General features: G+C 34.1%; 3 protein-coding genes and 1 long non-coding RNA gene across 5 annotated transcripts; 3 read left to right on the top strand and 1 right to left on the bottom strand.

The window, feature by feature from the left end:
- Nucleotides 1–3,634: 3,634 nt before the first annotated feature.
- On the top strand, nt 3,635–21,966 carry LOC149415957 (mucin-5B-like). The gene is made up of 8 exons (XM_089641774.1): nt 3,635–3,665; nt 6,724–6,909; nt 7,504–7,695; nt 7,978–8,166; nt 8,254–8,435; nt 19,623–19,827; nt 20,379–20,534; nt 21,797–21,966. Exons 1-8 carry the CDS (start codon nt 3,635–3,637, stop codon nt 21,964–21,966), a joined length of 1,311 nt encoding a protein of 436 aa, XP_089497900.1.
- Nucleotides 21,967–25,413: 3,447 nt separating this feature from the next.
- Nucleotides 25,414–40,957, top strand: LOC149415958 (uncharacterized). Of its 2 annotated transcripts, none has more exons than XM_089641529.1 (8): nt 25,414–25,434; nt 31,889–31,970; nt 34,415–34,535; nt 35,943–36,006; nt 38,425–38,546; nt 39,147–39,338; nt 39,614–39,802; nt 39,884–40,957. In XM_089641529.1, exons 3-8 carry the CDS (start codon nt 34,430–34,432, stop codon nt 40,126–40,128), a joined length of 918 nt encoding a protein of 305 aa, XP_089497655.1. In that variant the 5' UTR covers nt 25,414–25,434; nt 31,889–31,970; nt 34,415–34,429; the 3' UTR covers nt 40,129–40,957. The 2 variants fall into 2 exon arrangements, with proteins under 2 accessions (XP_089497655.1, XP_089497657.1); XM_089641531.1 differs by lacking the exon at nt 25,414–25,434 and adding an exon at nt 27,475–27,564.
- A 21,731-nt stretch (nt 40,958–62,688) lies between these two features.
- On the bottom strand, nt 62,689–64,814 carry LOC149415959 (uncharacterized). The gene is made up of 4 exons (XM_089641532.1): nt 64,734–64,814; nt 64,343–64,547; nt 62,871–63,024; nt 62,689–62,747 (listed from the first exon to the last, which is right to left on the bottom strand). Exons 2-4 carry the CDS (start codon nt 64,494–64,496, stop codon nt 62,699–62,701), a joined length of 357 nt encoding a protein of 118 aa, XP_089497658.1. The 5' UTR covers nt 64,497–64,547; nt 64,734–64,814; the 3' UTR covers nt 62,689–62,698.
- Nucleotides 64,815–67,096: 2,282 nt separating this feature from the next.
- On the top strand, nt 67,097–69,407 carry LOC149415960 (uncharacterized). The gene is made up of 3 exons (XR_016303508.1): nt 67,097–67,217; nt 68,218–68,364; nt 68,482–69,407. It is a non-coding gene; the product is annotated as an uncharacterized LOC149415960 (long non-coding RNA).
- The last annotated feature ends 2,682 nt before the right edge of the window (nt 69,408–72,089 follow it).

Genomic DNA, 72,089 nt, shown 5'->3' on the forward strand with positions numbered 1-72,089 from the left:
GCGGATCCTTGGGAACTATCGGTCGAGAGCTATTCTTGGAGTACAGCCGAGGTTAAGAAGGAAGATCTGCAACAGGAGGGAGTAGATTACCAGAACCAGAGCTTCAACATCATTGACTTAAGTTAAGTCCGTAGTTTGAGTTTTGTGTTGATAATTTTTTTTTTAATATTGTTGTAATTTTGCTGTAAAATCATGGCTCAAATCAAACCATTAGAGACCTTCAGTCACAAGACAGATTGTTTCGGGGTTTTCAAAGCAAGATTAGAGAATTACTTCATATTATATGATGAGAAAATTTCTGCCGAAAAGAAACGTGCTATATTCTTGAACGCTTTGGAGGAGGAAACTTTTAAATTATTGATTGAGTTGGTTACTCCTAAAAAAATAAATGATGTCACAGTAGAAATTTTGTGTGAATTTTTGGGTAATTATTGTGAAAATGTTACTACGTTGTTTGAAGAAAGATCAAAATTTTATAATGTAATTAATGAATCGGGAGAAAGTGTTAAAGAATTTGCGGCACGGTTAAAAAGTTTATCCATTATTTGTAAATTCGGTACTAGATTTGAAGATATTTTAGAAGATTTATTAATTTGTAAAGTGAGAAACCTTTAAATTAAAGAACGGTTATTCATTGAGGGCGAAAAAAATTCGTTTGAGAAATTAATTTCAATCGCAGCGTGTTTAGAGGCTTCAGAAGCAAATTTTAAAGATGAAAAAGTGTGTTATCAAGTAGCTAGTTCACGTTCAAGATCAAAAAGTCCGAAAAATAATCCATCAGTATCGAAACATCGAAGTGTTTATTTAAATTCGAGGCATAGTAGAAGTTCATCGCGCGATAGTAATAATTTTAAACCGAAATTGAAGCATCTAGATTCGGAACAGAAAAAGTGTTTTAATTGTAATAAATTCGGGCACTTTAAATCAGAGTGCAAGGTTGTGAATAATAAATTTTCGAAGTGTTTTAAATGCGGTCAAAAATGTCACATTGCTAAATTTTGTAGAAATATTTCGTGCATTAAAAAAAAGATTTTTGTCTCAAGTATTAATAAGAGGATTGAACCGTACATAATTAAATTGAAAATAAATGATATTTCATTCGAGGCAATGATAGACTCAGGAGCGGGAATTAGTGCCATACCCGAACGTATCTATAAATTATATTTTAAACATGTTAATTTAATGCCATTTAATTTACACTTAGCGAGTTTCGATAACAAGCCGCTAAAGGCGAGCGGTAAAATAAATTTATTGGTTACATGTAATAATAATCAACAAAATTTTGAATTTGTGGTTATTGAAAATGGTTCGGATTTAATTTTAGGTAGGGATTTTATGGAATTATTTGGGATTAGCATTAGTTTTTTGAATAATTGCACGGTAGTAAATAATTTTGGTGCTAATGAAGGAAGCAATTTAGATGTCGATAAGTTGAAAACACAATTTGGAGACGTATTAACGAATAAATTAGGGAAATTTAATCAATATAGCGTTGAGCTGGAATTAATAGAGGGATTTCAGTCAAAAATGTGCAATGCAAGGCAAATACCTTTAGCTATTAAAGATAAAGTCAAACATGAAATTAATAGACTTGTTTCAGAGGGAATATTACAATCAGTAGAAACGAGTAGATATGCATCTCCCATTGTTCCAATAATTAAGAAAGATGGATCAGTTAGGATCTGTGGAGATTATAAATTAACAGTTAATCCAGGTTTGGTTGTAAATAAATTTCCAGTACCCGTAATTACGGATTTATTGACACAAATCAGTGGAGCGGTAATGTTTTCTTAATTAGATTTGAAAATGGCATATTCACAATTACAGTTAAGTGAAGGTAGTAGAGATATAACTACCATAGCTACACACATAGGTTTATATAGATATACTCGACTGGTGTATGGTTTGAATGCAGCGCCAGGTATATTTATGCGGGTTATGTTTAATTCATTGCAAGGTTTAAACGGAACAATTATATTTTATGATGATATTTTGATTACGGGCAAATCAGTTGCGGAACATAATAAAAATTTAGTAGCAGTTTTGAATAGATTGAAACTTTGTGGTCTCACGGTAAATGAAGAAAAATGTGAATTTTTCAAAACAAGTATTGAATACTTAGGGTACTTTATTTCGAAGGAAGGTTTTAGACCATTAGAAAGTAAAGTTAAAGCTATAATGGAGTCTAGTAGTCCATGTAATATTAACCAGATAAGAAGTTTCTTAGGTTTAGTTAACTATTATAGAAATTTTATTCCGAATATATCTAGTTTGTTAGGACCTCTATATAAATTATTAAAAAAAGATTCGGAGTGGATTTGGTCAAAGGACTGTGAAAATGCAGTTTTAGAACTTAAAAAAGAAATTTCTTCTGATTGCGTGTAAGTACATTTTGATCCACGTATACCAGTAAAATTAGTAACGGATGCATCCTTAGAGGGATTGGGTGCGACAATTTTACATACTTATTCAAATGGTAGTAGTAGACCTATAGCGTTTGCATCAAGGAAATTGACAGACACAGAGAGTAAATATAGCATTTTAGATTTAGAAGCAACAGCGATAGTGTTTGCATTAAAAAAATTCTTTTTATATTTATACGGTAGGAAATTCAAATTAGAATGCGACAATCAAGCTTTAGTACGAATTTTGTCAGAAAAGAAGGGCATTCCTGTGTTGAGTGCTAATAGATTTCAACGTTACATTTTAATTTTGGCGGGGTTTAACTATGAAATTGAATACGTAGCTTCAGAAAAAAATTGTTCAGATTTTTTATCAAGATTACCAATAGAAGAGACAAATAAATCGGAGGATTTATATATCGAGAAGCTGAGTTCTATTAATTTTCAGGATGTTGAAAAAGAGTTGTTATTTTATGTTTGTGATAACTCTCAGGTTCCATTAAATGTTGATAATTTAAAGGAAACCACTAATAAGGATGACGTATTATCATTGGTAAAACAATATTTACGGCAGGGTTGGCCAAGGAAAATTCCAAAAGATAGTGAGTTATGGGCTTTTTGGAAAATTAGAGATGAGTTGTCTTTAGTAGAAGATTGTATTTTTTGGGGACATAAAGCCATCATTCCAAATACTATGAGAGGGGATTTGTTAAATATGTTACATCATTCACATTTAGGTATAGCTAAAACTAAAGGGTTAGCAAGAGGGTATTTCTGGTGGCCAAAAATGGGCAAAGATATAGAAAATTTAGTTAGATCATGTAAAGAGTGTCTGGAAAATCAGGCGAATCCATCAAAAACTCCTTTACAACATTGGCCGATTGAGGAAAAGCCGTGGACAAATATACATATTGATTTTTTTGGTCCGATGGCTAATACAAATTTTTTAATTATAGTAGATGCAAGTACCAAGTGGATAGAATGCATTAATTTAAAACAAGCTAATACGGATAATACTTTAAGGGAATTAAAGAGGATGTTTGCTCAATTTGGTACTGTAGAAACTATAGTATCGGATAACGGGTCTGTTTTCTGTTCAGAAGAATTTAAGCGTTTTTGTAAAGATAGAAATATCCAGCACATCACTTCTCCTGTGAATCATCCGCAGAGTAATGGGTTAGCTGAAAACGGAGTTAAAACGTGTAAATTTTAAAAAAAAAAGATTTTACATAATGGGCGGTTACCGAGAGACGTCGATGATAGGTTAACCAAATTCCTAATTGATTATAGGAATACCCCAAATATCACGACTGGTGTAGAGCCAGCGGTGGCTATGTTAGGACGACGATTAAGGTCCGTGTTTGATTTCATTTCTCCAGTGATTGCGGAAAGGAGGGGGGAGAGGTGTATGTCGGATAAATTAAAGAGTAAAATATTAGTTAGTAGAGAAAATCAGAAAAAGAGTTATAAATCTAAGAAAAGAAATATGAATATATTTGTGGTGGGGAAAAAGGTGATGACTAAGGATTTTAGAGGAAAAAAAGGTTGGGTGATAGGTATCATTAAAAAAAGAATTGGATTTAATACCTACTTAATTTTCATAAAAGACACAGGGCAAATCTGGAAAAGACATGAGGATCAACTGACACCAATGAGTGTAAGGTGGAATTCCAAAGAGCATGTAAGAGTGTATAGTGACGATCTAGGCTCTGATATGAGAGTATCAGACCTAGACCTTTCCCATTATTTTCGGAAAGGGGTGTGATGATTCTAATACTCACATGAATGAACGAGACGAACGTGCTCCAAAAAATTTTTTGTTTAGACTGGGAGAAGATTTATTGACAGGCAGGTTTTATAAGTAAACACGTTCCCACGGGAAGGTGGAAAGAAGAGATCGCTAGGACAGTCGGTTTTTGAACTTGGGTACGTCAACAGCTCCGAGAAATCGATACAAATCAGAAGTGTTTTGTGAAATTACAGTTAATTAGTGAATTCAGATGGTGTTGGAAAGCTTTGTTGAATATTGAATTAAAGTGAAATATTATTGAACCGGTGTTTGTGTGAAGTGAAAGTGGTTGTACTCAGTGAGGAAAGAAAATTGGATAATTTGTAGAGCGCCGTTTTGTGAAAAGATCACCTCAGGGGCGCAAGGTGTTTTGCGATCGCGATTGTGTTATAAAGTTGTGTTGATTTAAGCGTGATTTCGTATACAGTTCGAACTAGATTGCTTGTCTTAAAAACATGGAAATAATAATGATAATGATTGCGTTTAAAACAGAGTGAACGTATTTAAAGGCAGGAAGTGTTTGATCGGATTAAGGAGGAATTAACGATTGGCGTGATGGCGTTCTACCCACGGAGACGTAAACCAGAGAATCAAACAAATCATAAAACTCGGGTTCGAATCTTGACAGAGATTAGGGAGGTACAATTGTATCTACAGAATTATTTAATTACCCTTTTATAGGCGTAGGGAGGGGACCAAAATTGAATAAATTGCAAGGATTTCGCTAAAAGGAGGATGGAATGCCGGTAGGGAGGAGACCGTAAAACTAAACTGATTTAGCTATTTAGTGTGTAACCAGGTAGACTTCACGCTGAGAGTGGGAGATGGCTAACTGGGTGAGTTTTATATTATTAATTAAATTCCAGAGGACCCTTTTAAAAGACGGATACAACCAAAGTACAGGAACTAAGTTTACGACACCTGCCGTCCAAATAATGTTATCATTAAAAGGAATGTGCTAGGCGAACTGTCAACCAGCTGTGAGCGAGAGACGGGCCAACGACCTTTTCATATGTAGGCCGATAACTTTTATTTTAGGGGAACGCCTTGGACCGAGGGTCATATCGAGAATTTACCTACCTGCCGATCTGTTATTCTTTTAAAACATTACGAATCAAATCATGACGTTGTCCCTGCGATAGGTACTGAATCGCCGACGAAACATTAAAAACCTATTACAAATTATCAATGGCTTTATTGATTGTTCTCCCCTTCTGTCTGAAATTAATTTTAGAGTCCCGAGCGTTAGAACTAGAGAAAAATCACTTTTTCATCTCCATAAATGTTCTACTAATATAAGACAAAATGCGTTTATATTCAGAGCCTGTAGTATATTTAATAAGAATTTTAATGATATGGACATATTCTCAAGTAATTTAGGAACCTTTAAAAGATATGTAATAACTAACATTAAATAATTTTAAATATTCTACTTGAAGTTATCATGTTATTGCTTTGAATCCTTTCCAGTTACTTACCTTCCAATTTATACTCATGTGTTCAATTTAGTTGTAGGTATACATTTATTATATTGTTATTATTGCTATTGTGTAGTGCTTTTATTGATTGCTGCTGTGTTGAAATTTTACAAAACATTTTGTTTTGAATTTTTGTTGGTTATTAGTATATCAGTTAAATTTTAATTTTTGAAATTTAGCTGGTTATTAGTATATTATTTGTGTTCCTAGATCTGTTATTATTTTTTTATTTATTATTTACAATTTTGTATTTTTTGTAAATTTCTCAGGCCACGGGTACAGAACCCTTAGTTTCTTGTTTTAACATTTTTTATTATTATTATAATTTTAAGTGAAAATCTGTTATTGGATTTTATCTTTATTATTTAGTGTATTCTTATATATGTAAATAATCTGTTGATTTTCCCAAATAAATAAAATAAAATAAAAAACAAATTAGGCCAACCAATATAAATTCGCAGTATAAAAATACCTATCTACAGAGTACCTACCACAACACTGGCGTACAATTGAAACAGCGAACACTATGAGGGATAGAGGCGTTTAGACTACGGCAGTGTACATTCCGACCCGACTCAAGTATCTGATTCACTTGATCGTGCCATATTTTCCACGGGCTTCCCCGTTGGCTTCACCATTCACATTTGCGCCATATATTCTCATTACACTCCTTTCTTCGCTTATTCGCTCTACAACCCGAAACCATGTAAGCGTCCCTTTCTTAATCTTATTCATTACGCTTACATTAGCCTTGCATTATATAGTATACTCGTATAATGCCCTACCAAATGAAACAAGAAAATAGAATCTAGTATAGTCTGATTATGGCTTCCAGAACTGACTGATAATCAACTTGCAAACATTATGAAGACAATGTTAATATAAAAAACTACTACAGGTCTTACCAACATCGCCTGCAGGCCGAGCTGTGCTTCAGGCAGTATCAGATCTATGTGGAAGACTATTACAGGAATGACAAGGGAATCTGCGTGACGCCTAGGATTGTGGAAAGATAACCTGAATGACTGGACGAGATTTTAATTCTTATTTCCAGACCCCGAAACGTGCAAGGGTCCTCACGAGGTGTGGACCGAGTGTGGCAACAACTCCTGCGTGAAAAGTTGTGCCACACTTGGTCTTACCAACATCGCCTGCAGGCCGAGCTGTGGCTCCGGCTGTATCTGTGCAGAGGGATATTACAGGAATGCCAAGGGGATCTGCGTGAAGCCTCAGGATTGTGGTAAGATAACCTAAATGACTTTTATTTTTTAACGTTTATTTAGATTTCATTCAACATAAAATTTAAATACAGTTGTATAAAATAGGTTTTTGAAATTTTTTTTGAATACCTCAATATTGTAAAACCTCAAATTTCTAATATTTAGATATTGAAGATAATATACCGATTTTTAAATGAAAATTTGAAACCGAAAAACCAGAATCTGATATGGTCACATCTGGTACTTGAATCTTGCGATCAGACGTTATAAAGATAGAAGCCAGTAAAAATGTGCAGTGAGAAAAATGAAGATAATTTTGGTAGTTCTTAGTCGAAGTATGATACAGTTGTGAATGTTTAACGGAAATAGGGTCCCAATAACGCTATTGGTAGAGCAGCTCCCCGGCAAGGCGAGGGTCCTGGTTTCAGGTCCCAGATGTGACCGAATCTTTTTCCGAGTTTTCTTTTAAAAATCGCTGATATTTCTTCAATATTTAAAAAATAAATAAACAATCTTTTTAAGTGTGCGTTCATATATGAATGTTACATATACTACTAGTGTACACTACTCTTTCAAGCTACAACAGTCAAATATTATTATTGTCCAATTTTCAGGAGTAAACATCTGCCCCGGAAATAACGAGACATTTTCAGCTTGCATCTCTCCATGTGCCGAAAAGTGTGTGACTCTTGGCCGGAGCGTGGCGGAAAGGAATTGCAAAACTCCACACTGCATCCCTGGCTGCGACTGCAAACCTGGATTCTTCAGGAATACGAATAACGAGTGTGTTACCCCTGAAAAATGTGGTAAGTTATAAATATTTCCTACATTTGTTTTACAGAAATAATAAACAAAACTTTTCTTCTTTTGAAGTCACTGCGTCATTATTGAGGATATCATTATTGCGAACCCCACTATAATAACCCTGATGAAACAGGCTCCTCCACATATCGCGGTCCTGTACAGCAGTGAGCCAAGGATGCTAACGTTCAGGACACCTTGATATTCATCTGCTTCTCCTGCAAAACACTTTTCCAGTTACAATGAGCAAAATTCTTACTTGACGTCTTTTAATTTATTTACTTTAGAGTGCGGCGTCAACGAGGAGTTTTCCAAGTACGCTAGGCCCTGTCCCTACGAGACCTGTGACCTGATTGGTACTGCAGCCGCCACCAGCTGCCCGGCCTACGACCCCATGAACCCGCCTCCGCCCACCTGCAACTGCAAGCTCAACTTCTACAGGCTCGACGGGGTGTGCGTCGATATCAGGGAATGTCGTGAGTACTAACTTATATCCCTCTACTTGTCCGTCTCCTTCTTCTTCTCCTTTTTCTTAGTAATTAACATTATGATTGTGATTGCAGCCCCTAAATTCGAGTGCCCGGAGCTGACAGTTTACGATGCATGCCCGGACTACTGCGTAGACCAGCGCTGTTATTCGACGGTGGTGAAGCCGGACAACTGTCTGTGGGAAGCTACCAACAAAAGATGCAACCCGAGCTGCCGCTGCTCGGAAGGAAATTGCGAGGACGAATCAGGAATTTGCGTGGATAGAGACAGCTTCAGTGAGTATCGACAGATCCTCGCACCTTTGCAAATAACGTCATGAAACTGGTATCGCAACGTAAAACTGGCTAGAAACTAACTGCTGGCTGATGTGAAATCTTTCGACAAGAATAATCCCAATAACGAAGAAAAACTTAACACGTTAAACATCGGTCTCGCTGGCTCCCGGTTGCCAATCTATGTTTCTGAGCAATTATCTTTTCGGGCGAACCAGATTTGGTATAAAACTCGCCAAGTTGCAAAAGAGAAACGATATCAATTTGCATGGATCAAAGAAGGACAGATTTATTTGCGGAGAGTGAGTGGTTCAGGCGCAATTCTTCTATCAGGTGAAAACAAGCTGGTTTCCCTATGACTATCTCAAATACAATACACTTATACCGATAACAAATATAAGATGAAGGTTTTGTTATTATTATTGCCATTTTTATATCCTGTTATTATCCTCACCCAGTCATTTGAACCAAATATACTCACGAGGTATGCTACTTTCCGCTATTCATTATATTATTATTATGTTACCGATTCTGCCATGTACTTATTCACTAATACTTCTGTGTTCACTTACCTGGGAATACTTCGATTATTATGACATTTGTTTTCATAAATACTATTATATTATGTATGCTATACTGTTTCTGGAAATGGATCAAAACCGTATAGTAGTGAAATATTCTTTGCTTAGCATTTCATCTGAATAATTATGATTCAATTACCTCCTGATATCTACAGTGACACAGATATAACTTGCAACACGAATTTGATTGTCAATATCAACAAATTAAATAATTACAGTTGGAAGTCTTATAGTTTAAAGATTATTCACCAGAATATCAGAAGTATGTCAAACAATGATGATTTTCTGTTATTTCTAGATCAATTCAATTATACTTTTGATGTTTTAATTTTATCAGAGTGTTGGATCAACAAAAACTACACATCTAAAATAATACAAAACTTACACGGAATATCACTCAATTAATAATATAAATAAATCTAGTGGGGTCGTTGTTTACATCAAAGGTGGTATTCAAGCGCAAGTCGAAGAAATCTTAGTATCGCAAGGTAACTGCCTTAGAACTGCTCTTAATAATAACTTATGTATTTTTGGTATATATAGATCACCTTCTTTCCTGAACATAGATTCTTTTTTGAATTCACTCCAAACTGTTATCAGTAGTTCCGATAAATTTGAAAGGCAAATCCTTATAGGCGACCTTAATATTAACACTTTATCTCCATTTCACCCCCAATTCGATGACTACCTATGCATGCTCACAGAAAACGGATTCATAACAACAATCAATACACCTAATCGTGAACAGGGCACGAAAAAATCCTGTTTGGATCACATCAACATAAAAAATATTAACTTCACTGACTCTTTTGTTATCCACACTTCAATTTCCGACCACTACACAACAGCCCTCTGCTTTAAAGATAAACCGCCCACAACTGCAAAAATTAAATACTTCCCTCGAACAAACTACAAGAATTTAACTGAGGACTTGCAATTAGAACACTGGCAAAAAGTATTTGATCAAACTGATACTGACATTGCAATGAACGAATTCATCTCCATCCTTCATACATATATATCTAAACATACAAGTAACAAACTCATACCGAACAGCCAGTTAAAACTTACGCCCTGGATATCTCCCGGCCTTGTCAAATCGATTCACAAAAGAAACCAACTCCACAAAAGGGCGCAAAAGTTTCCAGATAATATTTTAGTTCAAACTCACTATAAGAAATACAGGAACTTATGCAAAACGATTATTAAAAATACTAAAGAAAATTATTATAAAGCGTTCGTTTACGAAAATTCTTATTCTCCAAAACGTATGTGGGAAGCATTTCTTAATATTAGTAAAACAAAAATCAACAGGTCTTCCGAAATTAAATCATTAAATATCGGTAACACAAACTCCTCATCCTAAAAATATGGCGAATTTTGCTAATAACTACTTCACGTCAGTGGGAACCACACTTGCCAAGAATATCCTCGATAAATGCAATAAAACTGAATCCGATCTTGCCAAGTTGGTCACCTCTAACCTCAACCATAAAATAGACAATATACAAACATCGACGAACGAAGTCTTGGAAATAATTGACGACCTAAAGCCATCCAACGCTTGTGGACCAGACAAAGTTTCGACAAATCTGCTAAAAGTAATTAAGTCATTCATAGCAACTCCGATAGCTTTTATCTCAAATCTAAGTCTCAAATCAGGAACATTCCCTAACCATCTAAAACATTTGATTGTTGTATTACTACATAAAAATGGAGATAAATCTGCGATTCAAAATTACCGGCCGATATCTCTGGTCAATTCGGTCTCAAAAATTGTCAAAAACCGTCTTAGCTTTTACCTTGAAGATAATAAGATTCTTTCTGAAAGACAATTTGGCTTCCGACCGGGTTTAGGTACCGAAAATGCCATTGGCAATCTAACTAAAGTAATTTCTAATAACATCGATCGAGGAATTAAAACCATCGCGCTCTTTCTGGATCTGGCTAAAGCTTTCGATACCATCTCGCACAAAATCCTTTTGAAAAAACTTCAACGAATCGGTATTCAGTGGCAGTTACTTAAATGGTTAGGAAGCTATCTAGAAAATCGAAGCCAAAGAGTTAATATTAGTAGCACTCTAAGCGATTCAGCCAATATCGAATTTGGTGTTCCACATGGAAGTACTTTAGGACCGATATTGTTTAATATTTATATTAATGATCTTTGTAACAGTAACCTTGCCGATCATATTATCACTTTTGCTGACGATACGGTCTTAATATTTGAGGCGAAAAACTGGTTCGAAACGCATAGAAAAGCCGAAATTCGGATAAACAATGTTAAACATTGGCTGGATAATAATCTCCTCACTCTCAACACGGAAAAGACAAAATTTTTACGTTTTAGTACAACTCAAGCGGGACAACCCAAGGAAATACTGAATATTACTATTCACATTTGTAATGAACCGAATACTTGTACTTGCAAAAACCTAGAATCCGTAGATAGTTTAAAATATTTAGGAATCACCATTGACAAATATCTGAGATGGGAAGAACACATTAACTCAACTGCCTCAAAAGTCAGAAAACTTACCCACCTCTTTATGACCATCAGAAATATTCTCTCTGTAAAAGATATGAAATCAATATACTATTCCATGTGTAATTCCCTACTCGAATATGCATCCCTAGGTTGGGGTGGCTGTGCCAAAACAATATTAGACTCCCTGGTTAAAGCACAGAAATCACTCCTAAGAGTCATCCTCAAAAAACCATTCAGGTACCCCAGTGATGCATTATTCACGGAAATAAAAGTTCTCGATGTTAGACAACTGTATATTAGAAAGATTATATTACTTGCACAAAAACAACGTCAGCATTTCCCTTCCATCGACCACCTTCACGACACCCGACTTTCAAGGAATAATCCAATAGTCCTAATAAAAACCACGACGTCCCTTGGGCAACGGCAATTCTCGTACTTAGGACCTAAATTATTTAATATCATTCCTAATGCTTGGAAAACGAAAAGTACAAATGTTTTGCGCAAATTGGTCAACGACTGGCTCCTTGATTTAGGGAGGGTAAAAAGTGAAGATATGTTGATCAATAGATAATCTCATTATAAAAAATATATATGTACATTATTGTCAAAACACTGATACATAATTTTTTAAAGTACATACAATACAAAAACACATATTTATCACCCCTGAACACTATTGTCAATTCTGTATTAATCTGTACTTTATTTATCAATGCTATCGATTATTTTCTAATCTTCCATCTATATTATAAACTTATAAACTACCCTTCCCATTTTTTCTACCTTTTTTCTACCTTACTACTCCTGTGGTGATCTGTCTTTTTATTACAACTATCTGGCTGTTATTTACTTTACCGGTTTGTTTTATATTAAGTACTAAATTATAATATGAACTAAACTTGTCAATTTGACTGGTCTAAAACAGGATCCATTCCTAGTTGGCTAGTCAAAGTTTCCACATGTTTTTATTGTATGATTTTTTATGTGAAATAAATTTATTATTATTATTATTATTAAAAGATATCATTGAATAACCACATCTGTGCGGAAATTTTGATAAGAGACTTTGATAAATGAGAACGACCCCAGATGTCCGCTTCAAGGACCAATGTTTCAAAAAGGAAAACCTATGGAGCACCTTCAGTACGGACTTTCATTGTTCGTAGCCGATGGAATAATGTTTTCTTGCGTCAATTGTGTATTCTAACTTATAAGTTAATATGTTATGTCCCAAACAAAGTGAAGTGAAAACTTGAGGAATTGGGAACTGAATTTCGCTGTAGTTTGGCAGTTATCCGTAAAGAAACTTATTGAGGAAAATACCAAAGAACTTTACGTACATCTCAAAATGGACATGGATCCCCAACATCGGAATTGAACATTTAAATGTTCGTTCATATAAACAACGCAACTTACTGGCTGTGCAAGTACTCTCAGCATACTTCGAACATTCCTTATCTACATCTGGCAGGTCGAAATCTATATTTTTATAGAGTATTTTACCTCCGACCACTTCCTGGGGTCCTGGTTCCTTCTTGATGAAAACAGTATCTGGATTTAATAGATCCATGGCACTGTTGTGGTAACGTTCGATAATTGGTTCAAGCCCAAGAAACATAACATTGTTATAACGAAACTTTAAAATGCATGATCTTTGAATATTTTGATCCGGTTGGAATATTCGGTTAAAACGGTGAAGACCTATGCAATGTACATTAGGGTGGATCGCCATTGTATGGAATTTTTTATTTTTTATAAATTAGTTTTCGCGGGGTGCGGAATAGATGCTCTAGGTACATACAATTAAGCATACAAAATATCAATTTAAAATTTTGATAGCAAGTACTGCCCCAAAGCAGTTGAATTTTTCAAAATCTGGTAAAAAATTGTCCCTTTATAAAACAGTTTTGTGTCAATATTAATACTTTAATTTTTACTTTTACATTTCATAATGAATGAAAATTGCCGCGCCTTATTTAATAATATTAAAAAAATGTTATAATATATACTTTCCCGCGAAAATTTGACAAATTGCCGAGTCCACTTTCTCGCGCCTCGCTCGCGCACCGCGCATCTTTAGATCAACCGTCCGTATCTCGCAGTACAGTTTCAAGTTTTACTAACGTTGATTTTCCAACTGACCAACATTACTTTGCTTCATATACTCCTTCTTCTTATGTTATAAATCCAACAGACAGTGGACTATCTGTTGTATCCAGAACATTGGATCGATACAGTATTTCTGATCAGGCAGGTGCTGCCATCGTCTGCGCTACATTGCAAGATACTGGATTAGTGATAACAGATAATCTAACAAACGTGATCGATCGTAATAAGATTCGACGTGCTCGTGCCAAAACTAGGACCACACTGACTGCCATCAACCAGCCCCATTTTGATTCGTGCATTTGCATATCGTTTGACGGTCAAAGGATAAAACATTAATCATGGAGGATGGACGCAGAAAAGTTGTGATAGAAGAACATACCAGTCTTTTGAAAGAACCTAGCTCACAATACATTGGCCACATGGGCGTTTAGTTCGGCGATGCTAAAACAATAGTTCACAAATTGTTTGCATATTTTGTGGCAAAATCCATTGATTTAGCGTGCATCGTGGCTATCGGATGTGACGGAACAGCAGTTAATACTGGAACTAAGTCTGGCATTATTCGACTTGTTGAAGGAAAGCTCCATCGTCCACTTCGGTGGTTGGTCTGTCAGTTACATGCTAATGAGTTAAGTTTGAGACACCTTTTCGAATACCTTGATGGAACAACAACAGGTCCTAGAAGCTTTAGCGGCCAACTAGGAAAGTTACTCAAGAACTGTGAACATCTTCCTGTGATAGAATTTCAAGCAATAGAATGCAACTTACTTATGAAATTACAAAATCCCGTGACGACCTTAGCACAGACCAACTTTATTTATTGGAAATGTGCCGAGCAATCGCCGAAGGACAATGTAATGAAAACTTAACAAAAAGAAACCCGGGTAAAATCTGTCATTCGCGTTGGTTAACAACAGCCAATACTATTCTCCGACTTTACACATCAACCAAGAATCTGACAGAAATCAGGTGATATTGACTGAATTTGTGCTAAGAGTGTATGCTCCGATGTGGTTTAAAATAAAAACACAGCCTTCGAGACAACCAAGAGCAGACTTCAACCGGCGAGACACCTCCATGAAACCATAAAATTGTCTCGTTACCTTCCAGAGCATTTGAAAAAGGTGGTAAATCCCGTAATTCAATGCAACGGGTATTTTGGCCAAGCGAAAATATACTTATTAGTATGTTAAACGACGAACGAAGACAGATTAGAGAGTTGGCTCTCAGACGGATTCTAAGTATCCGAGAACTTACGTTGGGGTTCTCTCCAATAAGAGTATTTAAGCTACCTACTTTTAATTTCAACGCAGAAGACTATATTGACTTGATCAACTGGGAAAAAACATCAAAAGCACCTCTTACAAAACTGATATCTAGCGAGACAATAATTGATGCCATTGCAGACCACGAAATTATCGAATCCAACATTTTGTGTAAGTTCCGATTGATGCCCTGTCACACGAAAGCCACGGAAAGATGCATCAAAGTGGTAACGGCACCATGTTCTGCTGTTTGTGGCCCTGAAAAACGTGAAGGGTGGATACAAAACAAGCTAGAATCTTGTCGTATAATGCCAGTATTGAATTCGAAGAAGGACTATAAAATACAATAACTTTTATGATTTTTGACTATATTCTTTAACGATTTTTGTGATTTTTTGTGTAGCAATGGTACTTTTATTGTTTCTTGATTAGTAGATAATATTATTAGTAAATGAAAAGTAATTTTTTTTAATATTTTAACTACTTTTATTGAGCAAAGATTAAACCCTTCTTTTTCTAGTTTTACGCTATTTTTTTAAAATTTGAATTGACTTGGGGCAGTACTTGCACTCAAAATATCTTAATGATGTCATAATGACTTTTAAAGGTATCCCCATAGAGCATCCATTCCACACCCCGCTCCTAAGAAAAACATAAAAACAAAAAATCGATCCACCCTAATGTACATATGTTAATTGTGACCTTGAAATTAAGTGATTTGAAAACGGTTAAGACAATCGTAGGATTACTCACTATCTTTGTATTAACAGATATTACAGTGTATCGGATACGACATAACGCTTTTATAACAAAATATGTGCAATCCATATTTTGTTATTATTTGAATCAACGTCTTGGTAATACTGGGTAGACGTCAAATTGAGAGTTTAAACGTTCTTCAAACAAAACGCTAAATGAATTACCCTACTTACCGATTGGCACAAATTTCACATTTAAAACACAGTGCAGTTTTGCATTTTAACAACTGTAGTCGAAATTAAAACAGGGTCGCTTAGTTTGATTTGGAAAAAGGGCCGCTTGCAAAATGAATGCCTACCGAAATTAATGCTTGCATAGAAAATATCAGCATTTGAACTTACCAGTAACTATTACAAGCATGTGACGATAAAGCAGGATTAAAAAGTGTAAGGTATATTGTGTAAAGATAGATTTGGAAACAGGATGAAACCTGAAGGAAAAATGCGTCAACAATTTCGATATAATTAATTGTCAGTGTTGCCAACTTGATTGTAAAAACCCTTACCGTGTAATGGGACGTGGACACGGTCAAGCGGCTTGATCGCAAGCACGTAGTTTATTGTCTATGGCACTTTGTGTCAAGCATTTTGACCGTGTACCGAAGCTGGCTTGCAAGCATTGCGCAATTCTACGTGCTTGCGGCGAGGCTTGATGCGAATTTATATTTTTGTGGGAATAGACAAACGACAATAGACAAATAAATATCACGTATCATAAACAATGATATAAATTGAATAAAATTGTTGTAAAATAGGTACTTAGTTATTGTTTTTGTGTTCAATTTGTAGAAATCCATCTAATTTAAAAATTTTGGAAGTATTTTAGTATTTTTTAATAATTATGACAGCGGTTTTCAAGGTCATTAATAATCAAACTGTAGAATAAATAATTTTCTGAATTTTCAATGGAGAAAACATATTTTTTGTATGAATACCGCACAAGATATTCATACAAAAAATAGCTGTAGCCTGTAATACACTTTGCAAATGCTCATGGGTAAAGCGGTACCTTAACTTGTACCATTCTTGACACCAAATTCGTTTCTTTTTATTATTTTATTCAAACATAAAGCTAACGTAAGAGCCAAGAACGCTTTGTCTTTGACAGATTCCATTTTGCCGCGAGTCACGAAATGACAGGAAGGCATAGAAGTACATATACATAGACCACCACGAAATCACAGGAAGGCGTGGCCATGCTTGACGGAGAGGCTTGATGCGGGCTGTCAAGCCGCTAAGCATAGACAATAATAGACAACAATAGACAACAATAGACAAAAAAACTACGTGCTTGCGATCAAGCCGCTTGACCGTGTCCCAGTCTCTTTATATGCTTCCCAACTGGAATGTTGCCATTTCTAAACGGGCAAGGGCTTCTGAGCAATCCATAATATTTTTAATTAGGACACTGAATATATTTTAAATGACAAACCACTGTTAGTACGACGACCCGTAGCATGGAGACGGCAATTCAGGAAAAATTGCAGAGCCAGATTTTCACCGACAGTCAGATTATCTGGGAAAGTATTCAAGATTTTTACAGCAGCGATTATCTGATGATTTATATTATTTGTATATATTTAATGACATCAATTACATGCATTTAAACAGTATTATCTCAATCTCATCTGGGGTGTGCTTGTTGCACCGCTCTTGGGTAAAAGTAACAAATTGAATATTTTTCAGGATATGGCCGATAGTAAAGCGTCATTTAAACGTTATTATCACAATCTTGATGCAACGCTCGTAGGTCATTTTAACAATTTTTAACGTTTTTTAAGGACTCGGTTGTGTTTCGTGTCGTATCTTGTGATTGTCCTGTTTTATATTTAAATTCAGTCAAGCCTAAAATCTTTCACTTTCTCATGTTATAATCTCGATGTGTAGAGCCTTTTACATTATCTTTGTCAGTCTATGCCACCTTTTATGTTAAATATTTTTGTCTATGGCACGTCATAGTGTAATATTGTCATGAATTTCGCGTCTATAATATCTTGTGTCTGTGGTCACGTCAAATATTGGTTTGTTTATAAATAGCGTGTTGTGATTCCAAACCGGGATTCAATTCTACATTATCATTGAGTCTACATTCATTATAAATCACCTCTCGCTTCTCTTTCTGAGTTTTAAGTCAACCCTCTTGTTTGTGACATATTAAAACATATCAAGCCAAAACACAAGTGTTTTACTTAGAAGAGAACCTCTCAATCTCTCTCAGACGGCAAGCCAATCCTTGGCGTGAAAACGAAAGAAGCCAACAAGCCGATCAGCCTTACAACCTGACTGGAGGCTTCTGGAGTCACGTACGAGGACGCTGCTCAGGTTGAACGTAGACCCTTGGTTGGTATGGAATATTAGAATTCTACACTAACTACGATCAAACATAGCAGCTTACGTATTCTGGTAATTTAAACTTTTGTTTCTATGAAAAGCATTTCTACAGCTATGTTGCAAAATGTAATTCGTCAGTATTAACGAATTCTTATTTTGCAAAATTTGTGAATGGGGGTAATGAAAAAGATCGACAATTGGCGATGAAAACAATGAGCAAAGTGTTCCAAGTTGTCACGGAGGCCAAATTAAGAGGAAAAAAAACCTAACAATGTTTTTAATGATAAACTAATGTTTATTAGACAAGGTTTTTATGCTTAACATAAATGATAACAAATTATTATAAGCATAAATAATTACTCACCTCAAATATCCATTCCCATCGGCGAAATTATTTTTACCGGAAGATATTTTCAATTTGTATGGATGTTTCAGGCGAGTAATTAATGCTGATAATAATGTGTTAATTTTATTATTTTACCAGCTTACGTGTACCCGGCGTTGCTGAGGGTTGTTTATGATTTGATTACAAAACATCAACTTTTCTCTACTTTCTATAAATATAACATGCGTTTATTATAACAACTTATAACTAGCGAATAAAAACTGTTAGGTTCTTGCAACTAGTTATTTATAATTAAAATAAGAAGTGAGCTAACGCAATTTTAAACGGTTAAGTTCGTGGTTTTTTTTAATATTCAAATTTTTAAATATTGAACTCATTCCACATTTATGTGTTGAAATTTTGAAATAAAACGAAAATATTGTAGGGAAATTTGGAGTTACGAGATTTTTCAATCCTTTCTAGGTCTTTTTGTATCTCAGCCTTAATTATCGAGTTGGCAACACTGAATATCACCATTAAATTTATGACGCAAGGTTTCTTCACGGTCAATGATTTTATCCAGTTTCTTAATCTATTTCTACATAATATACATTTCACTGTTTAACCCTGGAAGTAAAATTCATCACCACATGCATGAGAATTACTAGTAAGTGCTAGAGATGATATTTTCTAATCACGCTATTCGTTTAGGCAGCGAAACTTAATCCAAATCAAACTGAGCGACCTCTGTTCCTTAATTTGAACTACGGCTGCTCAAATAAACAATTGTCTAACGCTAACGTGAACTATCGTATCGCCATATCTTGAATTATTTTATAGCACCAATCGGTAAGTTATGGAATCCATTTAGTTTGTCAATGTGACCTGTGAATGCAATATGTCAGCTAAGATAACAAAAACAGTCAACACAACACAACACAAACTATGGAGCTCCTCAAGGATCCACATGAGGGGCACTCCTTTTTCAAATATATAGGAATGACATATGCAATTTCAATTCAACGCACACGATACTGCTATATTTTACTTCGTCAAAAACTTACTAGAAAAATTACAACTGGATTTTAACACATTACCTGTTACACCTGCTACACTAATACCTGTTTAAATTGAGTGATCCGACTATTCTCTTAACCGTTTTCAAGTTACTTAAGTTTAAGTTTAAAATTATAAGATCAAATATGTGTGTAATGCGCACAACTTCATTGTTTCAACAGAAGATTCTAACTACCATCAAATATTGAATGATCATACAAATGAATGTTTCATTATGACAATGTCCTGTTTCAGGTATATTTCTTTGGGATTAAACCAATTACCATTCGTTACCCCAGCAGTGCCATGGATCTATTAAATTCAGATACTGTTTCAATCAAGACGGAACCAGGGCACCAGGAAGTAGTCGGGGGTAAAATATCATATACGAATATAGAATTTGACCTGTCAAAAGTAAAGAAGGAATTTTCGCAGTATGAGGAGAGTACTTGTCCAGCCAGTAAGTTGCATTGTATATTATGAAAAAAAAAGTTAAATTGAAATGTTCGGAATCCATGTCCATTTTGAAATGTCGCGCAGACAGGACATGTGCTTATTCAGAACGTCCTCTTTTGCCATGCATAAGTTACTTTTGTATTTTCCTTTAAATTTATCTTTACAGAAAACTGCCAAACCGAGGCAAATATTTATCTTACATTACTCGATTTCTCAAGATTTTCCTATAAAAAAACCTTATTCCATTCTCTGTAAACAACAAAACTCCGTGCTGAAGGTGCTCAAGAGCTAATGGTTTTTACTTCTTGAATCATTGGTCCCTAAAGCGGATATCTTGAGTCCTTTTTATTTCTTATAGTCTCTTATCCAATTTCCCGCATCTACATGGTTATTCACTTGTATCTTTAAGCGTAATTATTTTAACAAATTAAATTATTTCATTGCAATATCTCTCGCAGATTGATCATCAAGCATTACTTGTAGTTATTGATGTACGTTTGGCGTGATTTATTAGATAATTTGATCTTTTTACTTATTGTTGTTTTGTTTTTCCAGCTAGCTTTAATATGGAGACTGTAACCATCAAGGTGGAACCAGAACCCCAAGAAGAAGATGAACGAGCAGTTCCTTATAAAATTGAAATTGACGTAGACCTGCCGGGTGTTAATAATGAATGCTTAAAACGCTCTGAAAGAATTACACAGTCAGCAGGTAAAAGTGACTTACTTTGTTTCATTTCATTCGTGCCATTTTTTCCTTTTTTTTTTAACTAATTCTTCTTACACTTGTTAAGCTTTATTTGTAATAATTTTCTGACTAATTGAAAGTTCTGAAGAAGCATTCTGCTGGAAAACGATTATCTTATCCCCATCGTAACCACTCGTGCAAAAGTCAGATTTAGAACGTCGCACCCATACTGGAGAAAAACATTTTTCGTTTTCTTACTGCAATTATTGATGTTCCGATTGCAACTATTCATGTTCTTAAATGAGACATTTGACGATACACATGCTGACTCAAAGTGGAGAAAAACCTTTTCCATGTTGCGATTGTAACTAGTCATGTTCTCGAAAGGGAGATTTGATGAAACACATGCTGTTTCACAGTGGAGAAAAACCTTTTTCATGTTCCGATTACTAACTATTCAACTCTCAAAAGGGACATATGTCAAGACAGTCATAGAACAGACATGTACACAGTTACATCAGAGAGTGTCCAGTATTCAATATCAGTGTCAATAATAAGTGGTCGAAATAGCGAAATCAAAATTCTCTAAAAATTATGTTGAATCGCGTTGTATATTAATTTGTTTTATCTTTAAACTATGTGTAACATTATTTGTTAATCTTAAGTCATCATTACAATTATCATAGTAAAATCGTTATACATATTCATGATGCGGATTTGAATGGTAGAAAAAGTTGATGACTCCCAAGGAAGACATACCAAAATCAAGTAAACCAAATACTCAATCGGGTCATGTCATGTCAAAGGTCACAATAATAGAAGATTATGTATGAGGTGATATTTGAATGTGACAAGACATAGTGTGTGCTGTTGAGGTCCATTTTCACTGCCTATCTCTGTGGAAATACGGTGTCATGGTTAATTAGTTAAACTCTGTGGTCAACTTTCAGGATCGCTGGCCATGCTTAACTCAACTCAACTTTGACTCAACTTAATAACTATAAAAAACAACTATTTGCACAACTTTCTTGAAAAATTGGTCCCTGAAGCGGAAATCTGCGCCCATTTTATTTATTTTAGTCTCTTATCCAATTTTACTCATCTACGTAGTTATTCAGTTGTATCTTTAAGCGTAATTATTATAACAATAAAATATATATATTTCAGATCTCTCGAAGAGGGGCGATCGTATTCTTAAATGCATTATGTGTAGTTATTGATGTTCGTCTTGGCATGATTAATATGATCATTTGATCAATGTAGGTATTGTTGTTTTGTTTTTCCAGGTAGCTTTAATATGGAGTCTGTAACCATCAAGCCGGAACCAGAAGCCCGAGAGGAAGATGAAGCGAGAGTTCCTTATAAAGTTGAAATTGAGATAGACCTGCCGCGTTTCAATTATAAATGCTTAAAACGCTATAAAAAAATTACACAGTCAGCAGGTAAAACCAACTAGGTTTGTTTTATTCAACAATTCTTGATATTTGTTTGTTTTTTTTACACTTGTTATTTATTTATTTTATTTTTATTTTTATTTATTCATTTTTGGGAAATCAACAGTTTATATTTTTACAGATTGTACATAAGTAAAATAGCCAAAATAAAACCAATTACGGATTTCCTCCTTGTGACTTTACGTAAGACAGCATTAGAAGAAATAATTAAATTTATGAGAAATGTGAAGTTATAATTATATAAAATAAAAGAATTGTATAAAATAATAGAACGAAATAATACAACAAAAATAAAGGGGAAAAAAAAAATACTAAAATTTATATAAAATAAAAGATTATCGATACATTGGTAACCATAAGAATACAAACAATATTGTGCATATAAATCATATCATAACCATAACCATAAGAAGACAATGTTGTGCATATAAATCATACCATAACAGGATTATAAATATATAAATACTAGAAACATAAACATCAGAAACATCAGTGAAATACTCTTTTAAGGTCATTTTATATTTAGTAAATTCGCAATTGAAGATGTCGATATTGAATAATATGTTATTGTAAATATTACATATTCTGTTCTGTTTGATAGTATAATTCTAAAGATTCCATTGTATTAAGTATATAGTGCAGTTAATATAAAGTTGCTGGAAAGTTATTTGACGGAAATATTGTATGTTTTTAGTTTTTCTAGATCATTATAATTATTTATGCAATGGTGATTTGTGTTTTCATTAAGTCTTACATAAATTTTACAGTTTTTGATCCAACAGAATTTGAATTTATTAGTTTTGGTAAACTCTCTGACCTTTTTGTAGAGTACTTTATTTTTATGAGTTAAATGTTCATTTATATAGATCCGTTGTTTTCCATTAAAGTTAATATCCTCTGCTGTTAGGCCCCTTCTTGTCCGGATTGCTGCTATGATTTCGTCTTTCTGTTTCCTGCCCTTTAGTTTTACTATAATATTCCGCGGTCTTCCTTCAATCTTCTCCTTGGGGGTGACTCGGGTGGCGTATTCAATGTCGTCGCTTACTATATTTAATTCTGAATAGATCCTTTTGATAATCTCCGTCAGGTTCTCTTGTTTTTTTTCTGGTATCCCAATGATCTCTATGTTATTAATGCGTGCGTGTTGTTCGTTAGCATCCAATTGTTTTTGTAATTCTTTAAATTCACTTTGTATTACGGCGTTTTGTTCCAGAGTTTTTTCAAGGTTGTTGTTTTTTTTCGTATCAATTTTTTTTTCTAGAGTTAATATTTTATTTTTTAATTCCTCGATTTCTTCTTTATACTCGTTTCTGATGATTTCCAGAAATTGTACCTTAAATTCTTCAAACTTTTTGTCAAGAAGTTGGAGGAGTTGGGTGTCCGTAGTATTTAGTGTTTTTGCAGTTGCTCGTGTAGTCATTTTGGCACGAAATATTAATTAGTATAACTTCACTTCACTATTAAAGCTATTAAAATATAGATATTTAGATTTTAGCTAGAATTTTTTATTTTATTTTGAGATATTTCAAGAGTGAAATAAAAACACGACAGCTGTCATTGAATGTTATTGTTGTAATTTTGCCAAGTACTGCTTTTTTATTGTATGTAACACCTAGCCTTTCGAATAAAAAACGGAAAATGAGTGACTAAATGTCACGTTCACAAATGAGTCTACTACTAGAAATTAATGACTCTGCAAATCGAAATATAAGTTGCGTTCAGAACACAAAACTGGTTTAAGCTCAAGAAAAAATCTGCCTAAGAGTCAACGATCTGAAATAATCGTTACACGAGGAACAAGTAAATGATTTTCCTCGGAATTTTGCACCATATGGTGTGAAACTATAATTTAAATTTTACTCAAAAACATGTAAACGGTTTCCTTCGAAATGAGTTAGCAGATGAATCCGTATTTGGAATTTTAACACATCATTCAGAAGACAAAACTGCTTTTAACTTAAGATTGAATCTTTGTGCGACACTCAGCACATGAACATGGGTTTCTCCGATGTTTGCACATGATCAGCTATCAGAATTTTAAACCTGCACAACAAATGTAATTTTGTACTTTTCTGTGGGTATTGTAATAATGCCTTAAAATGTATCTGGAACACCGTAAAAATAAAGAAATGTATTTTTATTTTTAAAAAACCTCGCGGTCCGCAGGTTCCCTACTCCTGAAATTGATACAAATAGTTTTTTTAAGTGCGTACTAACCGTGTCCCACTTTTCTGCATATTAACCAAGTCAAATAACATCATAATATCCAATGTACGGTTCCTTGCCAAGAGCCAAGTCAGAAGTCATCAGAGAGAATTTCATAAGAGAGTTTTTGTTATTTTTATTTTAATTTCGTGTCAACTTGTCAAATATAAATGGTATTTTATATGTTCAAGGGTTCGTTGACCATATTTATTTTGAAACACATGTACCTTTTTTAATGTAAATATTACACAAGAGTCCCAATTGCTCCCAACCGTCTGGAGCCAGTGAGAGGAATCCCCAATTGGGGTATGTTGTGAGGCTGAATGTAGTGGTGAGCGGAAGGAGATCAAAGAATCAAAAGAAGATACTCAAAGAATCTAACACTCTCGTAATATAAATAATGACACGTCATCAGTATTTACAGGTTAATGTAGTTAGTACTCACGGCCGGTTTGTGTCTCGCTGCCACGGAGAAAGAGCGTTTGAATCGAATTTTAACTTATCTCTTTCTTATGTTCGGGTTAATTCAAAATATACTGACGATTAAGCTTCAGGTGATAGTATATTTCTGTTTGCCAATCTTGACAGTTATCAGGAATTATTACGTATTCCAGAGACCCATTCAATAAAAGCGTAGACTTTTGAGGTTATAATGGTGCTGCCACACGCAAAGCTCACATCAACAGATAATATAAAGCACAATAGCGCTCGCCATACAATCCCATACAGACCCGACACACGTAAAAAGATAACGCGCTATAAGTGTGGTTCTGAACTTCGCTAACCGAATTTATTTTACGTATCCGCTCCCGAAGCGATATTTGAAAAGTTATGCGTCCCCCTCTCCGCCGTAAAAAGGAGAGGGGGTCATTTTAATTACGGAGCTACCAACTAAGTTCCGTGTTCCCTTAGTAAAGTTGTCACTTTGACAGATGAAATTATGTTCCTCGACCGCTCTCGAATTCAACTGACCCCCTCTCCTACCATAGGAAGAAATATTTGATAGCGTCGTGTGTCGGTAGAAAAGATGATGCGCTGTACATTAACTTTTGATGTGAGCTTTGCGTCTGGCAGCAGCTTAAATCCTGTACGCAAACTTAGCCGGTGTTGCCAGCGTATGAAATATCGCCGCTCCTAATTATTTTTTATCACGCCATTTAAGTACCTTCTCTGCGATAAGTGACTAACTGCCAGCATTGACAAATCGGTGATTAATTAAGTTGGTTTTAAAAAACATATCTCCTTCCTTTTGGATAAAAATAAACGTAAGTTAATAAGGGTATTTTAGCAATTAAATGTAACGATTTCGGAGATGTGTCTATGTGTAACTCGAGTTCAACGAATTCTAGAACTGGAATTTGTTTTGATTATCAAAATTGGAATTGATGTGAAAAAGTTTCAGAAAAGAGATATAAAGTGATTTTAATTTAATTATTAAAAATTATCATTTCGGTGGTGTCTCGGTGTCTATCTGGATTCACTGAACTCTAGAACTGGAATTAGCTTTGATTTTCAAAATTGAAAATGAATACGTGAACGATTCAGGCAAGCTTAGCAACAAAATTATTTTATTTTAATTATAAATTATTGAATATAATTTCGGTGGTGTGCCTGTATGCCAATGTATAACTCGAGTACAATGAACTCAAGAACTGCAATTTCATTTGATTTTCAAAATTGGAATCGACTATGGGAACGATTTAGGTAAGCTTAGCAACAAAGTTATTTTATTTTAATTATTAAAAAATATAATTTCAGTGGTGTTTCTGTGTGTCCGTTTGTAACTCGGGTTCAATAAACTCTAGAAATAGAATTTCCTTTGATTTAAAATTGGAATTGATTGTCAGAAAGATTCAGACATTAAGTACTTACAGGATTTATTTAACTGTAATAAATTAACTCTTTATTTTAAAGGTGCTTAGGTTAAAGTTTTTAATAGAAGATGTCGGAATTTTTAAAGCTTACTTACGGTGTTCATTCGATAGGTTTATTTCTGATTTCTTTCTTATTTATCCTGCTTCACAAACCCTAATTTATAATATCCCGTTATTTTTCACAGGAGTTTAGTTTGGTATTTTACCATTTCCTATAATTAAAGGAAATGGTAAAATACAATAACGACTTAGATTGCCCCCATCGCTTTTTCGTATCTCCAATCCCTTTTTATCTCCTGATTAAATTAATTCTGTGCTTTTTACATAAACAGAGACACATGCAAAAGTTTGAACACTAGTTTCAAGTGAAAACTTACTATGTTTTATAAAACCCTTTTGTATTTGAGCATATTTAGGAAACATACAGTTATACATGTGAATTAATTTTTCATTTAAGATGTTGAGTATAAAATAAACCAGTTAAGTTCCATTTACAATCTTTTAGGAAGAAAAAATATATTTCAAGTTGAAACTGAAAGAAAAAAAAACATAGGTACATTGTAAGGTGAATTTGATTTTAAAAATTTTAAGCTTACAGTGGAAACGATGAACTAGGGAATAATTGTAAGTTTTGCAGATACTCGTACGTCCGAGTGAAGAGTTTTGGGGGAACTTTGATTTGAATTGTTGTGTGAAAAATAAGGTATTCGATCTGGTATTGCGTTCGGGGCAACGAAATGCAAACATTTCTAATTCAAATTATAAAAAATAAATTATTATAAACAAGTTCGGCTCTGTCTCTTTGTTGGGTTAGCTGGAAGAAATAGGATGTAACCTATAAGCTAAACCCTTTGTACTCTTTTTGTGCAATAAATATTTTTTGAATTTGAATTTGAATTTTGTAAGTTTGATAATGACATCGGATGTTGACAGTTGTCACGCATAGTCATAATTACAAAGCAATATTTTTTTAAATGAAGTAATGCTGTTAAAAAAGTAGAAAATTTAAAATTAAAATACGTTTTTTAAATTTCAAAAATTATATTAAAATTAGAAGTTTTTTAAGACAAATATGTACGTATAAATTAATCAAATTCTAGTAAGTACCTAATTAACGCGCGTTTTTATTTCGGTTTCAAATCTAAGCGCTTGGCTCTGCTCTGACGTCATAGTTACGGTCCGGGAGTTCTGATGAATGTAAAGTCTTTTCTACAAATCGTCCCTTAGCTTACAACACCGCTCAAGTCGAAAATTGGCGGTTTTCACATTTTAATGCCGATAGATAGAGCTGCTCATTGCGCGTCTAACCATTGGTCACATGATATAGATTTCAGTCAATTAGAAGCCTTCATTCAAAAAGTAGTGACAGCGCGCGAGTCGGTTAGCCTCTCAACACCGCACAAGTCGTTAGTCTGTCATACATTTCTCTCAAGAGTACTTCGCGCTCCGTGATTATTATATTTTTATGTGAGTTTTATCGCTGAAAGGTCTTTGCAAGATGTTTTAATAGAAGATTAAGATGTAAGCTATATAATACAGTAATGTTTATTGATTATCACATAATATTCATATAGAAAGAAATCATTATTGAATATCTTCATTTACTTAAGCGGTGTTTACTAACCAGCTTTTTTAACTTGGGCGGTGTTTCAAAATGTATTTTATTTCTTTGAGGAAGCTCAATAATTGAAATACACTATGGATGGAGAAGAAATTGATTCATGGAGTTCAGGTAATGGTGGTGTTTTGCCAGAAATCTAAACTCAGATCATGTGACAACATAACGAACAAAAGCGGCAATATTTATTTGAAAATTTCTGGAAGAACATGAACTGGGAGCAGCAAAGATCATTTATAACTTCTCATGTTAATAAAGTACCAAAGAAAATTACAAAAAATCCAGAAATCATCCAAAAGAACTGATAGTCGAACTTACGTTTTCACGATTGATAATGAACGTCACCAAGTCTGTAAAAAAATGTTTTTGGCCACTCTTGGCATTAAAGATTCGTTTATAAGATATTGGCTGACAAAAACAGACTGTGCCATGCCTCCAGATTTGTCTACTTCAACCAGTAACCGCAGAAATCCAGAGAAAATTGAAGACCACGAATATGTTGAAAAGTTTTAGCAGGTCTTCCAAATATGCCGTCGCATTACTGTCGTGCTAAAACATCACGAGAATACTTAGAACCAATTTTCTCGAACATGACACAGCTCTACCACACATATCAAGAGGGTAGAGAATGCCTTGGTCGTAAATTATTTGACAAATTATTTTTGAAACTCAATCTGAGCCTATTCTACCCGAAGAAAGATCAATGTAACGATTGTTGCAGTCATAAAACTGGGAACATTACGGATGAAGAATACGCACAACATGTTTTGAAGAAAGATCGAGCCAGGAGAGAGAAAGATACTGACAAAGATATTGCACAGTCCGGAGCTTGTCATGTATTCACACAATCGGTAAAATCGGCTCCGTATCTTCAAGCTAATGCAATTTATTATAAAACTAAATTATGCATCCATAATTTTACATTATACAATTTAGCAACTAAAGAAGTAATGTGTTATTGGTTCGATGAGTCAAATAGCACACTTGAAGCCTTTGTTTTTGCTTCATGCTTAGTAGACTATCTAGAGAAAGTTTTGAGCCAGAAATTGTTGCCTGTGATTTTATATTCCGATGGCTGTTGTGCTCAAAATCGCTATGTTACCTTAAGCCGGCTTAAGACGGCCGGCATAGTCCAGTGGTAACGCATTGGACTGCCATTCCGAAGGTCGCGGGTTCGAACCCGGCGTGCGCAAATAAATTTTATTTGATTAATTTGTGTTATTTCACAATTAATTAATTAAAATAATATATAGTATATTTGCGGCACGTTCCAGAGTGGAAGATACTACCAGTATCGCCCTGGTGTAAGACCACCATTCAGAATTGAAACGTTGCTCCAAATAGCTTTAGCCGTGTTTAGTGACTAGATCTGAATAGCCAGGTACTTCCCCACCTTCCTCTTTCCCTTCCCCACTTACCTTCAGCCTCACAACATCCCCCAATTGGGGATGCCATAGTCTCACTGGCTCCAGACGGGAGCAGTTGGGACTCTTGTGAGGTATTCACTATATAAAAAAAAAGCAATGCTTTATTACGTTTAGCGATTGAAAAAATATTGTAATTACTCAAAAGTACCTGGTAAAAGGCCATACCCACATGGAATGTGATTCCGTACACAGTGCAATAGAGTGTAAATTAAAAGGTAAAGAAATTTACCTTCCACAACAATAATAATAATAATAAGTGTTTTATCTTTTTTTTGTGTAACAAGTAGATATAGTGATATCCTCACTGGGATCTCCCGTGCTGAGGATTTCATTTACATATTATTTATAATTTAATTAAAAGAAAATTAATATTACAATACATGGCTATTACTAAAACCGCTAGGAGTGATCCTATGACTTACGAAGCTCGTTATTTGGACTATACCTTTTTTACCGACTTTTCGAAAGAATTAATTTATAAATCTATACGGCCTTGTAAAAAAGCAGGTGACCCAGCCGTCACAGATGTACGTATGCTAGAATACAGACCAAATGGCACAATTTGGTATCAAATTGGTTTTGATGACGAGCTTCAGCCGTTACCACATCGTCCCACGCCAATTAACAGCATTAAACAAATAAATCACCTGCATAAATTGTATGCAGCTAGAATACCAATTACAAATCGGAAGTATAAAGATTTGCAAGACCTAAAAAGTGTATTACCATCTAGTTGCCACTCTTTTTATGATGACCTTCCGCACAGCAATCGCTAAAGACTGCAACTAACTATTAGACTGGAGATTTCGAGTATATTTTTTTTATTTTTATAATTTTATTACTATTATATCTTGTTTAGTTGGAGTTTATTAAAGACTATGTTTTAAATATTTTCATGGTAAAATAAAAAAATAATAATAATAATAATTGCACTTAGGTACGCTCTAAAGGTTCGTGTGTTACCAAATAACTAAGCAATTGATCTCAACAATGTTATTCTTAAGATTTAGGTTATAAATACCTATTTATAACGATTGTTAATTATTTTTGAAATATTTCTTGATAAAAACTTTTCTTTGTAAATCATCTTTAATACCTTATTCCCTAACATTTCCGCAAGCAACACCGCCTAAATCTAATAAAATATCAGTCAACACAGCTCAAGTCATAAAATAAAAGTTAAAATAAAGTAAATTGTCAAAGTAAGTATAAATAATTATGTCTTAACTTCTAACTAGGGTATTTATTAAGTAATAACAGAAAAAATTCACCGATTTTTTAAAATAAACAGTTTTTTTCGTCTCCTGTAAAGTTGGTAAAAATGACTTATGCGGTGTTGTTAGCTAAGGGACGAAATAGGACCGCTTTGATGAGTTTAAGAAAATAAGAAAACGTGTTTTATAAAACATTATTGAATTACTGGCTTTTGTAAGCAGGTAAATATTGTGATACAAAATGGTATCGTCCGTGTTGAAAAGGTTTAAGAAAAACTGTTTTATAAATACTTCAGCTAATCTTGAAAGTAAAAATTAACCTACTTCCTGACATCAGATCGAGTTGAAACTCGGCAGCTAGACTCGTTATAGATGACAATGCATTCTGTCAACTTTTGGTGGCAATCATGTACACACACGTGGACATAATAAATTGGATTACATTACAGCAGTTAATTTACCCAAGAAATAAATTAATGTCGGTCATACCCGACCGAAATTTGGCGAGATTGTTAGCGAGGTTGACTCCAGTGCCCGGGAAGAAAGGTACAATCCTGAGTCAAATATATTTATTTAAAGTTTTATGGCGACTCTTATAACCGGGATATGCTCGATGTTTACATTTTTTTTTTTATGAACGTATTACTAAAATCTCTATGTAGATTGTATAGTAGATTACTCTATTAGATATAGTAGAATGATCCCTACGGATGTAAGTTATTTATATTTAAAATTAATATAAACAGGACCATACAATTAAAATATTTTATGTAAAACGGTTTGAAAATTTTATAAAACGTATTAACTATAAAATTAGCGGTTAGAACCAGATTTTATTTTCCTAGACGGTAAATTCGTAACTTCCCGAAGGATCGCTCTAGAAATATTTGAAATTTTTGTAATACGTTCATCAGAAATAATTAAAACAAACTCCACGGGAAGATCGATTTTCTAGGCCAGCTAGGGGAAAGTCGACCGTAGGTTCACCAATTACGCCGGGCGGAGAGCCGAAAATTTTTTTACACGACTTCATCACTTACGCTGTTAAGATTCTGGCTTTGTTTTAAGGTTTTTTTTTCTCACCCCTAAGGATCCGACCAGCTACAACAGAAGTTCAATGAAATCATGACTTCCTTCAGGTGCACTGCAATGTGTAAAGTGTAGAACTAAGCTTTAGAAGTTTTCTTGCTGTCCATGAAAATTCCTAAGTAAAACGTTGATATTGTAGATGTCGTATAATTTTCAATATTTAATTTAACTTTAATATTGAAAATTATATTTCAGTCACGGAGAAAATCTTTAAAAGATATTTTAAATGTTCACCGCAGTTAAAGCCAGTGTCTGGGGAGGAAGGCTCAATCCACAGTAAAACCAAACAAAACCAGCCCGAGAAATTACGCCACTAGTTAAAAAATTGAAAATAGATGTATTATTGTAAAAATTAAAAACTTTGTTATTCACAGATTGATTTTTTCCTATTAAATACATATATTTTTAAAATAAGTCATTGTCTGTTACAACACTAAGTACCTAGTTGTGAGATGTCTATACAACTATTTACCCATTCATTTTCTATTTGTTTCCAGAAACACATGTTTTGCATTGTGATTGTGTTTCCATTAGCCGCAGTCGTGTTAATTGATACATCCATAATCATACATTCTTTGGGTAAGTTTTTAATAGAACCATATCAAATTTATAGGCTAGATTAGGTGTTCTTTTATTTACTTTAAACCTTGGAATGGCAGAGGTAAAATGCCAATCAGCCGCCGTACAGCGGCTGACACAATTTTCGTAATAACTTACATGTTTTGCAAAATGATGTTTTTTTGTAAATTATAACGTCTTACCAGATAATGTGTTTAAATGTTATTATCTATCCTATTTAGTAATGTAATCATATAATAATCAGATATAATCAGAGGAGTAATAAGGAGTAATGAGGAGTAATAATAGAGAAGTATAAGACATTATATAATCAGAGAGAAGTTTTTCTTATTATAAAATATAGTTAAATAAGACGTGCGAAAATGTTATTGAGTTTTAATATATTTCCAGCTAATTAAGCGTTCTTTACCATAAACATAAATCATTTGAGGTTTTCCCGTAAATAAATACTGTAATCTAACTTTGAAAATCACAAATTATGATAATGTATTTGCAAGTGACAAAATGATAAACGACAGAATGTTCATATACATAATTTCATTGCAAAGTTAATAAAATAGTATGATAGAAGTATTATAAGGCTTAAAATACCGTAACATCAAGGCAAGTGCGGTGAACTTCTAGGAAATCCACGGTGGATGTCTTGGCATACTAATAAGGGTTAATGGTACTTAATACCACCAATAAAAATGAAATTAAAAAAATTCGTAATTCTAATTTCAACCAAAGAACTAAACAATAAATAGCAATAAAATTTTAAAAAAAAACAGCCAAATTAACACAAATTAGTTTTTCTATTTATATATATGATTTAAAACCTATTAGATAGTGTTTTAATAACATGTATTGTACATGTAATTTATGTTTTTTTCTTAAATTGAATAACACTGGTCTAAGCACCGCATTCTTAGGTACTGGCGTACCAAGTTACTGGAGTTCAATGTTACTTTTGTCAAATGACAAAAAATATGTATTTTTACATTTTCTGCACAATTCGCATATTTATTACAACTACAGAAATAAAATTGATATCCGCAAAAATCAACATATATATTTGGTGGCATTTCTCTAGCTTAATACAATATATTCTGTGATTTAAAAAAAAAATTACATGCACCTTTTAGTAAAAAAGTTTAATATTTTTAAAATAGTTAAAAACTCGATAAAGTTGTTGATTTTCTCAAAATGTGAGTAGTAGTAAACTTTTGACCTGTTGTACGAGTTTTTGTGTTTTTGAAAATCCCAAAAATGCTTTTGAATGTTTTCCACAACATGCTAAAAACAAAATGAAATTCTATTGTCCCTAATAATATTAAACGGTATCATAACTTTTTCTACTTATTTATTTGAAATTAATATAACAAGGGTTAAAACACGAAGCACTGAAATTCAAAACCATTTGAAAACTAAAAATTGAAACTGAATTACGAAGGGCTCGATAGAAGGAGCAATTGAACTAACCTTTGTCAATCGTCTGTGGCGCATGTCTTTACTCACAATCAAGATACACATCATTCTCCCGTCAATAGGAAGTTCCAAAATTCAATCGCTTCATTTGACTACGCCAACCGACGCCAACGCTCAATGAGCAATTTGTCAATCGCATCAATGATAAAAATTGACAATTGATATTGATTGACTCCGATCTGCTTGTAACGATTAATCTTACCTGTATTTAATACTTCTCTAAAGGAACTCAAGATATATGTGGGTAGATTAAATGCTTGCACCAGAAATAAAACTCTTATAGCAAATATAAGATTTATTTTATAAAATGCGGTTTCTAAACACATAGCTCTAGGTAATAATAAAAGAAACAAGAGACTAAATATAAAGGTTATATCTCAAAGCGTGTCGAGACGAAATTCTCGATAGTTAAAATGCAAGTCACGTCAGTTGAAAATTTTTACAAAGAATAAATGATGCTATAAGAAATAAATGGGCGCCAGCTCAGAATTAGATAATTCTGAACAAATTTATAAACTATCAGTGTAATCCCTAAGAAACTAAAAATATATCAATCTCAATTTAATGGGCCTCTTACGTAAATTCAGGGTCCGCCAAGGTCAGCAAGTATTTCAGAACGTCTCGTGCCTCCGGGACTCGAGCCACAACTGACGAACCAAATCCAAACGATGCACACTTCAGACTCGAACGCCAAACAAGACGGCAACTTGAGAATGCTGAATGTCAGTCCGGTAGGTACTTTAACGGGCGAGACTGCTACATTCTTTAGTATAAAAATAATGATTGTGTAAAACAAATATATTCGTGTGAACCAATTCATATCTCCCGATATGGTTTCCTTATTATATGGAAATAAATATGATAAAAAACATTGTGTAAAACGGCCATTATTGTTGAGATATATGTAAAGTTCAGTTGTTTGATGTACCTTTGAATATTATTATACATCTATAAAATAATATATGATTTTTTTACAGAAACATCAAACTAACATGAAGCCAGTTGTATCAATATTGGTTGTTAGCCTTTTCATCAATGTTGTTTCGGCCAATATAGTTGGTGACGCAAATGAAGAGGAATGCGATTCTTCTAGCAGTGGTAAGTTCGATAAAACAAAATTTTGAAACAAAGACAATTAAACCCATGTTTTTATTTTGACATGTTTACTCTAGATCTCGGGGAGGGAGGTGCAATCCTACTTGTTCCTCATAATGCATAGAACATCAATAAATTATATATGTACATAATAATAATAATAATAAAGAAAATACATCAATGACATCAGGAATTGGTTCCATCGCTTGTAAATGGGATCCTGCCGGAAGTCCAGTGCTACCAAAGATATTAGAAGAACGAGATGTGCTATGAGCAGTTCATACTGTGTGGAATTGTTTTGCCCAGTGTCGCCGGTTTTGTTCACCAATACTACTGCACACCTTCGCTTACGCTAAGGTATCCGCACTAATACATAGAACAGATTTCTGTGCGTTCACGTCCCGATACTGTTCAAAATACCCTACTTAGGTAGTACTCCGCCTACGGTCCGGCGGCCAACATAGCATATCTCGTTCTTCTAATATCTTTGAGTGCTACCATCGCAAGAGTTCATGGCTAGTCGCGTTAAATGTCTGCTACTACCATCATTATAGTGAAACATCTTGCTTGTGCAATGATGGAGGACTTGGCAGCTTGATCTATTGGTCGGATCATAAATAATTTTTATAAAAAACATATCTGTATATCCCACTGCGCAATATAAATACTCAACCAGGGCAGTAAGCCAAATTATGCACGGTTATTTCAAATTTATATACATTTTTAGGAGAGAGAAATATTAAATTTTATGTTGCGATACTTAACTAGCGAACTGAATAACTAACTAACCATCACGCCGTTTCCCCGCAGGGGTAGGTAGAGAGGACGGACCGCCAAATAACTCGGTCTTGACACACACTCCTAGCTTCATTCACATTCATACATTGTCTCATACATACTCTTCTATTATTCTGACTCTACATGACTCGACTCAAGTATCTGATTCACTTGATCGTGCCATATCTTCCTCGGGCTTCCCCGTTAGCTTCACCATTCACATTTGCGTCATATATTCTCATTACACTCCTTTCTTCGCTCATTCGCTATACATCCCCAAACCATCTAAGCGTCCCTTTCTTAATCTTACTCATCACGCTTACATCAGCCTTGCATTATATAGTATACTCGTATAATACCCTACCAAATGAAACAAGAAAATAGAATCTAGTATAGTCTGCTCATGGCTTCCAGAACTGACTGATAATCAACTTGCAAACATTATGAAGACAATGTTAATATAAAAACTACTACAGGTCTTACCAACATCGCCTGCAGGCCGAGCTGTGCTTCAGGCAGTGTCAGATCTGTGTGGAAGACTATTTCAGGAATGCCAAGGGAATCTGCGTGACGCCTCAGGATTGTGGAAAGATTACCTGAATGACTGGACGAGATTTTAATACTTGTTTCCAGACCCCGAAACGTGCAAGGGTCCTCACGAGGTGTGGACCGAGTGTGGCAACAACTCCTGCGTGAAAAGTTTATTTATTTAATATCAACGGTATAAATATACCATAAACAATGATAACACGTCACAGTTAAAATCGTAGAAATATTTTCAAAAAGAATTACAAATATATGTGGCATTTGATTGTGAAATGACATTAGAGAGTAAGTAAGTAAGTAAACAAGAGATACAAGTACATAAGTTTCTATAGTGCAAATAAGGTAGAATTAGATTAAATTAATATTGATTGAAAAGATTTGATAGCATAGCCCTCTTGTACCTACCTTGCGTGCAGTTAAATAGATCTGCCACATCTGCGTATCTATTACTAACTTCATGCAACCTATGTACAAGCGAGTTTTTAGAATACTCAGTCCTGATATTGTTGCATTTAAACAAAATTTTAGAACGAGTAGCTCTCGTGGGTATATGAAATTCAATGAGGTTAATTAAATCAGGACTGTCTATACTACCATTTACAATTTTGAACATAAATATTAAGTCGGATATAATTCTTCGATCTGAGAGTTTTAATAAATTTAGATTTTTCATCAAGTAATTATAATTTATATTTTCAATGGGAATACCGAGTTTAAAATTAATGTGTCTTAGGAATTTATGTTGAATTTTTTCGATTGAATCTGAATGTAATTTGTAGTGGGGGGACCAGATCGAGGAGTTATATTCGACTTGACTACGAACCAGGGATGTATACAAAATTTTTAATGTTGAAATATTCTTGAAACCTCTGGAATTTCGAAGAATGAAGCCTAGAATTTTCATTCCTTTATTATTAATATTATTTATATGCGATATAAAGTTTAATTTAGAGTCAAAAGTTATCCCCAGGTCATTAATTTCTTCGACAGAGGTAAGGATTGAGTTATTGAGTTTATATGAATGAATAATTGGTTGATTTATTCTGTAAAATTTAATTGAATAACACTTATTTATGTTCAGATGAAGTTTGTTAAGAGAACACCAATTAATTAACCTGTTCAAATTATTTTGTAGACAGATACAATCTTCAGCGCATTTGATTATTTTAAATATTTTTAAATCATCTGCGAAAAGTAACGTATTAATATCTTCATCAAATATATTTACAATATCATTTATGAACAGTAAAAATAATATTGGGCCTAAATGAGACCCCTGTGGTACACCACTGGTAGCTATAAATTGATTGGAAATGAACAAATTGATTTTTACAAGTAAAACTCTATCAGTTAGATAGCTAGCAAACCATTCTAAAAGTTTTCCGTCAATACCGAGCTTACGTAGTTTGATCAGGAGAATTTTATGGCATACTTTGTCAAAGGCCTTGATAAAGTCCGTATACAGGGTGTCCGGAAACTCGTAGTACAAGCGGGAAACTGGTGAATCTACATCACATTTGGAGTCGATTTTGTAGTATATTTTTTTTTATTTGAGCTTTCGTTATAGAGTAAATCGAGTTTGAAGTTGATTTTTTTTTTTTTTTAATCAAATTCTTATAAATTATTACTGAAGATCAAAGTACCCAACTAATTAAAACTATTTGAAAGTAAAACAAATGAAGAAACTCGGATTTGAAGCATTATTTTGAAATCACCCTTCATTTAACCCGGTGTAATCATAAAATATTTCTGCTCTGCAGGGTTAAAACATCTGTTATTCAACCCTAAACACCAGAAAAAACTTTAACCCTAAAATAGCCGAAAAATATATTTTTTTGGTTTTTTTTTTTTTTTTTTGAAAATGCTCAAATCAAAAAACTTTATGTTTTTTTGGGTTCCCCATGTGGTGTAGATTCTCCAGTTTCCCGCTTGTACTACGAGTTTCCGGACACCGTGTATATGGAATCGATTGGAGTTCTGTTAGCTAATGCGTTTGATATATAGTTTTCATATAACGAGAGATTTGTCAGAGTTGATCTACCCGACAAAAATCCGTGTTGATTCTGAACAATGAGATGGTTAATACATGGTGAAATTTTATCAAGTAATAGTTTTTCAAAAAGTTTAGGAATTACAGATAGCTTACATATTGGTCTATAGTTAGTAACATCACTTTTATTACCCTTTTTAAATATAGGAGTTAGATAACAACGTTTCCAAATATCAGGGAAGCACCCTGTGTCAAGGGATTGATTAAACAATAGAAAAATCGGCTCAGCCAGTGAAGTAATGCAATTTATCAGTATATTGGGATGTACATTATCAGGTCCAGCCTTTTTGTTTTTGTCTAAGGATTTGATTTTACTTATAACGTCGTTTATGTTGATGTGTATGACAGGGATATGTATGCTCTCGTTAAGCGACGAAGGTGGTATATAATTGTCCGGGATATCTTCGTCATAGACGCTTTTAAAATAATCAGCAAAATAGTTAACTTTTACATTCATGTCAGTACTACTCTTTTCTTTGAAGTGCATTGAAAGGGAGACTCTTTTGACTCTTTTCTTTGAAGTTGTGCCACACTTGGTCTTACCAACATCGCCTGCAGGCCGAGCTGTGGCTCCGGCTGTATCTGTGCAGAGGGATATTACAGGAATGCCAAGGGGATCTGCGTGAAGCCTCAGGATTGTGGTAAGATAACCTAAATGACTTATTTTTTTATTTTTTAACGTTTATTTAGATTTCATTCAACATAAAATTTAAATACAGTTGTATAAAATAGGTTTTTGAAATTTTTTTTGAATACCTCTATAATGTAAAACCTCAAATTTCTAATATTTAGATATTGAAGATAATATACCGATTTTTAAATGAAAATTTGAAACCGAAAAACCAGAATCTGATATTGTCACATCTGGTACTTGAATCTTGCGATCAGACGTTATAAAGATAGAAGCCAGTAAAAATGTGCAGTGAGAAAAATGAAGATAAATTTGGTAGTTCTTAGTCGAAGTATGATACAGTTAAAAATGTTTAACGGAAATAGGGTCCCAATAACGCTATTGGTAGAGCAGCTCCCCGGCAAGGCGAGGGCCCTGGTTTCAGGTCCCAGATGTGACCGTATCTTTTTCCGAGTTTTCTTTTAAAAATCGCTGATATTTCTTCAATATTTAAAAAATAAATAAACAATCTTTTTAAGTGTGCGTTCATATATGAATGTTACATATACTACTAGTGTAGACTACTCTTTCGAGCTACAACAGACAAATATTATTATTGTCCAATTTTCAGGAGTAAACATCTGCCCCGGTAATAACGAGACATTTTCAGCTTGCATTTCTCCATGTGTTGAAAAGTGTGTGACTCTTGGCCGGAGCGTGGCGGAAAGGAATTGCAAAACTCCACACTGCATCCCTGGCTGCGACTGCAAACCTGGATTCTTCAGGAATACGAATAACGAGTGTGTTACCCCTGAAAAATGTGGTAAGTTATAAATATTTCCTACATTTGTTTTACAGAAATAATGAACAAAACTTTTCTTCTTTTGAAGTCACTGCGTCATTCTTGAGGATTGCGAACCCCACTATAATAACCCTGATGAAACAGGCTCCTCCACATATCGCGGTCCTGTACAGCATGTGAGCCAAGGATGCTAACGTTCAGGACACCTTGATATTCATCTGCTTCTCCTGCAAAACATTTTTCCAGTAACAATGTGCAAAATTCTTACTTGACAACTTTTAATTTATTTACTTTAGAGTGCGGCGTCAACGAGGAGTTCTCCAAGTACGGTAGGCCCTGTCCCTACGAGACCTGTGACCTGATTGGTACTGCAGCCGCCACCAGCTGCCCGGCCTACGACCCCATGAACCCGCCTCCGCCCACCTGCAACTGCAAGCTCAACTTCTACAGGCTCGACGGGGTGTGCGTCGATATCAGGGAATGTCGTGAGTACTAACTTATATCCCTCTACTTGTCCGTCTCCTTCTTCTTCTCCTTTTTCTTAGTAATTAACATTATGATTGCAGCCCCTAAATTCGAGTGCCCGGAGCTGACAGTTTACGATGCATGCCCGGACTACTGCGTGGACCAGCGCTGTTATTCGACGGTGGTAAAGCCGGACAACTGTCTGTGGGAAGCTACCAACAAAAGATGCAACCCGAGCTGCCGCTGCTTGGAAGGAAACTGCGAGGACGAATCAGGAATTTGCGTGGATAGGGACAGCTTCAGTGAGTATCGACAGATCCTCGCACCTTTGCAAATAACGTCATGAAACTGGTATCGCAACGTAAAACTGGCTAGAAACTAACTGCTGGCTGATGTGAAATCTTTCGACAAGAATAATCCCAATACCGAAGAAAAACTTAACACGTTAAACATCGGTCTCGCTGGCTCCCGGTTGCCAATCTATGTTTCTGAGCAATTAACTTTTCGGGCGAACCAGATTTGGTATAAAACTCGCCAAGTTGCAAAAGAGAAACGATATCAATTTGCATGAATCAAAGAAGGACAGATTTATTTGCGGAGAGTGAGTGGTTCAGGCGCAATTCTTCATCAGATGAAAACAAGCTGGCTTCCCTATGACTATCTCAAATACAATACACTTATACCGATAACAAATATAAGATGAAGGCTTTGTTATTATTATTGCCATTTTTATATCCTGTGATTATCCTCACCCAGTCATTGGAACCAAATATACTCACGAGGTATGCTACTTTCCGCTATTCATTATATTATTATTATGCTACCGATTCTGCCATGTACTTATTCACTAATACTTCTGTGTTCACTTACCTGGGAATACTTCGATTATTATCACATGCATGTTTTCATAAATACTATTATATTATGTTTGTTACACTGTTTCTGGAAATGGATCAAAACCGTATAGTAGTGAAATATTCTTTGCTTAGCATTTCATCTGAATAATTATGATTCGATTACCTCCCTATATCTACAATGACACAGATATAACTTGCAACACGAATTTGATTGTCAATCTCAAGAAATTAAATAATTACAGTTGAAAGTCTTATAGTTTAAGATTATTCACCAGAATATCAGAAGTATGTCGAACATTGATGATTTTCTGCTATTTCTAGATCAATTCAATCATTCATTTGATTTTTTTAATTTTATTAGAGTGTTGGATCAACAAAAACTAAACATCTTATATAATACAAACAAACACGGAATATCACTCAATAAATAGTATAAATAAATCTAGTGGGGTCGTTGTTTCCATCAAAGACGGTATTCAAGCGAAGAAATCTTTAGTATCACAAGGTGCCTTAGAATTGTTGTTAATAATAATTTATGTATTTTTTCCATATATTGATCACCTTATTTTCTGAACATAGATTCTTTTTAGAATTCACTCCAATTATCGGAACTGTTGATAATAGAGCAATTCCAATAAATTTGAACGTCAAATCATTATAGGCGACCTTAATATTAAAAATATATCTCCATTTCACCTCCAATTCAACGACTATCTATGCATGTTCACAGAAAACGGATTCATAGTGACAATAAATACACCTACTCGTGAACAGCGCAAGAAATAATCCTGTTTGGATCACATCAACGTATCACATTAACTTCACGGACTCTTTTGTTATGAGCAATTTTTTGACGTGCTTTCTGAGTGAACGTTGGTGAAGAAAGCTCGCACGATTGGGCATTTATTTATTTTTTTATTATTCATTATACACTTTACAAATAAGGTAAAAAGTCCCGATAAACTGCTTTTTAGCAGTTTGTCTAACGGGTTCTTTACATTATAAATCTTTTAATATTGAATTTACAGTAACATATTTACAATTATTTATTTATTTCACGCCTATTAGGGCTTTTACATACATACATATAAAAAAAAATTACGAAATTATACATGAAAATAGTGCAGACGACTATTTAAAACAATTGCCGAAAAATAACTATAGAGTCAAAATATCACGAACTTGAACTTATTCATGAACTTGATCTACACAGCATGCAGGCACAAAACATAATTTTTTTTCTGTTTCAGTTGACAAAATTATTATGTGTTAGTCAAATCAAATTAAATACCTTTATTAAAATATTCCACTACTTGATGAAAAAAACTTCAATAGGGTATGCTTACATATTGAAATATTGATGTACTAAATATATTAACTACATCGTAGTTTTTGTTTCCTAGCTGTTGAATCCGTCGCATAGGAGTGCGATATTGGGACGTTGATATAGAATTGCTACAATAATATGGTAGGTACTGTCTTGTAACCGACCTGCTTGGAGTATGAAAAGAGATAACATATAATAAATCAGGGGTATCAAACACTGAATTCATCATTTTATACAAACAGGTTAAATCGGAAATAATTCTGCGATCAGATAATTTAATTAAATTTAATGAACAAAGTACGTTATCGTAATGTAGGTTTTCTCTAGGAATGCCCATTTTAAAATTTATGTATCTTAAAAATTTATTTTGGATTCTTTCAATCCCATGTGAATGAACCACATAATTTGGGGACCAAACTGTGGAATTGTATTCTACATGACTCCTTACTAGTGACACATATAATGTTTTTACAGTATTTACATTATTGAAATCACTAGATACCCTTAAAATAAATCCCAACATTTTCAAAGCTTTATTGGTTATTATTTCAATATGCTTGATAAAGTTAAGTTTCATGTCAAACCAAATGCCTAAGTCATTAATTACCGAGACAGATACTAACGACATATTGTAAATGGAATAATCAAAAAATATTGGATTCTTTATTCGATGAAACCTCATTATTTGGCATTTTCTTATGTTAAGTTGCAAGCGGTTATCACGACACCATATAATTAATCTCGACAAGTTATTTGATAATATATGGCAATCGTTAATATTTCAGATTGCACTGAATAATTTCAGGTTGTCTGCAAACATTAACACTTGAAAATCATTGAACATATACAATACATCATTGACAAATAATAAAAACAGGATTGGACCTAAGTGTGACCCCTGGGGAACACCACACGTAGCAGTGAATTTGTATGAAAATGTACCATCAATTTTAAGAGCCAGTTATCTTTTAGTCAAGTAACTATAAAACACTTATATAGTGAACCTCCTATACCGAATTTTTGGAGTATATTCAATAATTATTTATTAATAACTCATGATTGACTTTATCGAACGTCTTGCTAAAATCGGTATAAATAGAGTCAACTTGACATTTACTAGACATAGAATCAGATATATAGTTTTGATAGGTTAACAAGTTAGGGTAGATTTGCCAGTAGAGAAACCATGTTGTTTAGGAGAAATGACGTAGTTTAATCGGAAAATAAATTTTTTGAGAAGAAATTTTTCAAAAACTTTAGAAATTGTTGATAAAAGGCACACCGGTCTGTGATAAATCACCTCGTGTTAATCGCCTTTTTTTTAATATTCGTAAGGAAGCTGGATTTCCATTTAGTAGGAAAACATCCTGTTCGTAAAGACTGATTAAACAGCAAATATAAAGGATACGCCAGATTGGTAGCACAATTATTCAAAAATACAGGCATAACATGCATAGTTGCATACGAAACACAAAAAAGAGTTTTCTCCACTGTGAGTCAGCATGTGGAACTTAAGTTGACCCTAACGATAGCACGCATTGTTGCACAAGGAACAAGAAAAAGGTTTTTCTACACTGTGAGTCAGCATGTGTGCCTTCAGGTTACCCTGGTAATAACTTGTATAATCGCACTCCAAACATGGAAGAGGTTTTTCTCCACTGTGAATCAGCATGTTCCTCTTTAGCTGACCCTTTTTACAACACGCATATTTGCACACGGAACAAGAAAAAGGTTTTTTCTCCACTGTGAATCAGCATGTGCCTCTTCAGCTGACCCTTTTGACAAAATGCTTAGTTGCACTCCAAACATGAAAACGGTTTTTCTCCACGGTGAGTGAGCATGTGGCTCTTTAAATTACCCTTTTGAAAACACGCATAGTCAAACACGGAACATGAAAAAGGTTTTTCTCCACTGTGAGTGAGCATATGGCTCTTTAAATTACCCTTTTGAAAACACACATAGTTTCACACGGAACATGAAAAAGGTTTTTCTCCACTGTGAGTGAGCATGTGGCTCTTTAAATTACCCTTTTGAAAACACGCATAGTTGCACACGGAACATGAAAAAGGTTTTTCTCCACTGTGAGTGAGCATGTGGCTCGTTAGCTCGCTCTTTCGATAACATGCATAGTTGCACACGGAACATGAAAAAGGTTTTTCTCCACTGTGATTCAGCATGTGCCTCTTCAACTGACCCTTTCGACCACACGCATATTTGCACACGGAACATGAAAAAGGTTTTTCTACACTGTGAGTGAGCATGTGGCTCCTTAAATTACCCTTTTGAAAACACGCATAGTTGCACACGGAACATGAAAAAGGTTTTTCTCCACTGTGAGTCAGCATGTGCGTCTTTAGTTTATCCTGTCGATTACATGCATAGTCACACTCCGAACATGAAAGTGCTTTTTTACCACTGTGAGTCAGCATGTGCCTCTTCAGCAGACTCTTTTGACGACACGCATAGTTGCACACGGAACATGAAAATGGTTTTTCTGCACTGTGAGTCAGCATGTGGCTCGTTAGGTCGCTCTTTCGATAACATGCATAGTTGCACACGGAACATGAAAAAGATTTTTCTCCACTGTGAGTCAGCATGTGGCTCTTTAACTGACCCTTTTGACCACACGCATAGTTGCACACGGAACATGAAAAAGGTTTTTCTCCACTGTGAGTCAGCATGTGCGTCTTTAGTTTATCCTGTCGATTACATGCATAGTCACACTCCGAACATGAAAAAGGTTTTTCTCCATTGTGAATCAACGTGTGCCTCTTCAGCTGATCCTTTTGACAACACGCATAGTTGCACTCCAAACATGAAAACGGTTTTTCTCCACTGTGAGTCAGCATGTGCGTCTTTAGTTTATCCTGTCGATTACATGCATAGTCACACTCCGAACATGAAAGTGCTTTTTTTCCACTGTGAGTCAGCATGTGCCTCTTCAGCAGACTCTTTTGACGACACGCATAGTTGCACACGGAACATGAAAATGGTTTTTCTACACTGTGAGTCAGCATGTGGCTTGTTAGGTCGCTTTTTCTATAACATGCATAGTTGCACACGGAAAAGGAAAAAGGTTTTTCTCCACTGTGATTCAGCATGTGCCTATTCAAATGACCCTTTTGGCCACACGCATAGTTGCACACGGAACATGAAAAAGGTTTTTCTCCACTGTGAGTGAGCATGTGGCTCCTTAAATTACCCTTTTGACAACACGCATAGTTGCACTCGGAACACGAAAAAGGTTTTTTTCCACCATGAGTCAGCATGTGGCCCGTTAAGCGGCTCTTTTTATAACATGCATAGTTGCACACGGAACATGAAAAAGTTTTTTCTCTAACATGGGTGCGTACGTTTATTGCAAAATTTGACTTAGGAGAGGAGTAGTTGTGACGGGGAGGAGTGAATCCCTTTTCCACAAAATGCGTCTGAAGATCTGTCGACAAATTTGAAAAATAACATGGGTGAAAAAGACTCAGTTAAACTTATTTCCTAAACTTAGAGTAAATAAGCGAAGTAAGTTCGTAGAAAGGTTAAAAAAATAGGAGAGTCCGAGTCGTTCAAGTTTACAGTGAAAAATTGGTTTTACCTGCTTCCTTGGTAATTCTTCCAAAGCGTTCTAAGCATTCCTCTTTAACATCCGGCAGGTCTATGTCAATTTTCATATAAGTAAGCCCCGCTTCAACTTGTCGGGGTCCGAGATCCGCGTTTATGGTAACTGTCTCCACATTTATGCTTCCTGGAATAAAAAAGGACAATAAATAGAATGAATCTTTGCATCGCCAGCCCTGAACCAAACGGCGCCTGGCGCGAGTTTAATATTGACTGCCCTAACAGTCTAAATTAGCACACGCCGAGGCAGTATATCACTGTAGTCATTAGAATGATGATTTTTGTTTTTTTGTAGAGCGGTATTTATCAAAAATAATATCAAGGGCGATGTGTTAGGTTAAGTATTCGACGCCCGGAGCGAAATTCACCAATTGCGCCCACATAGTGCCAGCGCTGTATCTTCGTCAAATTGTTATAAACGAGAATTTTTTATATTGAAAAATTGCATTTTTATGTCCGCTTCAGGGACCGATTCTTCAAGAAGGAAAAACCTTTCTCTAGAGCACCTGTAATATAGAGTTTGGTTGTTTTCGGTCAAAGAGATATTGTTCTTCCAATCAATATTTATGTATTTTTAACGTATAATACGTGTAATTCACATCATATCCCGGTGTAAATCGAGGAACCGACAACTTATTATGCATAAAATAATAAAGTTTAGTGAGTGCTGTATTTTGGTATTTTCCGGCAAGGACGCAGAGTAAGGTAAATACCCAATAAACCTCATATTTTATAAGAGAGGGTGTTGTGCACAAGTGTGTGTCCTGTTTGCACGACATTTCAAAAGAAACATTGATTCCGGACATCCGAATTTTAAATTCTATATTTAACACGTATGCAATGCAAAAAACTGGCTGTCTGAGTAGTCTCCGCATATTGTGAGCATTCCTTCGTTACAGCTGGGAGGTCGAAATCTAAATCTGAAAATGCAATTTCACCTCCATCTTCTTCCTGGAGCCCTGGTTCCGTCTTGATGGATATACTATCTGGCTTCAGTAGATCCATGGTCTGCTTTGGTAGAGTTTGGTTATTGGTTTAACCCTAAAAAATATATCTGAAACAGAACATTGTTAGGAAAAATAAAAAGATAAAATTAAAAGTTAAATTAAAACAGAATACATGATTTTTAGCTCATCTCGTTAAATCATTCCTCCTTATGTACCCTCAAAAATTGAATAAAACAACCTGCAAATCCTGATACATTGATAAACACCTAACTTTTAAACAGCTTATTCAAGATATTAAATATATAATCAACCCTTTAATTAGCCTATTTAGCCGGATATCATATCTGTTACCAAATAAAATTAAAAAGGTCTATATTATAGTCTCGTATATTCACATTTAAACTACTTGATTGAAATCTGGGGAAATACATATGAAACATGTATAAATGAACTACATGTAAAACAAAACAAAGTAATCAAAAAGCTATTTCACTTCAAACCCAGAACATCCACAAAAAAATTATGTAAGGAAAAAAACTATTAACATTAAGAAACTTTTTATGAATATAATAAATGTCTCCTTATATGCAAAATAAATAATAAACTCATACATCTAAATACAGAAATCATTAAAACGTACACACACACTTTACACGGCAACAAGATAAAATACATTTAAACACGATACATTCTCATAACGGCAAGCAATCCATTGGTTACGAGGGAAGCAACAAACATAATTGCCTCCCAGACGAAATTAAAAATGAAAAAAGTGTAGGTAATTTAAAAAAAAAGTTGTTCAGTTTTATGATCAATCAAACAAACAATGATCGTGAATAAAATCGTTGTATAATGTATTAGTTTTTTTGGTAAATTTTGGATAGGGTCTGACACGCTTATTACGAATAATTTTTAGAAAAAAACTTTATATTCGCCTTAATTACTATAAAAGAAAACTTTTTGCATTTCGGGCGGCGGAAAATTATACATTTCGATTTTCAATTGCGTAAAACCAAAATTCACTTAACGAATCGATGTGGCGACAACGCGCCGCCATTAGGAACGCACTGTTATGTTGGTATCACTGATGTATTAACAAGAGCTAAATACGACCGTTGTTATCTTCGTGGGATACCGAGGTATGTGTAACATGGTTTGTGATACAAAAGAAAGTGCCCCTTAATAACGCCTGCTCGCGTCAAGGCAAGAAAAACATCCCAGTTTTCAAGTAGTTTACCGGCTACGCTAGGTTTGCGTAACATGGTTTGTGATACAAATCCATTTGTATTCCACGAAGTTAGCCATAGTCGTATCTACGCAATGTATCGGGGATACCAACATAACAGTGACGTACCTAATGTCAGCTGATTGCCGCCGCATCGATTCGCGAAGTGTTTTTTGGTTAACGCAATTGAAAATATAAATTCATAATTTTCCACCGCCCGAAATGCAAAAAGTTTTCTTTTATCGTAACTAAGGCGAATATAGTTTTTTCCTAAAAAATATTCGTAATAAGCGTGTCAGGCCCTATCCAAAAATTACCGTTTTTTTTAGTTAAATAAGTGAAAATGTAATTTTCTTTTATCTAGAATAAAAAAAACATTAAAAAAATAAATAATAAAATGTGGTTTCGCTTGGAATATCCTGTCAAAATAACGAAGTCGTAGCCAAAACACATATTTGAAAACCTTGAAGATATGACAACGGTTAAGAGAAACGTTGTTTATCGTGGGAAAACTATATTTATATTTACCATGTTTACCGCCATTCCGCTTTTAACAAAATATCTGTTAACCATAATATGATTTTTTTGTGATCATTGTAATAAATGCCTTCTAAATACTAATCTAATAATAGGTAGACGTCAAATTGACAGTTTAAACATTCTACTGTGACAAAACGCCCAATGATTCCCTTAACTAAACTGGAATAACGGCAGCTACCAAATAAATGGCGATGAATATAAGTATGAGTACTTACTTTACCAATAACCATCACAGGCGTAGGATAGTATGTTTAACAGGAAGAAACGGCTCTCGGAGAAGAAAGCACTTGTTAGCACTTGTCAAAAATATTTATAGGTTATGCATAGACAAGAATGAAGTCATAGACAATTATTATAATTTTCATGGCGGCCAGATAACTAAAAAAAAAAACATTTTCATCATGTGACTTTTGAACACATACATATTGTTAACATACATATTCATCATATGATAATTAATCACGGTAATTAATAAGAACGGTTGTTAGCACTTCACATTCTTCCGCCCACAGCGGTGGTGTGTGGACGTATACGTAAATAATTTCGTTTTACAATATTAGAGTATTGTTACACCGTTACTAGTATTTTGCCACGAGTGAGGTGACTGTGGTCACTAAACCCAACCCATTATGGACAAATAATAAATACAAATAATAGAAAAAATTAAACTAGAAATCTCAAATATTTCTATCAAACAGGACCCCAAGGCCAAAACTAATCTGGAAACAAACATCAAACTTCTAGAAGAAAAATGGATGCACGAAAAAACTTTTTTTTCAAAACGAGATCGTTTCTCTGCAAACCAAACTAATAGAAAAATTAGAAAAAAAAGAAAATTCAAGTAAAATGGAAAAAAACCTATGCAAGTCGACCAAAAGAAAACCTGGAATCGAAATATTCACTGATTATTAAAAGTGAAAATTCAAATATGACATCAGACGCAATAATAGACCGAATTGTCAAAAAAATAAAATTAGCAAATTTAGGCACTGCAGTAAATGAAGTTCGTAAAGCCGCCCAAAACAAACTGATAATATCTTGCCCTACTAAAGTCCAAATTGACGGATGAAATTAACAAAACTAAAAAAGAAAAACCCCAAAATTTTCATAAAAAATCTACAGGCAGATCTGACAAAAGAAGATATAATCGAGGCTTTAAAAACCCAAAATGAAGGTATCAAAAATATTATGGAAAATGATACAAAAAACACTGTAAAACTAATAAAAATGTTTAAGCCTAAATTACAAAATGGACTCACTAACTATATACTGAAAACCAGCGGAGCACTGAGGTCCTAACTCATTGAAAAGGAAAAATCAATGATTCAGCAGAGTACGAGTAAAAAATGCCACCCCCCTGACGCAGTGCCACCACTGCTTGAAATTTGGACACACTGCAATGAAATGTTTGAGCAAAGACAAAAGCGCGACCTGCTTACATTGTGCTAAGGATCACGAATGGAAGGAATGCCCAAACAAAAACTCGGAAGAAACATGTAGCAACTGTATCTAAACAATAATTTTATTTTTTATTTTATTTATTTATTTAACGCCCAGAGGGCTTTTACATGGTTGGTAGAATAATTTTAATTATTAAAACTGGATTCTTCGGTGACATCCTCAATATATTGCAAGAGGATATTAGAAAAGGTATTGAAAGCAACGTCCAGATCGTTGGAATTTAGAGTAGAGTGCCAATTTTATAATTTAATTTTAGAAGTTAGTTTCTCAATTTTTTCATTTTTATATTATTACGTGACTTTCCGGTAGTTAGATTATGGTGCATAAGGCCAATTTCTACTGAGAAGTGATCTTTTATGGTTGATTGATACAAAATCTCCTGGGAATTTTTTTTGTTCTTAAATATGAGATCAATGATACGGTACAAACGAACATTCATTAATAACTTGAATATATCAGCTTGTAAGTTTTTTCCCGAATGTAATGTATCGTTCAAAGAATACGAAGTTCTAGTTTTACAGCTTGCATCTAAAACTATTCGTAGTTTAGTGGTTGTTTTATCGTCTCGTAGTATGCAGTGATGTGGAATATAATAACTACTTTCCAGCAGCCTGTCGGGATTAACAGGGGATAGATAACCCTTTTCGAGATAATCCATTATTACGTTGTTATACTTTTGTCTCGGGGATGGAGATGCGTTTAGTCTTTTTTCAAGACTTAGAAAACGACGTGAGGCTACTTGATAAGAATCTCCTAGATTTTCTGGAGGATCCTTGAATGGGAGCTCAACTATATATCTACCGGAGGTATCTCTGCTGGTAGATTGATCGTAAATTGTATCACATTCTTTTTCCTCCGACGAAAGCAGTTCACACTCCGTGACCTCTTCCAATTGCCAGAATTTTGCAATAAGTTCTTCAACCGATGGTTCTGTTGTTGTGCGAAATGAGTTACCAAGTGAATGAGAACTATCGATGGTAGGTGCATTTCCTATTATTATATATCCTAAGCTGGTCTCAATGGTACTTGGTGATAACCGTGTGCCTTTTACCTTACCTGGTAATATTATTTGGCCAAATAAATTGGCTCCGATGATTGCATCTATAACCCCTGGGGTGTGGAATTCGTCATCGGCAAGTTGTAATTCATTGAAATAAGATAAAGCGTTAAAACTTAGCGATGATGCTGGCAGGTCGAATGGAGAAAGATACTTTATTGTTGTAACGAGACTCAAACCTCAAATTCGTACCTCCTTTAACGCGCTGAGCAACATCCCCTATTCCTCTAATCGTGGCGTGATTACGATTTGGGAATAAATGTAATCCAAGACGTTGGCAACATTCCGTTTTAATGAAATCGTTTTGCGATTCGCTATCGATAAGGACACGTATTTTCTGATAATTATTCCTAAAATCAAGAACATTAATGGATGCGGTCCTTTAGTATGGTTTGATTCGGAGAAAAAACGTTTGCATCTCCATTATTCAGAGTGGACATTGTGACATTATCGGATAGATTTTCAGATTCTTGCTCGGAATTTTCCGCTAAATCTTGTTCATTAGAGTGAGTAGAGTCGGATGCTGTTGTATTAAAATGTAATAGAGAGTGATGATTTTGATTACAATATTTGCATCGGTGATCCGATTTACATTTATTAGCAAAGTGCATTTTACTAAGACAATTTCTGCACAGATTTTGTTTTTGAGCAATTTCAAATCTAATCTTAGGAGATGCTTTTAAAAATGTTGGGCATTTATAAATTGATGTATGATCTGATAGGTTACATACAGCGTACTCGTATTATTTTATTTTGCTGTTTGTTACACTAACAAATGCTTGCGTATATTGATTCTTAAGTGAGTTTTTCTCCATGCGCTGTTGCGATTTACATTCCGGTAATGCAGATGTTCGTTGTAATATTTTTGCGTGTTCACGCAAAAAAAATCACGAACTTTTCATAAGAAGGTGTCTCAGATCTCCTCACTAACAATTCGAATGCCATAGCTGTTTCCTTATCTAATTTTTGAGTTCCTATATAAAGAAAGAAATATTGTAATAAATTCGGAAATTTTAACTGTTGTAACGCCAAAATTGACGAATGAAACTGATATATAAACGCTTCTAAATTAGATGCTGTTGGAATAGTTATTTGTTTAATGTTTAAAATTTGATCGAAATAATACGCTGCGTGTGCTCTATTATCTTCATATTTCTTTATTAAAGCATTCCAAATAATTTCATAACTATCAGCTGTTGTTGGAATCCCAACACAAATATGCAATGCTTTATCAGACAATGAACCGACTAAATGTTGGACTTTTTCTGCATTAGAGAGATCTGTGTTTTTGTCAATAATATTTTTAAACGTTTCATAATAAATTTTCCAGTAGTAGATGACGACTGATTCATATTTTCATTATTCATTTGCCGAGCGGTGAGTTGAATAATGGCGTAAAGTTCATCAAATGATTGTTCCATTTGAAAATTGGGTATATATTCCGGATTTATTGTACGGTTTAGCATGATTATTTTACTAACCATTTCCAAAAATGTATTCCTAATCTCTGGTAACAATGTGGCATTTGCGAAAAAAGCGTTTTTTGACGATGTGGTCTTTAAATTTTTTATGCTATAATATTCTCTGAGCTCTTGAAAAGAATGAATTTCGACGAGCTTCGAAAACTTAATTTCTACGTTTGACGTTTCGTTAATCATTTTTACGATAAATAATTTTATAACAATAAATCGTTTAAATAAAATAAATAATGCGAGATCTTACTGTACAAAACCATCTACCCTATCCACATAAATAAATCGACACGTATTTAACAATGAAACACAATATCGTGGATAAATGCGTAAATACGTATCATAATTACGCGATGCGCTGGTTCATATCTCTACATAATAATTTATGTTGCTCAAATTGATCAAATGTTAAAGCTGTGGACCTTTTAATAAACAAATCAATTAATCTAGGTTGATATATTATTTTGGCAATGAGTTTTATAAAGGTTGAAGGCACTTACAGAGGTGGAGGAACATTCACTTGTTGGGATGCTAATTTCACTATAGTTTTATAAAGGTATAAGGTACTTACAGAGGTGGAGGAACATTCACTTGTTGGGATGCTAATTTCACTATAGTTTTATAAAGGTATAAAGGTACTTACAGAGGTGGAGGAACATTCACTTGTTGGGATGCTAATTTCACTATAGTTTTATAAAGGTATAAAGGTACTTACAGAGGTGGAGGAACATTCACTTGTTGGGATGATAATTTCACTATAGTTTTGGTTTGACTAATTTTATTTATTGCGATGCATATGTGATGATTTTCTGATTGCTATGCGATGCGTTATAGGTAATAATGTCCAGTTCGCGTCACGGCTGTTGGTTTTTGACTGAATCCCGGACACAGGGGAGAAGTATGAAGGAGAGGAAAACGGGGTTCTGGAAAAAAAATTCATTGCCATAAAATAATTCTCTATGAATCAACAATTAGCCATTTTTGGCATAAACATAAATATTGTATTATGTTGATTTCTTTTTTGTTATAATAATAATAATTGTTAAGATTTGCTTAAAAAGCTTACTATTAAAATAAGTATGATTCAAAATTATAAAAAAATGTTCATTCTTGATTTTTTGGCTTTCAAATTAAAAACAAATATCTAATTTTTATTTAAATGCAGCCCCTATCACCTGACAATAATCAGTCAAAATAAAATGTTAAATATTTGCTATAACAACAATTCATCATTATTTTTAGGGTCCTTAGAGACCCCGCACGACTCCTCGCGTTAGAAAAAAGGCGCGACGGGGGGAGGGTTAATGAAACATTTTACAATAACCGATGTTTAAAGTTCTTGCCTAAAATGAGTTTTGAAGTCTTCAAGACCGATGTTGAAAATGTCAAGAGACCTCGTGGTATCATTTAGCAGCACCACGCCTCTTGTCATGCGGGAGAAAACAGTCGTCTGTCAACTTGAAACAGAGACCGCCTTCAGTAACATCGCTAAATGATGACTTGCATGTTGAGGTGTGTGTGAGTGCGTATGTCGGTTTTTTATGTCAATATACAGTAAACTTATGTATTCATTAATTCAATCACCCTGATGGACTTGTACATGATACTTGATACTTAGGTACATATTTTACTGCATACCTACTATAGTGTCAACAGAAAATACCAAAATGAATGACAAAAAATTAATATAATACATTGTACATAATGTAAGAAAAGATAAAAAAAATAAATAAACCAGTTTTAAAAGTGCAGATGCTATAAAAATAATAGTACAGGTTGGTAATACGGAATTTACAATAAAAAGAAAGTGAAAAAAATATGTTAACGTTCCTACGCGATATTTCTAAATAATAATATAAGCTACATAAAAACATAATTTAGGTATTCTTTATATAATGGTAGACATATATAAATTATAACGCCCGATGTGTGTTTTATGGAACATTCCATTTATATTTTTTTAAAAATGCAGAAAAAAAAGTGTGCAAGTAAGTAAAAAGTCATTTTCTGGATCAGTTACAAATATTCTACCATATATATTTTTTAGTTTGGTCACTGAGTGGTGGCGGTAAACAAAAGTATTATTACTACCTAGTCTGTGTAGCCTCTCAATTGGCAAATTTTCGAAATAATTATTCAGACTTTGGAACATTATAGAGACCAGTCTGTCTTGTATTACGAGTAGGTACACGATACGAAATAAGGTTTGTTGAATCCATGGCGTCCAATTTGCTCATGGCAACTTTGAAAAGACAAACTAAATCAGATATTGGTCGCCTTGATGATAAGTCGGTCAAGTGTAATAAGTTTTCTAAAAAGGTGTAATTAAGATCTTCGATAGGAATTCCTAATTTATAATTAACACAACTAAGAAATTAATGCTGCTCTCTCTCGATTTTAAGTTGGTGAATTTTATACAATGGAGCCCAGATAATTGAATTATACTCTAGTCAGTTTGTGTGTAAATTCGTATAATGTCGGTATTTGTTATCGTTCATGCAGTCTCTTCAAGTTGGATCTGAGTCTCGTGTTGTATGTAATTTTGATGCAAAGATTTTGAAGCGTCTTTAGTCTCGTGTGGTCCGAGTGTGAAATGCTGATCCATACAGAAATCACATAAAACAGTACCGGGCGAATAAGCGAGTAGTAGATGAGGAGTTTGGTTCTGGGAAGTAGCGGGCTTCGTCTGTTGAAAATAGCTTAATTGCGCCGATCGCTTTTCGCGTGCACGCGTGCAATGCGTGCTTCCTAGCTTGGTGAAATTTCCAGCTGAGGCGCGAGTCCATAGTCAGGCCCAGATATGTGACTTCATCTTTCCATTCAATGACGTGTCCTCCCATTTCGATGTCGAAGTAATGTGTAATATTTTTTTCGTTTCATGATAGATTCGGTTTTCAAATCATTTAGCATCAGGGGCCATTTTTGTAGTACTCTAAGACCAAATACATGAATATAGGCGGAAAAAAACGCACGACGAACTAAAGTTTTATATTAATGAAGAAATAATTTTAAAAAATGGAAGAAATTAAATATTTAGGCCTCATAATAAACTCAAAGCCGAACTTTTCAGATAATGCGGACCATACAATTTCATTATAAACTCAAAGCTGAACTTTTAAGATAATGCGGACCATACAATTTCATTATAAACTCAAAGCTGAACTTTTCAGATAATGCAGACCATACAATTTTATTCCTTGGCAGAATACGAAACAAGGTAAATAAAGAAACATGTCATATTAATTACTGTTCAAGTTTTCTTTTTCTCTGCAACGAATAGAAAATGAAAAAATGCTCTGCAAAATAAAGCAAAGCGAATAATACTCAAGCGAAACATAATATACACGGATAAGAGACATGAGTGAGCAAAATTTTATGACGGTAAAACAAACTATTTATTTAATGTTATTATTTTTATATTTAAAATTAAATAGGGATGATGTCGAAGGAACTCAATAGAAAAATAAATTACAACCACGAGATACATACACTAACGCGGGACGAGAAATAAAAGGAACATCAGATTGCGAACAAGAAAATAATCAAGCACCCTCTCATGTACCAGGCCGTCCAGCTGTATAACAAAATCCCCAAAGAAAATATTAAAATTGAGAAGATGGTTAAGTTTAGAGGAATTGAGAAAACATACTTTCCTCAAATATTGATGTTTTTTTCTTTTTTTTGTGACATAATATATACATACACTTAAATATTTAAAGATCCATTGTTTGATAATCACTGTATTTTATTTCATGTTTTTCTAATACAGCAGCACACACGACGATGTGAGCTAACCTAACACAGGATTAATTATGTATATGCGACCGAAAAATGGGCGTGGCTTACAGCTAAATCTCGATGACACAAGTTGATCTGTAGGGATTTACATATGTATGCCAGCTTGGATAATGGATCAACATATCCGGAGTGGATCAACAAATGAAAAAGGATCAACATATACCTGGCGTACCGTCGCGCGAGATCAACATAGTACGAGAGGGGATAAATATAGGATTGGATTAAATTAGATTAAGGATCATATCGTAAAATTTATAGAGAAAAGATTATTTCTTATCACGTATAGACTAAAGATTATATCTTATATTTTTTTATATCAAAGATCATATCTTTTCATGTATAGAGTAAAGATTATATCTTATATTGCTTAGATTAAAAATTATATTTAATAATATTTATGGTAAAAATTAAATATTCTAATGTATAGATTAAAGATCATATCTTTTAATGTACCTAGAGGGCGGAACTCAAGCGCGACGTCAACTCAGACAGCAACCGGTGGCTAATATCCATGTCTTATAATGTATTGTTAGCTGCATATTCAAATATTGGCGCCACAGTCATTTGGTTCGCTCTTATGCCGCCAGAGATGCGCTCTGTCGGCCGACAGGGAAACTACTCCAACTGCCGTGCGTATCGGCCGGTAAAGAAGGGATTGACTGGACCTGCTTCCAGCACAGGAGAGGAGAGGCAGCCCCCGGTCCCAACTGCCAACAGCCAACGGGTGGGATTTGAACTGCTCAATACGCGAAATAACCTTACTGAATATTACATGTTACTTTTGTCTTAGACCGTGAAGATTCTTTTATTTTATCATAACCATTTACTTAGCGTTTTATTATTGCTATCAGTATTGAATAAATTATGTTGTGATGAATTATGTAGTTAGAAAGTAAAACATGTAAATTCAGATGAAAAAAACGTTGTTATTATTATTAGTTATAATATTTGTTCTATAACATATTATAGGTTATCAAGTAAAGACAATCGATAAGAAAGAGACATAGACAATATCATAGGGTAATCCTCCTCTCACTCATCTCCTTCCCTTTCCAACTACCATCAGCCTCGCAACATACTCCAATCGAGATACTGGTTCCAGACGGTTGGGGAATGCATAAAAACTTAAAAAGAAAGATAGTATAAGCACAAAATATTACTTATTATTGCTTTAGTACACAATTCACACAAAAAGTAATATTGTTAAAATTGTACGAAAATATGTTAACCTTTAACTGTGGACGCCGGGTCTCAGAGGCCCAGCCCCTTCTTCAATTTCTCGGAATAAACCCCTTCCCAGCGCGTGCCAACCCCGCGCGTCTCAGTAGCTTCAGTTTTAGTTGTGTTTGGACCAAGGAGGGAGAAAGTCGCGTCGCCTGGCACTTATCACGTGATTAATAATCATTTAAAATTTGATCAGGGTCTGTGAGAACCGCTGACTATAATTTCCATACAAATATACTCGGTCCTATATGACCCACCTACTATAATTCTTTTACATTTTAATATTATAATCTTTTTTAATTTGTTCTAGATTTTGAAAACCAAAGGGCGGACAGTAGTGAGCCGAGTACATCAGCTGTGAAACGTGATGCTCAACCAACAAAAGAACATTCCAGGCGTAAAGTAATGCTTGTACACAGCCAGTTTGTCTTCAGTGTTCCAAGCCTGTGTGTTCTGAATGCCAGTAATTTTACATAAGTTTGATCCTTGTCAGTATTTTTATTTTATTTCTTTCAGAAGTTTTTTTTATGAGGTTTTGTTACTGTTTTCTTTATTAGCTAGGAAAAATGATTAGTTTTGATGTATGTGATACCTTCTATAATTAAGGAGCCTTAATATGATCTCAAGTCAATTAAGACTGAAAACTGACTAGGTTTGTTAAATTTGGAGATAATTATTAAAATATGAATAAAAGTAGATTATTTTTATTACTCGATCTTTTATTTATAAATTCTTTATACATATAAACTCCTTGCTAAAGTCAGATTGGTCCAGGTTTGAAAATTAGAAGAATTTTATGAAGGGGTCTGTGTGACCCGACGTCCATGGGAGTGTGATTTTTTTTTTCACGTCCATAGTTAAGGGTTAAGTGAGTAAAAATGTTTGTCAATTTAGAGATTTGTCTTCTTCATTCAAAATAAATAATAAGTTTTACTAACTTTTTACTATCCAGGAAAGCAACATATTTCATCGGCAATGCTTATTTCACCAGGGTATACATCGTTCTAAATTATAACTCAGACGGACACAGACAACGTCTACAACGGTCAGTACATAAATATACCACTCTCTAGATCGATATCTTCGGGCTTTTTGTATGTAACGGAATTATACAGTACTTAACCACAGATATACAAGCAGCATACAAGCAGTACCTCCGTGCGGAGCAGAGCAGTAGACAAGGTAGAGGAAACTCAAGGCCATTTTAAAAAAGATGCGACCATAGACAACATAATTGCTCTCAGCCTACTCTATTCATTCACTAGCCCAAAAAACTATTATAAAAATAAAAATTTCCTTGAAGCAGTAAAATGTCGAAATGTTTTCCAAGGGCAAGGTTCATCTGACTAAGAAAATAAACTTTTACAGTGCATTTCCTTGAGATGAAACTTGTTAATCTGAGAAGATGAAACCCAAAATGACAAGAAATTTGCAAAAACACTGAAGAAAATTTCCAAAACATGATTGTCCGACAGTATGACGAAGAATTCCGACATTTTTCAGCCTCATGAACTCATGGTTACATATGTTTAAAAATCTTTAATTTCACCAAAACAATAAGATAATACAGGATAACACTAATCAATAACATGAATAAGTTTATCGATATAATAAATAACATTTATACGTTGTGGAGGAAGACATATGCCAAGTATGAAGCATTGTTCAAAAAACCGAACGAATAACTGTCAATTCACTTTAAACTTGAACTTACGTAGGTAGGTTGAATATATGTTTGTAATTCGCTAACACTATACTGGCTTATATTGTATTTTTATCACGAACAACTTTAACACGCAATATTTTCGACGGAAATGATAGTATTTCGGCAGCAAATGACAACCCGCGTGTATAAATAAACCACACTCATTTTGTTTGAATGATTTGAAACTGTCAAACGGCAAAATTCCGTCATCTCTTTCTGTTACACGAGTCATTGTGGTAGAGAGCGAGAGATCAAACCAATCCTTCTTTTCTCACCAATGAGATCTGAGCTTATAGCCATATTATTCGTTTTCTATAAGAATTTTGAGGTGGGCGTGGCGGTTTCAAATGAGTTTCAAGGCCAAAGCTTAGTTAACCCTTAACTATGGACGTGAAAAAAAAATCACACTCCCATGGACGTCGGGTCACACAGACCCCTTCATAAAATGCTTATAATTTTCAAACCTGAACCAATCTGACTTTAGCAAGGAGTTTATATGTATAAAGTATTTATAAATAAAATATCGAGTAATAAAAATAATCAACTTTTATTCATATTTTAATAATTATCTCCAAATTTAACAAACCTAGTCAGTTTTCAGTCTTAATTGACTTGGGATCATATTAAGGCTCCTTAATTATAGTAGGTATTACAAAAATCAAAACCAATAATTTTTCCTAGCTAATAAAAGAAACAGTAACAAAAATTCATAAAAAAAACTTCTGAAAGAAATAAAATAAAAATTCTCACAAGGATCAAACTTATGTAAAATTACTGGCACTCAGAACATAGAGGCTTGGAACACTGAAGACAAACTGGCTTCTTGCATGTCATTTACAAACATTACTTTACGCCTGCAATGTTCATTTGTTGGTTGGGCACCACGTTTCACAGCTGATGTAGTTGGCTCACTACTGTCCGCCATTTTGTTTTTAAATCTAGAATAAATTAAAAAAGATTATAATACTAAAATGTAAGAAAATTATAGTAGACGGGTCACATAGGCCCGAGTATATTTGTATGGAAATTATAGTCAACGGGTCTCCCAGGCCCTGATCAAATTTTAAATGATTATTACTCACGTAATAAGTGCCGGATGACGCGACCTTCTCCCTCCTTGGTCATAACACAACTAAAACTGAAGCTACTGAGACGCGCGGGGATGGCACGCGCGGGGAAGGTGTTTATTCCGAGAAATTGAAGAAGGGGTTGGGCCTCTGAGACCCGACGTCCATAGTTAAAGGTTAAATGCCCCTGGGTCAGTATTTTAGCCTATTATGGGTGTAGCGTCACATTTCGCACATCGCTTAGTGCTTGGTCAAAGCAATATTTTATTTTCAACTTGAATGGAATCATTATTTTGCATCGACCATTAAAAATTAACTTTACAATTCATATAATAGTCCTTTAGGTATTTACACTAAACCAACCCAAGATAAGTTATCGGTATAATAAGAAGCGCGCTAAGAATTGGTTAATCTTTATAGTATTTAATCCACACGTAACAATATGTTGCATAAATCTATGTTAATACGTGAAACTAGAAGTGCAACTAATGTCATGAAACAACTTCAACTAAAAACATAAGAAACATTTGCATTTGTTTTTTTTTATCTAAGGAAAGGTTTTTTTATCTAATGCACAATTGGAAGCACGTGGTTGATGTTTATGGTGTGCATAATCTTAACCTATATTGAAAGTACTTATGCATTCGTTATGTTGTGGCCACAATCATTACCTCGAGGTATCGCGGTGGAACTCATGTGATTGTGTTGTGCTTGAATTCTATATTATGATGTGTGCTTCTTTGTGGAGAGTGATTGGTCTCCCTTTTTTCCTTCTTTCATCCCATGTTTCAAACCTACATGTATGATCGCCCAATTCCAACAAATATCATTCATTTGATGGGATGATAAATTTAAAGGCGTGGGTTAAACAATATAAGGGATATTATATAAAATTAGCGCTTAGAAACAGGATGAAACGATTGGCAGATGACGAAAGCATGTTTGTCCACTAAGTTAGGTTGTGCAAACAACAAAGACATAATAAGTCATAGTCAATAAATATATTTTAATTAATTCATTCGAGTAGTTACAGAAAACAAAGATCTGAAAAAATGTCACTTCCTTTATTATGCGACCGCGCTTGTGAACAAATTTTTGTAAATATATTGAAAATAGGGACTCACTTAATACGCACATTTTATTTACAAACGACTTTTTATCAGATAGACAATATTGAGAAGTAAGTATTTGTGTTCCAGAAAATAGAAAAAAATGTATTTTATAGCTTTTAGCTAAACCAATAATAATTATACTGGTTTCTCGACGCCTCGTCTTGACTTGATAATATAACAAAACACACTCTTTGTGAGGCATATTTTTTATTGGTTTAATGAATGATAGACAATCAGGATTCAACTTTTATTTTTATTTTTCAATATACAAAGTTAAACAAATAAAAAAAATCACTTTGTTCATGTTTTTTTTTCAGTTGTGGCTAAACATGTGTTCCTTCCAATCTTCATTTGCACTCGGAACATGAAAAAGGTTTTTCTCCACTGTGGGTCAGCATGGGGCTCGACAGAAGACCCTTTTAAGAACATAAATAGTTGCACACAGAACATAAAAAAAAGTTTTTTCACACTGTATCACACCATTTGGCTCGTCAAATGTGTCTTTCGTGAAAATTAATAGTTACAGTCGGACAAGGTTTTCCTCTGCTGTGAGTCAGGTACGTGTTTCTTGACAAAGACCCCTTTTAAGAACATGAATAAACACAATCGGAACATGAAAAAGGCTTTTCTCCACTGTGTGTCGTCAAGTGACCCCTATGAGAAAAGGAATAGTTGCACTCGGAACATGAAAAAGGTTCTTCTCTAGTGTGGGTCAGCATGTGACTTGTCAAAGCTCCCTTTCGAGAACATGAATAATTGCATTCGGAACATTTAAAAGGTTTTTCTCCACTGTGGTTAAGCATGTGCTTTGTCAAATTACTTTTGTGAGAACATGAATAGTTGCACTGGGAACATGGAAAAGGTTTTTCTCGATTGTGGGTCAGTATGTGGCTCAACAGACAACCCTTTTGAGTACATGAATAGTTGCACTTGGAACAGGAAAAAGGTTTCTCTCCACTGTGGGTTAGCATGTGTCTTGTCAAATTACTCTTTTGAGAACATGAATACTTGCACTGGGAACATGAAAAAGGTTTTTCTTGACTGTGGGTCAAAAGGTGTGTTCTAAAAGCTTTCTTTTGAGAATGTGAATAGTTGCAGTCGGAACATAAAAATCGTTTTTCTGCACAGTGAGTAAGCAAGTGTCTTGTTAAAGCTCCCTTTCGAGAAAATGAATAATTGCAGTCGGAACAGATAAATGGTTTTTCTCCACTGTGGGTAAGCATGTGTCGTGTCAAATTACTCTTATGAGAACATGAATATTTGCACTGGAAACATGAAAAAGGTTTTTCTACACTATGGGTCAGTATGTGGCTCGTCAGACTACACTTTTCAGTACACGAATAGTTGCATTCGGAAGACGAAAATGGTTTTTCTCCACTGTGGGTAAGCATGTGTCTTGTGAAATTACTCTTATAGGAACATGAATAGTTGCATTGGGAACACGAAAAAGGTTTTTCTCTACTGTGAGTCAGCATGTGTCTTGTCAAAATAGACTTATAAGAGCAGGAGTAGTTACAATGAGGACAGGATGATCGTTTTTCCACAGGATGTGTCTTCAAATCTGTGAAAAAAGGCGATTAAGGCTCAACAAGTTTTATCACCTCCACAAAGAAAAAACGTAAAAATTCATTCATAAAATAGGAAAGCACGAATTGATAAATTATACAATAAATGTCTGTTTTACCTGCTGTTTGGGCATTTTTTTTCAATACGTTCTAAGCATTCCTTTTTAACATCCGGCAGGTCTATATCAATTTCCATATTTCGACATCCTCTTTTATCTTCTTCTCGGAGTCCTGGTTCCACCTTGATGGTAACAGTCCCCACAATAAAGCTACCTGGAAAAACAAAACAATAATTAGCGCATTGATCATCGATACGAAACGAAACATATATTTTTAATTAAAAATGCATTAACCGTAAAAATAACGAATATACCATTGATTTACCACGTAGAAGCGGTATATTATATAAAAGTCGTTAAGGTAAATTGACGATAACATAAGAACACAGACACACTCACTGACCAATAGGATGATCTGGGCAACAAGTATGCGGGAACTATTGATATATTTACTGACTCCATTTATAGAACTAACATAATCTTTACCAGCACTTTGTTGAATCCTACAAATTAGAATAGCATTGGTAACGTAGTTTTAGTGTTTTGTCTTATGTGTAGTGTTGTTTTAATTTCTATTTTGTATGTTACTCATACGTTTTACTAATATTGTTTAGTAGTTAGTGTTTTTTTTTAATTATTTTTAAATATAATTTATTATACTTGTAATCACAATTTTACATTTATGTATGCATATATCTATTTTGGACCTACTTTATGATGCATTACATCGATATACAGTTAGTATTTCCTATATAATGCATATATTCTCAAATGAACACTGCTCCTTGTACTAATTTTATGTAAAAGGCTTTTTAGGCGTATAAATAAATGCATAAGAATGACCCCAAATGTCTCAAAGGGTCGATGTTACGAGAAGGAAAAGCGCTGCTCTTGGACGCTTTCAATTGATTGTTTTAAGTCGATGGAATCTCGCATCAATTAATGTAATTTTTAGTAAAAATACACGTGTGTTTAAAGAATTCTACTTCCTTATTTCAAAATAATACTCGTATAAAATAAAGAAATTTCCAAACCGCACCCTGTAAGATGACATTTAAATTTTACATCATGTCCGAAATAAAACGAGGTGTTGTTGGAATTTGGAAAAAATTGAGGAATCGAACACTTTATGTGAGTGTGATATCTTTGAGTGTATGCCAATGTGGGTATGAAGAGAGAACACTTTGGTTGGTATCTTGTGGTATTTAATCGGGGAATTGTCACAGGCAAAAGAGGACGAGAACTACCTTTCATACGTATTTATTAACTATGCAAGCATTCCAACTCGCTTGCACACATACTCTTTCATTCACACATTACAGTGAGCAATATAATTAAGTTAAAAGAGTACTGTAATTTTTTTCTGGCAAGGACGAATTTTAAGGGAAACACCAAATATACTCATCTACGACAATAGAGGGAGTTGTGAACAAGCATAGTCTGTCCTGTTCTCACGACATTTCAAAACAGACTTGGATTCCGAACATCCAAATTAAACATCATACATTTTTAATATATTCAATGAAACTAACTGGCTGACCGAGTACTATCCGCATGTTGCAAATATTCCTTCTTTACATCTGGGAGGTCGAAATCTATATCCGTATACGACATTTCACCTCCGCCTTCTTCTTGGGGCCCTGGTTCCGTCTTGACAGATATAGTCTCTGGATTTAAAAGATCCATGGCACTGCTGTGGTAACGTTTGGTAATTGGTTTAACCTCAAACAAATATACCTGAAACCGAACATAGTTGTAACGGAACACTAATTTGAATGACTTTTAAAAATTTGGTTTCGGTTGGAATATTCTGTCAAAACAATGAAGTCGAGACACTTATTTAGAAAAAAATATACAAATTGTGACTTTGAAGTTATAACAAAATTTGAGAGAATCGTTTGGAATATAAACAATGCTTCTTACTAATAACTATCACAATTTGGGATTAAACAGAGTTTAGTTACAGGAAGTAAGGATGGTCGGTTTAGAAAACATACGTCAACAAAATTTGCAGGTTATGCATAGACAATACTGAAGTTATAGATAGTGATTATAATTCCATGAATCTGGCTTTTCAGGTTCATATTAATTTCATTCAAATTGCGTTTTATTTATTGCAGGGACTGCAGATCTTCAATTTAATGCAATTTAAGAAAAAATGACATTCAATTCGCTCAATCGTCATATACATATAACTCCCTAAATACTAACAAATATTTTAAAAAAAATCCATAATCCGAGTATTCTATACTTCTAAGGTTGGGTATCAATTTTCGAAATGGGGTGAGAAAATGTCCAACCTCAAATGAGGTGAGGGAGGTGAGGTGTTACAATATTTTCGTATACGTCAGGCGGGGGTTGTCTATTGAATTTTAGAGAAAAAAAATTGGGTCGTTTGGATCCCACTGTAAAAAATAAATAAAATATCAGAATTACTAGCCATGAAAAGAAACAATTTCAATATACTGAATGAATATTGTTGTCATAAATGCATCCGCACTCATTTCATGCACACGAAATTTGAAAAATGATTTTCAATGGATATCGGTAGATTTAGTTCCTCGTTCGTAGTGATGGGAAGGATCGAAACATTAACATGATCAAAACATTTATAATGATCGAAGTATCAAAAGAATCGAGTGATTAATCGATTTAATTGCTCGGATTTCCGCTATAGTACTAGCTGTGGACAGAGCCAGATTACGATGGGTTGGAGTGAGAGGGGGGGGGGGCATATAGGCAAAGCTGGTACATAAGTATGGCAACATTTTGGTAGTTAGGTCTTTATTCTGACAATGATGCTGAGTGGTTTATTTATGATGATGCTTATTTAATTGGTTACTTGCAGATAGCAATGATCTAATATTATTATAATGACGTGAATGGCAACGAATTTTTAGCGTTTCATATGACGTTAAATTTATAATATCTACATTTATACTAAATAAATAGTACAAATAAGTTTCGTACCTTCTTCAAATTATAAGGAAATAGTTTCTATAAATAAAATACATTCAACCTTTAAAAATTTTTATGGAGCGCCTTCGGGGTGCTTTTTCAGGACTATAAAAATGGTCAATTTTAGTTTATCAATAACAAAATATGAATTAATTGTTCACACACGTCTCGTAGCTTCTTCGTTTGATAAATAATATCAAAATTAAACATTTAACGATTAGCAAAGAATAATTACGTAATCCCAATTTCCCGAATGACGTAACACAATGTACTACGGGAAAAATATTTCGTTCGTCAAGCAATCCTAAATATTTTTCACGACGGCTGTGGTTGCGACTGATTTTCAAAACGATTATCTCGGACTGTGTGATGATTTTTGAAAGAATCAATTCCTTGTTCGATGACGTTTCAAAACGATTGTCTCGGACTGCGTGATTTTCGACAGAATCGGTTTGAATGGAAATATTTCGATAGTCAAAAAGATCGAGTAAACCATCGATTGTGTTCATCGCTACTTTTGAATCCTTTCTAACTTTTTCGTGTCTGCGCTTAATTATCGATTTGGCAACACTGACAGCAATTGTAAAATTTTTGACGGATTGTATCTTCTTCGTCAATGGTTTCATCCTGTTTCCAAATCAATTTCTACATAAAATACATTACAATGCTTATCGTCACAGTTAAATAACACGCATGAGAATTAATTGTAGGTGCTAAAGCTAAATATTTTCTACCCGATTACCAATAACGATACTCGTTTTGCTAACGACCCTTATTCCCAATCAAACTAACCTACCACTGTTCTTTAATTCGGACTACGGAATGCTCAAATGCACAACTGCACTGTGTTAAATGTGAACTAGCTTTACTTGCGCCAATTGGTAAGTAATGAAATCCGTACTACTAAGGATTTTGTTTATATGACATCTAACAATTTTTAGAATATTATTTTAAAGGCGTTCTCTCAAATGATCACAAATTACAGAAAGATGTGGATTGCCGATGTTTTGTTTAAAGTGGTATGGCAGATCCAATACACAGCAAAACCGTTTTTTATAGAGATATAGAGTAATCAGACAATTGACGACTGTTTTCAAATGATTTATTTTCAAGGTCACAATTAAAATGGCCAATGTGTGTAATGCGTAATACGATTTTATTGTTTCGACGGAATATTTTAACTAAAACAAAATATCGGAAGCTCATACAAATAAATGTTTCATTGTGACAATGATATGTTTCAAGTATTTGGGCTCAAACTAATTACCATACGTTACCCTAGCAGTGCCATGGAGTGCAGTCTATTTAATCCAGATACTGTTTCCATCAAGTCGGAACCAGGGCCCCAGGAAGCGGTCGGGGGTGGATTACCGAATATGGATATAGAATTTGACCTTTCAAAAGTAAAGAAGAAATTCTCGCAGTATGAGGAGAGTACTTGCACAGCCAGTAAGTTGCTTTTAACATTATTTAAAAAATATTAAATTCAGTTGGGAATCCATGTCCATTTTGAAATGTCACGCAGACATGACATGCTTATTCAGAACGTCATTTTTTGCCATACATAAGTTCCTTTGGCATTATCCTTAAGATTTATATCATTAACATTTAACCCACTATGGAAAATATTTCTTTAATAAATCACCAGAAGAAATCAGAAGCATTAATGATAAAAAACAAACATTGAACTCTATAAAAAATATTTTAGGGAAATTATGAACAAAAAACTGCTTCTCCTAGTTTCACTTGAAAATCTCACAATTTATTTATATATTAATTTCGTAATTATTTTTTACTTTGTAGTTATAACCTTAATGTAACATAAATCTTTAATATAAAATATGTTAATTATTTCACCACTACTATACCATTATTTTTTCGCCAATGTAAACTTATCTTCCATCCACAAGCAAATGCTTTTAATGGGGGAGTAGTATAAATAGAATACAGAAGCTATGTAAAACCTGAATTATAGTATTATGTTCAAAAGTTTAGTTAATAAAAAATAAATTATTTTTACAGGAAAACTGCCAAACTAGGGGCAAAATTTTATCTTGCTAATAAACTTTCTCACATTTATCCCACCATTTTACTACATATATCATGCATTCAAAATACATATAACATAAACGCAAAAAAAAAACATTATTCCATTCTTTGTTAGCAACAAATTTCCGTAGAAATAATGGATTTTCCATCATTGATCATTGGTTCCTGAAGATATCTGGGATGTTTTTAATTTCTTTAAGTCTCTTATCCAATTTCCAACATCTACAAGGTTATTCAATTGTATATTTAAGCGTAGTTATTTTCACAAAAACATATATATTGCAGATCTCTCAGAGAAGGGCGATCGTTATCTTAAATGCATTATTTGAAGTTATTGATGTTCGTCTTGGCATTGTTCATATGATCATTTCATCAATGTACGTATTGTTTTTTTTTTCAGGTAGCTTTAATATGAAGACTGTAACCATCAAGGTGGAACCAGAACCCCGAAAAGATGAAAGGGGAGTTCCTTATCAAATTGAAATTGAGCTGCCGGGTGCTAAAAATGAAAGCTCGAAATGCTCTGAAAGAATTACACAGACAGCAGGTAAAAAAGTATATTTTTTTGATTCAACAACTCATGCTATTTATTATTTAACAATTGCTACTTTTTATAACTTAAGTTTTATTACACATGTTCAGTTTTATATGTAATAATTTTCAGGCTTATTGAAAGATCTGAAGAAGCATACTGCGGGAAAACGATTATCGTGTCCCCATTGTAACTACTCGTGCACTTATAAGTCAGAGTTAGAACAGCACTTGCGCACCCATACTGGAGAAAAACCTTTTTCGTGCTCTAATTGCAACTATTCATGTTCTCGAAAGGTTTATTTGTCTACACACATGCTGACGCACTGTGCAGAAAAACCTTTTTCGTGTTCCAATTGTAACTATTCTTGTTCACGAAAAGGACAATTGACCAGACACATGCTAACTCACAGTGGAGGAAAAGCTTTGTTATGCTCCGATTGTAATTATGCATGTTCTCGAAAGTGTGATTTGTCAAAACACATGTTGGAGCACAATGGAGAAAAGCTTTTTACATGTGGCGATTGTAACCATTCTTGCTCTCGAAAGGGTGATTTAAAGAGACACAAGCTGACTCACAGTGGAGAAAAACCTTTTTCATGTTCTAACTGTAACTATTCATGTTCTCGAAAGGAACAATTGAGGAGACACATGCTGACTCACACTGGAGAAAAACCTTTTTCATGTTCCGATTGCGAATATGTATGCTCTCGAAAGGGTGATTTGAAGAGACACATGCTGACTCATTGTCGAGAAAAGCCTTTTTCATGTTTCGATTGTAAGTATTCATGTTCTCAAAAGGGACAATTGAAAAGACATATACTGAGTCACAGTAGAGAAAAATCTTTTTCATATTCCGACTGTTACTTTTCACGCCCTCGAAAGGTTTATTTGTCGAAACCCATACTGGCGCACAGCGGAGCGAACCCCTTTTCATGTTCCGATTGTTACTATTCATGTTCTCGAAAGGAACATTTAACGAGACACATGCTAACACACACTGGAGAAAAACCCTTCACATGTTCCAATTGTAACTATTCATGTTCTCGAAAAGGAGATTTGAAGAGACATATGTTTACTCACAGTGGTGAGAAACCTTTTTCATGTTCCGTTTGTAACTATTCATGTTCTCGAAAGGAACAATTGATGAGACATATGCTGAATCACAGTAGAGAAAAACCTTTCTCATATTCCGACTGCAGTTAAACATATTATTTAATGTGTAAATTGACGTAACACACGTTTGAGAAAAACCTTTTTCATGTATCGACCGTAACTATTCATGTTCATGAAAGGGAGATTTGACGAGACATTCAGACGCACAGCACCTTCTCATGATCTGTATTTAACTTTTTATGTTCTAAAAAGGGACAATTTATGAGAAACGTGCTGAATCACAGTGGAGAAAAACCCCGTATTTATTTCGAGGACAACTATTCGTGTTATGGAAACGGAGGTTTGATGACCAAATTGGATGCAAATGTGAATGGTAGAAGAAGTTTATGTCTCCCAAGGAATACATGCCAAGATCGTTTGAACCAAATACTTGAGTCGGGTCATGTTAAGAGTCAGAACAAAGGAGTATGTATGTGGCGATGTTTGAATGTGACAAGACATGTGTGACAATGTGTTTTCTGTTGAGATCCATTCTTACTGCCTATCTCTGCGGAGAAACGGTGTCATGGTTAGTTAGTTAAAATCCGTGGTAAACTTTTAGGATCACTTGCTACGCTCAATACAAATATATTTTTTGTTAAACCCTTTAATTTAACTGAATTACTTTAAAAGTTATCTATTTGCAAACGGGGTGAATGGAAAAAATTGCATTTAAAACGATAATTATGTGGAATGATATTTTTTGTATGGAAATGTTTTCCAATTATTTCTGTCTACACTACGATATTTTGTTATGTCGGTATTCCTGTGATTTCGTATATAGTATATAGTTATTGATTTCTCAAAAGCTTTCAATACACTCAGCCATACACAATTAATCAAGGTACTCTAAATCATAGAAATCCGTGGTAAACTCCTATCATTTTTCAAAAACTATTTAACAAATAGAAAAATGTATGTAAAGATTTTGAATGTAATAAGTAATTATAGATTTATTAAATCAGGAGTGCCACAAGGGTCAATTTTAGGACCAAAATTATACATTATATATGTAATTGCCATGTCTAAACTTTTTAAAATAGCCCGTAGATTCATTTTTGCTCATGATACTGTATTAGTTGTCTCTAATGAAAACCCTGAAATGGCTATTCAAGAATTACAAACAGACTTTAACGAGCTACTTAAATGGTCTCATGATGTAGGATTAATTATTAATGTCAAAAACACTAAATGCATGTGTATAAGATCTGCACATAATTATGAATGTATACATAATAAAATGGATAAAAATTGCTGCTGTGAAAAAATTGATTTTACAAACGAATAAACTTACCTTGGCATAATCGGAGACAATAACTTTAAATGGGACAAAAGTGTGACAAAAATTTGTAACCAGCTCCGATGTTTGGCGAGTATTTTTATAAATTTAAATTTGTATTGCCTCGATGAACTCTCAAACTCATATATCTTTCTATGGTCGAATCAATACTTAGATATGGAATTCGAACTTGGGGAAACTCGAGTAATATAAACATTTAATACATTCAAAATTTACAAACTGCTATAATTTAAAAAATTGTTAAACCTAGCATTTACAAACAAAGAAACAACTTAAAATTACTGTATGGCTCTAAGGGCCTACTTCCAATTAAAGGGCTTCTCTGGTTTATTATAATTATGGATAATGCGGGAGAAAATGCATGCAAAAAGTTATTGTTGCATAGTCATAAAACAAGATTTACTGAAAAAAAGGCCTAAAAATTCCACTTATATCAAATAAGTATCGAAGCAGAACACTTGACTATTTGATACCTGTGATTTATAACAAATTTAACGAAAACTTAAACTTAAAAAATAATGAGGAACCCTGCCCTAAACTGACAAAAAAGTGGTTAATAAATGAACAAAACGTTTATCTATCCTAAACATTATATTTGGTATTAATATTTAAACTTAAGCTAATGTGTATTATGTTATAACATTAAATGGTACAACCTACAGACAAGCTGATTGTCACAGCTTTGTGGGACTACCCATATCTTATATTGTGTTAAATGTAATTATATTCAATTTAATAAATAATAAATAAAATAAAATTAAAAATAAATTCTATCGCTGAATTTTGGTAACCAAAAATCTTTACAGTTAGATACCTATTTTTTATTTCTGTATGTTATTTTTTTTCTCCAATTCATTATCAATATTTAATATTATTACGATAGTATATAAAAAAATGATAATAAGCAATCATTACTAGCCTGAAATATCCATTCAAACTGAAAAAAATATTACGAGAAAAAAATATGGCCGCCGACAAGACTCGAACACGTTTAAATATAGCATATAATAATTGGTTATCCTTTGTGCCATGCATACAAACCTTGTCTTATAAATTTTAGTTTGATGTAAAAAAAAATTATTATTAAATTTTAAATTTCCTTATTATGCACAATAACGATAATATACCTACTTTATAAAAAATATAATTGAAATTACAGTTACAAAATAAATAATCAATACCCACAAATCTTCGAATAAATTATCGATTCAATTTTGGTTGGCCCCCTCACTAAATTATGCAATTGAGAAATTTGGTACATAAAACATATTTCGACATTCGAGTTG

This window comes from Hesperophylax consimilis, chromosome 17, assembly GCF_061612785.1.
Source record: "Hesperophylax consimilis isolate HC1 chromosome 17, BYU_Hcon_1.0, whole genome shotgun sequence".
Classification (NCBI taxonomy): Eukaryota; Metazoa; Arthropoda; class Insecta; order Trichoptera; family Limnephilidae; genus Hesperophylax; species Hesperophylax consimilis.

Coding starts and splice junctions, on each gene's coding strand:
- LOC149415957 (XM_089641774.1), top strand. CDS start 3,635: ATGGGCGGTTACCGAGAGACGTCGATGATAG. Junction 6,910..7,503: donor CGTGAAGCCTCAGGATTGTG/GTAAGATAACCT, acceptor TCCAATTTTCAG/GAGTAAACATCTGCCCCGGA. Junction 20,535..21,796: donor AAGAATTACACAGTCAGCAG/GTAAAAGTGACT, acceptor TTGTTTTTCCAG/GTAGCTTTAATATGGAGTCT.
- LOC149415958 (XM_089641529.1), top strand. CDS start 34,430: ATGAAGCCAGTTGTATCAATATTGGTTGTTAGCCTTTTCATCAATGTT. Junction 34,536..35,942: donor ATGCGATTCTTCTAGCAGTG/GTAAGTTCGATA, acceptor ACTTGTTTCCAG/ACCCCGAAACGTGCAAGGGT. Junction 39,339..39,613: donor TGTTACCCCTGAAAAATGTG/GTAAGTTATAAA, acceptor TATTTACTTTAG/AGTGCGGCGTCAACGAGGAG.
- LOC149415959 (XM_089641532.1), bottom strand. CDS start 64,496: ATGGATCTTTTAAATCCAGAGACTATATCTGTCAAGACGGAACCAGGG. Junction 63,025..64,342: donor GGATAGTACTCGGTCAGCCA/GTTAGTTTCATT, acceptor TTGTTTTTCCAG/GTAGCTTTATTGTGGGGACT. Junction 62,748..62,870: donor AAAAAATGCCCAAACAGCAG/GTAAAACAGACA, acceptor CTTTTTTCACAG/ATTTGAAGACACATCCTGTG.